This window comes from Coffea eugenioides, chromosome 2 (assembly GCF_003713205.1).
Source record: "Coffea eugenioides isolate CCC68of chromosome 2, Ceug_1.0, whole genome shotgun sequence".
Lineage (NCBI taxonomy): Eukaryota > Viridiplantae > Streptophyta > Magnoliopsida > Gentianales > Rubiaceae > Coffea > Coffea eugenioides.
In genome coordinates, this window is record NC_040036.1 from 59,703,579 (window position 1) to 59,772,066 (window position 68,488).

General features: G+C 35.3%; 2 protein-coding genes across 8 annotated transcripts; one reads left to right on the forward strand and one right to left on the reverse strand.

Annotated features, from left to right (window-relative positions):
• Positions 1-39,157: 39,157 nt before the first annotated feature.
• LOC113759981 (protein FAR1-RELATED SEQUENCE 5-like) lies at positions 39,158-40,596 on the reverse strand. The gene is made up of 2 exons (XM_027302560.1): positions 40,170-40,596; positions 39,158-39,969 (listed from the first exon to the last, which is right to left on the reverse strand). Exons 1-2 carry the CDS (start codon positions 40,594-40,596, stop codon positions 39,158-39,160), a joined length of 1,239 nt encoding a protein of 412 aa, XP_027158361.1.
• A 3,844-nt stretch (positions 40,597-44,440) lies between these two features.
• On the forward strand, positions 44,441-53,857 carry LOC113754743 (transcription termination factor MTERF2, chloroplastic). 7 transcript variants are annotated; one of them, XM_027299020.1, is made up of 13 exons: positions 44,441-44,613; positions 44,735-44,786; positions 44,918-44,956; positions 46,244-46,280; positions 47,449-47,508; positions 47,597-47,662; positions 49,322-50,081; positions 50,557-50,694; positions 50,833-51,078; positions 52,262-52,375; positions 52,573-52,755; positions 52,852-53,069; positions 53,156-53,857. In XM_027299020.1, the coding sequence occupies exons 7-13, from the start codon at positions 49,482-49,484 to the stop codon at positions 53,484-53,486; spliced, it is 1,830 nt and encodes a 609-aa protein (XP_027154821.1). In that variant the 5' UTR covers positions 44,441-44,613; positions 44,735-44,786; positions 44,918-44,956; positions 46,244-46,280; positions 47,449-47,508; positions 47,597-47,662; positions 49,322-49,481; the 3' UTR covers positions 53,487-53,857. The 7 variants fall into 7 exon arrangements, with proteins under 7 accessions (XP_027154821.1, XP_027154846.1, XP_027154822.1 ...); XM_027299045.1 differs by having other exon boundaries at positions 47,597-47,636; XM_027299021.1 differs by having other exon boundaries at positions 46,247-46,280.
• The last annotated feature ends 14,631 nt before the right edge of the window (positions 53,858-68,488 follow it).

Sequence of the window (68,488 nt, forward strand, 5' to 3'; positions counted from 1 at the left end):
TCATGCGTCGATCAAAATAATCAATTCATTCGGACTTTGTCCTTATTTTTAGGACGAATGTTTCTTCTCACTCCAAATTGGCCAAATTTTTTTCAAATTATTTCTCACTCAATCAATTGATCGGATTCATCAGGTATGGTACAGTGCCTACCCTAGAGGATTGCATTTTCATGCTAGGCCAACCCTTGGCATAAAAGGGTTCCCCCATAGGACATGCATACCGATTTTATATTCTTGATTACTAACTCAGGGTATTTTCTCTTTGTTTTTTCCCCTTCCCCCTGCATTCATAAAAATATTTCAATAAGGCCATACAATGTGAATTCGAAAATTCATTTGAAAGCGCTCGTGCAAAACATCTAAGGGATTTCATTGCTCAAAGGAAAATGGGATATTAAGAGAGAAAATGTGTATACATGTGCAAAGGAATTTTGCAGAATTGCTTTTAAAATTTTCAAACATTGGCAATAATGAAGCTTTTGTTCAGACAATTATTTGTTTTGTATAATACTCATGTACATTTCATTCTTTATTGAGCTCATTAAGAGATTTTATGACGAATTTTAAGAAATAAGACCAAATTGAGAGTTTTTTCAACCTCCAGTCTGAAAATTCGCAAGTGTATGCTTTCTAAAATCCTTGTGTACACTAGATTGGTGATCCGAGCTACACAATAAAATTAAAAGAGGTCACTCAGAAGGCCCATGAGATACCTTTCTCCTTCACTTAACCCCAAAATAAAATCAGTCACATTGATTGATAAATTGCAAATTGGGGCAACTTTTGCTTGAAAATGTTCAAGGTGTCTAATCTGGTTCAATCACATCTAAGTGAAAGCAAAAATGTGCATTATCCTTGTTTGTTTTGAAATTTTGGAATGACACTTCGAGCATTCGTTTCACTACCTATACAGATTTTATCATTTGCTCTCCCATTCGAGCCTTTGAAAGAATAGTTTCGTTTCAAATAAGAGCCCTAATGATCACTACCCTATATTGGAAAATTTTCAAATATCAAAAAGGGGAATGGATTTTCAATAACCATTTCGTTACTTTGGTTGTCATGAGGTGTAAGAATGATGCTTTGGCCGTCGTTTCTACAACCTAAACACTGATCATCCCTTGCATCCTCATTTGAGCTAAAATTGGTGGTTCTTTTCAAAGCACTTACGATCGTACCCCGCATTGGGGAAGGAGATTGGAGAGTTTTCAAAAAATGAAGAAAAAACAAAAATGCTAAAACTAAAAAGGGAGAGAACCGCAATTTAGGAAAATTTGAATCTATCTAGGCTTCAATTTTGGAAGAAGAAAAGGAAGAGATTTGTCCGCACGGACCGCCTATGTTTCATAGATATGGATGAGCAAGGGTCTTCCTCAGTCAGTTAATTCAGATACATGTAAGAAATTTCGCATTAACGAAAGTTTCCTCTCAGAGTTATTGTAAGGAACGGAATAAAAGTCAGGCCCTCTTCTTTTCCAATCAAACATTTTATCCCTAGTTATCCCTTTTGAGCCTTCAGAATAAAACACTTCATTTGGCAACCCCTGAGAATTGCAAACCCCACACTGGGTCAAGTTTGAGTTGAAAAGGGAAAAGTCTCAAGAAGCGAAAAGTGATAATGCAACAAAATCAAAAGCAAAAGAAGAAAAGAGAACCTCAGTTCAAAAATAAACTGGGGCAAATTTTGTGAAAGTTTCAAAGAATGGCAAAAGGCCGAAAAATCAAAAAAAAGAAAGAAAATGAAAGAGAAAAGCCTCAATTGAGCATAAGCTAGGGCAAATTCTGATTTAACCCTAAAATAGGGTTGGCGCAACAATGCGATCTCAGATTCTTTAAACCACTTTTGAAATCTGCTTTCAAGCCTTAACTTTTCTAAGCACCCCACCTGACCCCATTACAAAAGCCAAAAGTCCTGACTTCTGTTCTTTGCAATGGCCCTGTCAAGAAAATTTCTGATGCCGAAAAATTTTAGCTGTATTTCTGAATTGCTTGAGTATGGGGTTGACGCTACTCACCATGAGAAAACCCACCAGGTCGAGGAAAAGAAAAGGAAAGCGAAAAAACAAAGCAAGAAAAGAAAAAGAAAAAAAAAATCGACTCTGAAACCCCTGGTGAATGATGAGAAAAATGCAAACAAAGTCTGAGATCTTTGAGTTCAAAATAGGGGCAGTTTTGGAAAAATACGATCTTTGGTGCAATGTCCTTGAAAATTATTTCTTTAACTATCGTCTTCAAGCCACATTACAAGCCCATAAAAGTCCATCGTTGACTTATTCCTTCATGACAACCCAAAGTGAGGATTATGCTCATAAGAAATCCATCAATCGCCCATGATCATAAGGGTATAACCAGTTTTTACATGTTTAGCTATCGTTTCTACCCATTTGTTGCAAGCTTAAAGCTTATATGTTGACTAAATTTTCTTAAGAAATAGGGGTGACATACTATTTGCTTTCACTAAGATGTGATGTTGAATAGATTACATACCAGTGGGCACAAGAATCAGACAGATCCTAACCTCCCATTTTTTAGTCACCTCAAAATTAGAAACAAAATCACTTGATTGGTCTTGAAGATGAGCCAACTGGAAGTGGTGACCCATTACCCAAAACACAGATGCTAAAGGTGAGGAAGAAATCTTCTGTAATTTGGCATTATTTTGAGAAATTCATCATGAAATTTCCTGTATGAGTTAAGCAAGACGTTCAATTTTCTTCACATTATATAGGAAACACAGTTTCTTACTTTGTTCAAATAAATGGAAAGGCATCCAAATCAATTTTTGCAATCAAATGGGCCCACACTGGGGCAAAATTTTTATTTGCAAGATTTCGCAAAATAAGCCCACACTGGGGCAAATTTTTTATAATCCACTTGAGGATTTCGTCAAAGAGTCAAGCAAGACTTTCAAAATCAATCACACTGCTTTTTCCATGGGTAGCAGTTGCAATATTTTAAAATAAAGTGCATGTTGTACTTTGGCAAGCCCCCTGTGCAGGTATCCATGGCTGAAATCGACGAAGGAGCGTAAGTTAGAATCTTACGAATCAAGGACTCAAGGAGGAGCAACCATGCCATAATGCAAATCAATTGATCAGTTGCGCAATAATCGGTGGAAACCGGGGCAAATTATTCTCGAAAAATTCTCAAAAATCAAACTTGAAATTAATTTCTTGTTCCTTGACAAATTTCAATTTCTTGTTGATGAAATTTCAGCGCTCGCCGCGCACCCTTCCATTTCCCTTTCTTGACAATCACATTTAATTCACTGACATCCTACCACCGTTAGCATCGAGTCTATCTCATTAACGCGTGCGTTTCATTCAACCACCGTTAGCATCGAGTCTATCTCACTAACGCGTGCGTTTTTCCACCACCGTTAGCATCGAGTCTATCTCACTAACGCGTGTGTTTCATTCAACCACCGTTAGCATCGAGTCTATCTCACTAACGTGTGCGTTTCGTTCCACCACCGTTAGCATCGAGTCTATCTCACTAACGTGTGTGTTTCTTTTCTTCACCACCGTTAGCATCGAGTTTATCTCACTAACGTGTGTGTTTCATTTACACGCGTTAGCATCGAGTCTATCTCACTAATGTGTGCATTTTTATTCCACCACCGTTAGCATCGAGTCTATCTCACTAACGTGTGCGTTTCATTCCACCACCGTTAGCATCGAGTTTATCTCACTAACGTGTGTGTTTTATTCTATCTCCGGCAGGCTCGGGTGCTATCCCGCTGACCGACCAATTTAGATGGCAGGACTGGGTCTTTTCCTGCTGACCATCACAAAGTTCACGTTGGGCTTAGATTTTGTACCACCAACTAAGGCAGGCTCGGGTTTAATCCCACTGACCAATTCATCACACTGGGGCAAATTTTCGGATAATTTTTCGAACAAGTCTTACACAGTCTCTTCATACATACCAGCATTTCTTTTACACTGCCACTAGCCGTGGGTCAGTCCCACTAGTGTGTATCATGATTTTAAGATTGTTCGGGTCAGTCCCATGATTTTAAGTTTTATTCGGGTCAGTCCTATGATTTTAATTTTATCGGTCAGTCCATGATTTAATTTTGTTCGGGTAGTCCCATGATTTTATTTATTCGGGTCAGTTCCATGATGTTTTTATTCGGGTCATCCCATGATTTTAATTTTGTTCGGGTCAGTCGTTTTATTCGGGGGCATCAGATTTTTAATTTTGTCGGGTCAGTGATTTTAAAAGTTTTTGGTCAGTCTGATTTTAAGTTTGTTCGGGTCAGTCCCATGATTTAAGTTTTATCCGGGTCCAGTCATTGATTTTAAATTTTATTCGGGTCAGTCCCATGATTTTAATTTTATTCGGGCCAGTCCCATGATTTAAACTTATTCGGGTCAGTCCCATGATTTTAAATAGTCCCATGATTTTAAGGTTCAGGTCAGTCCTATGTCGGGTCACATGATTTTAAGTTTTATTTCGGGTCAGTCCCATGATTTAAGTTAATTCGGTCAGTCCCATGATTTTATTTTATTCGGCTCCCAGTTTTAAAATTCTATCCGGCCAGTTCCCATGATTTTAATTTTGTTCGGGTCAGTCCCACGATTTTAATTTTATTCGGGCCAGTCCCATGATTTTAAATTTTATTCGGGTCAGTCCCATGATTTTAAATTTTATTCGGGTCAGTCCCATGATTTTAGATTTTATTCGGGCCAGTCCCATATTTAAAATTCCTTGTTTAGGTCAGTCCTCCGAGTAGTGGCAACCGAATGACACAGGTAAGCATTTGGTGTCTACTTCTTTGTCTCAAGTTTTTCCAAAACTCAGACAAAGAGGGGCAAACTGTAGACACCAAATTTTTAATGTATTTTTATTTGCTATTATTTTTTTTTATTTTTTATGTTAGTTTTTATTTACTTTTAGTCTTTTATTTTTTTTAAGTCATTTTGCATAGAATTTTTCGGGAAAAAAGAAAGAAAAGAAGAAAAATTATTAGCATTTTGTTTTTATCTTTTATCCATAGTTTTGTTCATTTTATCTGAATTTATTTTAAATTGTTATTTTTCTTTATTTATTTAGTTCATTGATATCAAAAAAAAAAGGAGGAAACCCGATAGCGGGTTTTGGGCAGTTTAAGAGGTTCTGAAAAAAAAAAAGAAAAAAAAAAACCATGCAATGCAGTGAATATATGAAAGATAGCAATTTCCACGGTTTCTGAGCTTTCCAAACATTCGGAACCTTCCGGACACAATAGCCATCGGATGACCAGGAGAGAGGCGTCAAGCTGGGGTGGTTTAGAAACCATTGGATGGTAGGTTTAGGAATCTGGGGGTGCCTTTAAAAGGAAAACAGCCGCAAGGGAGCAAAAGAGGGGTTCGGTGACGGCGAAAAAGAAAAACAAGAGGGAGACCGAAAGGAAAAATGGCAAAAAAAAAAAGCTACGGAGAGGTTTGAGAGAGCTTTTTGGTGACAGCTGGGGGAGGTTGAGGGAATAGAGAAAACAGCGGCCGAGAGAGAGTGTGAGATAAAGAAGAAAAGGGGCGGCAAAACAGAAAGAAAAGACTAGGTCTTTGGGGGATTGAAAAACAGAAACCAGATAGAGGTTGGATGACGGCTAGGTTGAGCAAGGGGAAAAGAGAGCTGGGGGGAGAGCTTCCGAAAAGAGGGTGAGTGAGAGAGCCGAGGGGAAAAACCAAGAGATTATGGGGAGAGCTTGAGGGATTTTGGTCCAAGCCAAACCAAAGTAAAGAACCACCAAGAATCGAAGGTCTCGGCGATGGGTTGCTGATGCTGCTGCTACCATCAGAATCCACCACCACCACCTGCAAACCCTCACCGCAAAAGGCTTGAAAGAAAGCATTGTGAGCTACCCTTTCCCTTTAAATTCAAGTTTCCTTTTAAAAGTTCAGATTTTTGAAGTTTTCTAAGCGTGGATTCCCTGAATCTTTTTCAGATGTCTGTTTTCGTTACTTAGCATCTCGTCTCTTCTGTTTTATGTTCATGGGAAATCTATTGTCTTGGAATCTGTATGGCCGAAAACTTGTGAACCAAAAGTTGTTAACTTTTGTGTGGTTTTTCCTGTCGTGAATTGAATATGTATGATTCGTATGCGGTGAGTTGTGTTCTGAATAGCTTAGCAGTCCCATAGTTTGAATTTAGTTGCATCTTCCATTAAATGGTAGCGTTCATGGCTGTCTTCCTGCACATATGGAAGCTGAAATTGTACAGAAAGGAACCCATGAGTGAGTCCAAGTTGCTAGTTTCATAGCTTTCTTTCGTTTGCATGTTTGAAGCATCAGAGGCTGGGGTAGGTTGCATGAGATATTTTGGTTGTCAAAGTTTCTGATTTGCATCCTTGAAGATCTTGTTGCTTGGGTTAAGATTGTGTTGGGTTGAGATAATGTGCATAAAAATCTGTTACAATAATTTCGAAACTCTCGGTTTGTTGCAGCTATGTTATTAAATTGATTTCCGGGTAGCTGGGGTTCTGGTTTGGCTTGATTATGCTTTTGGGTCTGTTTGTTGTTGGATGGTGATGCCCTTGTGCGCGTTTGCTGCAATTTATTGTAGCAAAGTGTGGTATCACAGCAGGCCATAACACTGCCATTGTTTTGCAAGCTTGAAGTTTTAGTTACTTCAGCTCCGTGTTGTTTGAGCCGCAAGGTTGCAGCAGGAAAGTTGCAGAAATTTCCATATTTCGCATGTTTTTTCCTTCCATGACATTTTCAGTTTTTGGGGTCACAAAGTGGTGAGCATGCTTGGTGAATTTGTTATTTTGTCCCAAGCTGTTGATTGGTTGAGTCGTTAGTAGCGTTTAGATGGAAATGATTGCTTTCAAACCCAGAAGTTGCAGCTCAAGAAACCAGCGAAAGAAAAGGAAGTTCCTGTTGAGAAGATGCATGAACTCACGAACCTTTTCGCCGCTGGTTTGCTGAGCTTGTTCCACAGTTTGATCATGTTTTGTTCGCCTTTGTCTTTCTCAAAGCAGCCCGCAATGCTGAGCTTTTGCTTGTATGTTTAGGTGCTAAGCTCTAGTAGGCTTTTTGTTTAGATCAAAGTTTTGATGTTCGGTTGAATTTGTTTCTGTTCTAAGTTGTGTTTTGAGGCTAAGATCCTTGCTTGAAAAATGAAAGCTGCTAGCTAGTTTGGCTGCAGAGTTTTCTTAGTAGCTGTCGAGAGTTTTTGCAGAAACAAAGAAAGCTTGGTTCGGTGGTTTGAAGCATTTGCATGTTCTTGCATGAAAATCTTTCGATAATTGCACTTTGACCCTTTAGTTTCTAACTAATGATGCTATGACCCAATCGATTGAATAATTTCCTCAATTTGGTCCTTGGTAGTTTTGATTTTACAACTTCATTGCTTGTTTGTTTCAATTAATTACTATGCTTTGTTTCAATTGCACTTAAGTCATGACTTTAGGGGCTTTATGACCAAGTGAGCTTGTGTTTGCCTATTTTCTTTAATTTTCCCAAATAAATTGGTACCTTGACCATTTCTTTTATTTTGGAGGATAAATAAGTGATTTCACTCCATTTAAGGCATCAACTCAAGGGAGGTATAACTTCTTTTATCTTTTTTGTCTCTCTCCCTATGTGATCCAACGTGCTAAGTGAGAATTGCATGTCTACTTTGCTTTCCTTGTTTTTTCCTTAATTCCTTTCATTCATTTCATTTACTTTTGCTTTTATTAAGTTATTCTTTTATGGGGTATGTGTACACCTCTTGGCTTGTAATAGATAGGGCTTGGAGAGCATTTTTATTCACTTTTCCCCTTCCCCATTTGTTTTAGTTAGCCAATGTAATAGGTTCATTAGCTTGATTGCTTGCTTTTGTTGCTACGTGTTAATTTGCTTTATTAGGCTCTTGCATTTAGTCGAGCATGCTAAGTGTTATGTGCTACGTGTTTATAGGTGATTGGCATGTCTACTTGCTTTCTATAGTCATAGATGAATGTGATGGATGAATGCGTCACCGTGGCTAGTCCAACGCTGGCCATGGTCTTTTCCCTCGAGCTCTCGCAAGTCCAATGCTTGTGAGAGAATTTTAGAAAAGGGCTAGTCCAATGCTAGACCCCAATAGGCCGTCCCCTCTCGTTAGTACATACTTGCATGTTTCACTACATTTCATACATTTTTCTTAGTTTTCTAGCATTTGGCATGCTCCTCCAATCCTTTCCCCTTCATTTTAGGTTTTTGCATCCTCATGCTAGTTATAGGGTACATTTGCTTGAGAGTCACCTTTTGGTAAGAGAAACGAGCGAGTGTGGCTACAAAATAGCCTTAGCACGCTAGTTCTTCCTTCTAATCAAAGGAAAAATTAAAATCATGAAGTTAGAAGTCATTCCCGTACCCGACTTGATGCATTCCTCTAGGTTCATACACTCTCATTTTTATCATATCACTTCCTCACTTTCTTTATCCACATTTTCTCACTACTTATATTTTTCTCACTCCACATGCCATGTCTACATTTCTCTTCTTTCCCTATCACTCATTTATTTTCTACCTCACAAATTGCACCCAATTGCACTTATATGCATTTACTACTATTTATACCATATTTTCATCCACTTGCACACAAACACCCTCATTTTCTCAATTGGCACACATGCACTTTTCTTACATTTGCACATATTGCATTTTTCTTACATTTGCACACATTGCATTTTTCTTACATTTGCACACATTGCACTTTTCTTACATTTGCACACTTGCACTTACATTTGTATTTCTATCTTATTTTGCATTCCTCTTACATTTTTCACACTTGCGCTCATATTTGGGTCTTCATTTGCATTACCCGTGACCTCTATGAGGACCTTCCTTATTGGCCACCACAACTCATGTGGTTGGGACCAAAAAGCTTCATAAGAGACATTTTAGATTTAGGATTGCATTTTTTTTAGCATCCATTAGTCATGTCCAACATGCAACACATACTTTGGGTAGAAAAATTGGGAAAATAAGGGCTAAGTCACGCAACTAGCTTTGGCTAGGGTAAGGGAGTGCCTTAGGCTTTGCCTTTGCCTTCTCCCTTATCAAACGTGATCCCCAATCCCTTTCTTTGGTTACGTAGACCTAAAAGTTCTTTTAAAAGGGTTTTACTTTCCAAAAATCACTTTTTGGGTAACTTGGTACACCCTAACTCTATACCAAGTGGCGACTCCATTTTCCATTCAAAAACCCTTTTTGAACTTTGTTTGGCCAAATCGTCGCATTTTCAAGTCCCACGGCCTTTTATCTTCATTCTCACACACGCTCACATACATATCTCACACACTACTTTCACACCACATCAAAAAGTGGGGCGCGACAGTTGGCGACTCCACTGGGGATTTCCTAAGAGGGTCCAAGCATTTGATTTAGCTATTCTTTTCCTTTTTTCTATCCTTTTTATGCATAGCATTTGGATATTAGGGTTGCATTTTCCATTTTTAGGACTTTTTGCCTCGCACGCGTATCAAGCTATTCCCTCACTCACGTATGTATGATTGGTTGTTTGGATGTATGTTGTACTTGTTTTATCTCGCGCTTTGCATTGCATTTGGGTGGGGGGACATTACCCTAGAGCCTCGCGTTGGTTCTCGATCCCTCCCCTCCAAACGAGCACTAGCATACGTGCATACGCTTTAATTATTTATCTCTCCTTTATTTTTCTTTTAGTGGCTTGTCACGCCACTCCACCCTATTAGGATTTTAGGCGACTCACTTGGACGTGTGAGCGCGACACGATGTGTGCGTAGCATGATCCGAGGGGTCACTCAATCTTCCATTCTAAGCTTTGGGTTCATAGCCTTTAGCTTTTAGTCGAAGGTTGAGGATTTTTGATAGATTCACTCATGACATGTAGCCGTGACACGATGTGTGCGTAGCAATGTCTGGGGAATCGCTCGAACCGACGAAGAACCTTGGGATTGATGACCCTTGGTTTCCAAGTCTGAAGGCTCGGGGACCTAAAACCTATCGAATCTAGATGCATTAGTGAGCCCCAGCCTCATGCATCCATGATAGTTTACCTAGGGTAGAGTCTGTCTTACCCTATTAGGGATACTATTCACGAGGGGAGGGATCCAATCCCTTTAGGCTTTGCCTTTGCCTTCTCCCTTATCAAACGTGATCCCCGATCCCTTTCTTTGGTTACGTAGACCTAAAAGTTCTTTTAAAAGGGTTTTACTTTCCAAAAATCACTTTTTGGGTGACTTGGTACACCCTAACACTATACCAAGTGGCGACTCCATTTTCCTTTCAAAAACCCTTTTTGAACTTTGTTTGGCCAAATCGTCGCATTTTCAAGTCCCACGGCCTTTTATCTTCATTCTCACACACGCTCACATACATATCTCACACACTACTTTCACACCACATCAAAAAGTGGGGCGCGACACATGGTCTAAAAGAGGAGAATGCAACATAACGGATATGAGAGACTAAAATCCGTGACATAATTTTCTTTTTTATAGAGGGGTAATAGCATATTAAGGTTAAAAAGTCATACTCGCCCATTTTCCATGTTCGAAAGGTGACTCTTCTAACCTAATCAAGCAAATAAACTAACTTACTTCTAATTTCTTAAAATGAGATGCAATTCTAAATGATATGATCCAAACATATAGAGGGTAAGGAAATAATAGTAGGAAAAATATCACGTAAATGAAAAAAACCTAAAAATAGAAAAAAAATGCATGAGATGCAATAAATGTCACACCAAAGCATGAATCTAGCATATCGATGGCCTAAAGGGTCTAGCACTAAACTAACCCATTTCTATAAGTTCTCACTAACGTTGGACTAGTGAAAAATCGGGGAGAAAAGCCACAACTAGTGTTAGACTAGCGTTGTGACGTCATGCACTCATTATAAATAAATAAAAGGGCAAAAAACCTCAGCGGTTATTAAACTATTGGCGGGATCATGTTTTGGCCATCGAACTATTTTTTGTCAATAATTGGCCACTAAACAATTTAATCCGTAAACCCGTGACCATTTCGTCGTTAATTGCTCTTAAGTTCTGAAATTAGCATTATACGTGACAATGCCCGAGGGCAATTTTGTCCAGCAACTATGCGACCTTCTTCTCCCCTGAATTTCTTTCCTCAAACAATCACCGAATGGAACATTATGTGGAGGAAAAAATATGGACTCAATTGGGAGCCCCAAATCTTCAACCACAAATCAAAGATATTAGGAAGGCCGTATTTTTCCACATGGATCTGAGCACTATTTTTCCATTTCCAAAAGTAATGTTCCGCTAATAACAGTATGCATATTAAGAAGAGCCGTACCAGTCCAAGATTATCAGTTAATGCATCCAGCACTTGCTTAGCTCCGTCACATCCGGCTGCTATGTGCAGAGGAGTCAAGCCCCCAGGGCCTTTGACATCGGTCTAAATACATAACAGATTGGACTTACCTAGGGCAGGGACAAGGCTATAAGCGGGACTGTGACCCGATGTGAGAGGCAGAAAGAGTAGCCCCTCATTCAGGTGATCCGGCCACGCGACAGTCCGGCCACGCGAAAAGCATCCAAAACAATTCTCCAGTCTGGGAACTGGGCAGAAGAAAGAATATCAGCCTTCCCCGACCTATGAGCATGGCCACTCATTTCTTGTGGGTAAGCTTAGCGCGCATCCCGATCCGGGCTGACTCTCTCCTTCTAGTTCCTCTCCCGCATTCTGATATCTTTGGAGTACTTCAACCATGGACCTACAATTTCATCGAACAGTTCTATGGAGCAACCCATTTTCCAGCAGTGCATCTTCAATTGAAGAGCGCTTTTTGTGGCGACCCCACTTCTCCCTAAGGCGAACCAGAGGGTTGGCGGGCCGTCTGCCTAGCTCTCGCCAGGACTCACGCAAGCAATCTAGCCCAAATCCTTCCGAAGAATAACCTAAGCTATTACAACACCGTTTCCTTCCAAATAGACTGATAACTAAATCCTCATTAACTTCAAAGATAACAGCATTTTTAAGATAGCCAATCGTCGACTCTTAAATACCTCACGCGTTACAAACTAGGCAACAAAAACATACAATCCAAATACATTAGTACAAGCCAAATAACAATTCCAGGGTTTACACTTTTCCAGCTTCAAGTGGTAACCCAAGACAAAAGTACATTGTTTTATTCGAATTACATTATGAACTGCAAACCAAAGTCACAAGGTTCAAATACATTCATAAGCAAATATAAGTAGGCTCAGATTTCTCAAACGTCAAGACCTGTCAAGGAAAACAAATGAACGTGGGGTGAGCTAAAGCTCAGTGGTGCCCCAAAACATGCAATTAAATAAAACAACTAACACGTATTGATTTCAACTGAAGTAAACAACTAGGAAAGCGCATAACAGTACAAAGTAGGATACGAGGGCTCTCAGGAGCCATTTTTCCGCGCTTGATCAAAATTTACCGTAGTTGACCCTCCGTCAACTCTCACTACTTACGGTCCATGTAGAACTCCTTATTTTACTTAACTCCGGCCACTGATCATACCCCAGCTCCGAGCCCGTACGACAAGATAGATGAGAGCGGTAGTACTCGAGTATACCTTAGACTGGTCGAGGGAATCACCCAACGACTTTACGTCCAACACTTCATTTTTATAGACTGGTCGAGAAATTCATCCAGCGACGTTATGTCCAACACGTGATTACCAGGTCAGGATAAGAGGCCCTCTCACCCTTAAGGTGTGGTACATTCCCCTGCCTGGTGATTTAGTACTTGAGATAGGATAAGAGGCCCTCCCACCCTCAGGTGTGGTACATTCCCCTACTCAGTACTTAGCAAGTATTCCAAGGTTTTAGCACTTGAGATAGGATAAGAGGCCCTCCCACCCTCAGGTGTGGTACATTCCCCTACTCAATGCTTAGCAAGTGCAAGCAAGATATTTCACGAAAAGATTTCAAGCAAGTCACCACTCGAAAGAACTAATGCGATAAAGTACACACTGCCCACTTCGATGGATCAGAAAAACCATTTTCCGATTATCACATATCAAGTCAAGAAAGCACTTTAATCAAGTAGGCGTAGAACAAGCAGGGACACTCACCAAGAGTGAAGTCACAAGTCAAGCTGGGAATCAAACTCCGCGTCCTCGCTCAATCCTAGAAAACCAAGTTTTATGAACTATAAGTTTTCTATTCAAGTTCTAGGTTTATAAATATAAAAGATTCTCTAGTATATAAATAGTTTATTTTCTCGAAATAATTCGACAATCCACTTAAGATTAAAATTAGTAAAAGTAGAAAAATGTTTCATATGGCTTTCTTCAAAATACTTTTCTTTCTAAAGGTGCAACTAGAGCTACTTTACTGGAATACGTTATCTTGCCGAGCAAGTTTTCCTCTAGAACAACTAGCCTGGGACAAATTTTAAGGAAAGAAAAGGAAGTAAAACAAGACTTAGGGTCTTAGAAACTAGTGAAATCATTTTCTAAAAATAATAAGGCTAGTTTAAGCTAAAGGATGAAATATCGAGTCGGCAAAGTTTAGAAAATCCCTACACAAGAATTACTAATGTTAACGTACAATACCAAGTTTTATCGTTCGATACTAGGCGAAGATATATTTAAATACCTTGCTTAAAACTTTCTCAAGTTCACAGGACCAAAACAGATTTCTTACGATTCCGATTCACAAGCACGTAATATTTCAAATTTGTCAATATAGCAAACTCACATTTCAAACAGTAATATCACTAGGGCTTCGTCAATCATTAGCCCTGGGTTTCAACAGGTTCATTTCTGATAAAAAATAAATCAAATGACCAAGGTTTCGTCAATCATTAGCTCTTGGTTTTGGCAAGCTCATATCACATCTCAACTTAATCAAAATAAACATAAGGCCTCCAAGCAATTCCAGCAGTTTAATTTCATCAAACTTTAACACTTATATAAAATCATTCAAATGGCCAAGGGTTACATCAATGAACATAAGATATTTTACAGCTCGAAACAGCATTTTTAGAACTAAAATTCGCCAAAAGAAGACTGGAAAATTCCTTTACTACCTCTATCAACTCGCTTGAAAATTTTCCAGGTCTACACTTCAACATTTTTTATTAAATCCTCCAAAATATCAAATGTTTTGTAGCTAAACAACTTACACAGCTTAAAATACACATTTTTCATGCATTTCAAAACCATTATACTCCAAGGAAAAATTCCAGAACCCAATTAAAATTTCCAGCTCACCCTTCTCGGATTTCACAACATTTTCCAGCACCTCATTAATCTTAGATCAAAATTTTCATCGACTAAATCAATGTTTTAAGTACTCAAATTTGTCATGCAAAAACTTATCTAGCTAATTAACATTTCCAATTAAAAATTAACTTTAAACCACAGCTGCAAACCCCAAAATCCAGCAATTCTGTGCAGCTAGTTTCGGATGAACATGCATGTAACAGATTTCCTTTTATTTTTTTATTTTCTGTTTTAAACCAACCAATCAACTGCATGCAGAGTTTAGTTATCTTATTAATAACTAGCTAATCACAGTTATAAGCTTAGAACATCCAGATTAAACCAAGTACAGCTGCATTATTCCTAATTAGTTCTCGGCAAAATCAGAAAATTTTCCAGCATTTGCTCAATCACAATTTAAATTTTCCCTTCGGATAAAACCTTGTATTTTGCACTCAACTCTCACATGCACAGCTACTGAACTAATTAGCTATCATTTCCAGTCCAAAAATCAGTTCGGCAACAACAATATTCATCCATAATTCCAGAAATTGGTCCAGCTAGCCTCGGATGAGGTTGCATGCATCGGATTTCTGTTTCATTATCCCTTTTCTTGCTTAACCGAGCCATTGAGCTGCATGCAAGGCTTAAACACTTAGTTTTTAGTTGGTTAATCACAATTACAAGCTCAGATCATCACAATAAAGCAAATTAGAAGTTGCGTTTCCTAATCAAGCTCTCGGCCGAGCCATGTCTTCCAAATCAGATTTTCTCATGATTCAGTTTCATCATCCAACCGCACTGCTCAACATGCATGTCCATATATGGCTCAATCTATTACTAATCAACTTATTCTAGCTCAGGAATTACCTCACAGTAAAGCTTACCCACGCGACAGAGCTGAACTTTTCTCCCTCTCTCGGTTCTCACGCGACTGGAGGTGGTGTTCCTGGTTGCAGTGGTTGCGGCTGTGATGGTGTTGAGGCTGGAGCTGATGAACTGGTTTTCAGTTGGTGGAGGTCGAAGAAACAGATGGAGTTCACGCACGGCTTTCCCTTTCTTCCCTCACTTGCGGCCGAAACAGAAACGAAAAGCTCGCGAGTTTCTTTTCTTTCCTCTCAGATGCAAGGTGCGGCTCCCTCACTCTCTCTCTCGTCGATGATCACGAGGTGGGGGTTCTTGTGGTTGAGACGAGATGAAACAGAGGGAATGGTGCGTGGTTGGGAGGAGTTTGAGTGCTTGAGAGGTTGTGTGTTGAAATGGAGAAGGTTTTTCATTCGGCCGAGGGTGATGAAGTTATAAGGATTGTCCGAAATTGGGTTTTGTGGTTGGAGGAGGAAGAAAGCTTCACACTCTGTTTCTCTCTTTTGCTCCTCACGGTTTCTGCTATCAAATGAAACAGCCGACTCCTATTTGTTTCCTCTCTTGGTTTTGCTCTCGGTTGAAGTCCAAAATGGCAGAACATTTCCTTCCTCTCGGTTGTTGCAGCCTAAGAAAAAAAAATGCAGAGTTCTCTCTCTCACTCTTTCTCACGGCTTTGGGTATGAAGATGGAGTGAAACTTTGCTCTCTGTTTTCTTTCTTTTATTTCCCCTCAGCCGTTAATATCAAGGTAGGAACACAAGGCTTCTTCAGTTAGTGGTTTGATGATTCCTAAGCTTTCCACTCAATCCATAGTCCACTGGTCGCATGGTGAATTTGCTAGGGTGAAAGGTTAGTTTAGTCCTTTAACATTATATCATTTATTTTACCAAACTGAAATTTTTCCTTAACTCACTTGTTAACTCCTAATCTTATTTCTATCTCCTTAATCTCATAAATTCTCTCACATTTAATTTTTAGGAAATCAATAAAACAAGTAGCTTAGCACTAAAATATATTTAATTCATACCAGTTACGGTATACCCCATGTTTTTATTTGGTTCGTACAGTTTGTTTTATACGTTTTAAGTTTAAACGTTTAATTAATCTATGAATTAGTATTTAATAATTCTAACGGCGAAAATGAAAATAATACATGCCTGGTTAATTCGAGATGGAAGAAGGCTAATTAAATCTTTTCACATCTTGTCCGAATTTTCACTTAAGTCCTCATTCGTAATCTAATTCCGAAAATTTACCCCAAATGAAATTTGACTACTTACTAGTATACTAATCTCGCAAAAATTTAATTATCGAGATTTTAACGTCCTAAGTGTAATTATAAAGGGTTTTGACCTAGAATCGATTCCATCTTAATTCTAAGGTTTCCGATGGCACTTAACATTATTAATACTTAAAATTAGCTGTCGACATTCAAGGAAATTAATATTAAGGTAATAAATAATCTACATCAAGAAATATTAATTTATCTTGACAAAACCAAGTACTTTAATATTTTGGCACAATTATATTATTTATCACATAAAAATTGTTTTTACGCACTTATTTAAAGACAAGTAGAAATAATGCTAGAATTTATTAAAGAGTCAAAGTGCAAGTGAAATATGCATGAATATATGTATATATATATATATATTTTTTTTTTTTCGGGGTTCTCACACTTTTCTTCACCCATGAGTTTGTTGACCAGAACATTCAAAAGCATCTTGACCACTGCACACCAGTCATGTTCGACTGAGAACTCTATAAGCCATCTGAAACGCTGGAAAGGAAATGTATCCAAGTTGGGATCTTGAAGACCCAATCTAAACTTCAACTTACTTCTACGGAGGAGCCAACCAATTTCATGTATGAAGTCCAGAGCTTGTTTGAGGAAAGAAATTCAGGGGAGAAGAAGGTCGCATAGTTGTTGGACAAAATTGTCCTTCCATTTTGCCACGTGTATAGCTAATTTCATAGATTAAAAGCAATTATCGATCAAATGGTGACGAATTTATTGATTAAGTTGTTTAGTAGCCAATTATTGACAAAAAATAGTTCGATGGTCAAAACATGATCCCGCCAATAGTTTAATGGCCGCTGAGGTTTTTTGCCCTAAATAAAACATATAAAACATAATTAAAACAGATAAACACAGAGAGTACATAGATCACATAGTACATAGACATGATATTTAAATGCAAAACCTGAAAAAAAAAAAAAAAAGCAAGTAGACATGCAAGCAAATAAACTCACAAACATGCAAACAAATAAAATCTGACTATTACATTAGAAGCCCTAACTACAATCTAAAAGGGGAATTTTAAAAATAATAAACCTATCTATTATATTTATTTAACTAATTACATTTTTGATAAAATATAAAATCTATCTATTATATCACCTATCTAAATATATTTCTTGGGAAACACAAGGGAAACACAAGGGGTAGACAAAATCAGGCTCACGGTTAACATCTTATGGCAACTTTGGAAAGCTAGAAACAAAATGACATTCCAGACTGAGAATGTGGATGCAAAGATGATAGTAGACAAAGCTCAACAGGAATGGATCGAGTATGATGCAGCGAATGAGTCAGACACACGAGCAAATGCACCCCTGGAAATGGAAGGACGGATTCAGCAAAGGTGGGAGCCACCTAAGGAAGGAATAATGAGGATCAATACGGATGCAGCAATTTCAGCTCAAATGGTCAGAACAGGATTGGGGATTATCACGAGGAACTGGCTTGGGGAGATAGTGAAAGCTAAGGGAATCACTGAGAGGAGGAGAGGGGAAGCAGCCACTGAGGAAACACTAGCAATCAGAGGTGCGCTGGAAATGGCTCAAGGTGCAGGATGGACAAACATAGAAGTCCAATCTGACTGCAAAAATGTTGTGAGCCTTATCAATACGGACAATGTTCAGGATTGCACACTACAAACAATCCTGGAAGACATTGATATCCTGAAGAAGAGCTTTGACAGTTGCAATTTCTCTTTTGTACCCAGAACTGCTAATGGTTGCAGCCATGCAATGGCTCAATTTGCAATCAAGTCAATTAGAAATATTGAGTGGGAAGGTTCATTCCCAACATGGCTATCTGGTTTAGCTAGAAAAGATATGGGGGTAGTTGCCCCTTTTTGCAATTAGCTCTTGTACTATCAAGTGTTAATATTTATAAAATGTTATCGTTTGTTAAAAAAAAATAAATATATTTCTTGGGCAAAAGGATACAACCTACTTATTACAATTTGACATTTAAAAGTTTTCAAACAAACATCCAAATTAAATAAAATAAATAAAGGTTTAAAATGAATAAAATGAGTAAATAAAAGAAAAAACACATACAAACATGCAATCACACATGAAAAAATATAGGAGCACATAAAAGAGTTTAAAGAATAATAGAGGGTACCTCCCTTGAAATAATGGCTAAGTGGGAAGGATAGAAATTGTCACTTTTTCAAAAATTAACAAACAGGTCAATGCACCAATTTAATTGACAATTTTCAAAAAAAAATTTAAACGTATACTATATTCCCCTTTTATTGTGAAAAAATGTAAAAAAACATAAAAAAAAACCAAAAATTATAAATTAAATGTATTTTAATGAAACACAATTAACAATTAAAGAAAAAAAGCAATTGTAATTGAGAAATCAAGAACGAATAGGGACTAAATTGCAAAAATTAAAAAGTTTTGAGGTTAAATTACAATTCTCAAACATTAGGGGTCAAAATTAAATAAAAATAAAGTTTAGAGATCAAAATGCAATTAAATTAAGGACCTAGTAAAAGAAATCTAAAATTTTAGAGTCACAATGAAATTACTCGAAAGATAAAGGGTCAAATTACAAAATTCATTTCTAATTACATACAAAACCATTTTGGGCCATTTTAAAGCAGTTGGGCCGCACCACTCTAGTCTAAACGAAAAACGCAAGCTAATCCACAAAAAACAAACAATCCCAAAGAAAATTTAGACAAATTAAATAAGAATGGAAACTTTGGATTTAACTCTAAAACCCAGCCACAAGCCCAACGATAAATAAACACAAGCCCACCAGAAATAATGAAACCAACACAATGTTTTTCTTTCTTTCCCTCTTTTTCTTCTTATTCTTCCCTCTCCTTCTTCTTCCTCTCCGGTGTATTGAAGTTTCAGTAGCCGACGGCAGCGGCGGCGAACCACCGGCGGCCGGCCTCTCCGATCGAAAAATTTCACGAAAATACAACCCCCCACTCGATTTTTCGCGTAGAATCCATTTCTAACCTTAGTTTTTACAAAATATGAACAAAAAGTGCTCAAAAGAGCAATTTACAGCAGGGTTTTATTTTTTAAAAATCCCTCAAATCTTCACTAAAGCTCATGCAAAATATAGCAAAACAACCCTTACAAAATCTACAACGCTACTGCATGTTCAATTTAACAACAAACAGTAAGGAAAATGATGAATGAAAGCAAAGCAGTCTCAACTTTAAAAAAAAAAAAAACTTGTTTCTTGCTTTCTAGGCTAAAAACTCAAAAATTTAGAAGAACAAAATATTTTTCAGGCCTTATTCTAGCTATAACCAACTATTTTAGCAAAATATGTACATTGAATTTACTCATTTAGACATTTTTTCAAACACTTAACATGCATACACAAAACCCATTTTTCTTTTCTTAATCTTGTTCTATGATTTGCCCGATGTCCAGACAGCACAACAACAACCAAAACCTGCAAGAGCAAGAGAAAAATAAGCAACAAAACATACACTTAATGTGCTTTAAAAAGTTAGAAAATACCTCAATGAAAATTGTAGTTCCTTGGTTAAAATTTTGGAGAAATCCTTAAGTTTCAACCATTTATTCGCTTGCTGTCTTTACTTCCTTCTTTCACCTTTCTTTGCTCCGAAGATGGGTGTGCGTGAGAGCCAGGAGAGAAAAAGAATTGAGTGATGCGTGTGTTTGTGTTGGTGTGTTGTGTTGTGTGAGTGTGAATAAAGGGAGAGCCGAGAGAGTTTTTCTTTTCTCTTAGTGAGTTGTCTGCAGTCTTGAAAAAATTCCCAGAAGTCGAGAGAGGTTTCAGGGGTTAAGAATTTATGGGACAAAAAATTCTAAAATTTAGAATTGATTGTTAGGATAAATTAGGATTATATGTCTCATTTCCCTCCCTTTGATCCATTTTTGGCAGGTGTTAAAGGATAAAATTTGGATGATGAGTTGTCCTTGTACCAACCAAACCTTGGGTAGAAAGAAAGAATGAAAAAAATCTAGTTACGGTTTTTGGTTGGGTTTTGTTTGAATTTTGTGTAGATTTTTTGGTAGGCTTTGTGGTTAGGTTTGGATTTTCTTCTATTGGGTTTGAAACACAAAACAAAAAAAAAATTTGTACAATAAATTTTCAATTTTGAGCATCCATTTTTCTTTTGATTTTCTTTTTTTTTTTTTTGCAGAAACCTATAAAATAAAAATTAAAATAATTATTCAAACAATTTAAGTGAAAAATGGTACACTTGAAATTAAGAAAAATTTGGTGTCTACAACTTACCACTCTTTGTCTAAGTTTCGAAAAAAATCAGGACAAAGACATAGACACCAAATTACTTGCCTGTCTCCTTCGACTATAACTGTATCAAAACAAACAAAAGTAAATATTTTAAACAAGATTAAAATATGCATGGATTTATTTACGGCTCCTGTCGCATCAGACGTAGTCTAAATACGAGGTTGAACGAAGTTCGTGCTGGAAACAAAATAAAATCAAAAAAATCAAAAAGAAAATAAGTAGAATAAATAATAAGAGAATACATGTATTAAATTGCGAGTTGATATCCATTGATGGGATTAAACTCAGACCCAAACAACTAATAAGAAGACTGAAATATGTTTTCAAATGCCAATCGTCGGTGGGATTAAATCAAAACGCAAACAACTAGCGGAAAAGTGAAAAGTCATCTTAAAAGCTAAATTGATTGGTGGAATCCAACCCATATCCAAACAATTAGCGAAATTTTGAAAAATCATTTTAAAACTAGATTGATTGATGGGATCTAACCCAAACCCAAACAACTAGTGAAAATCTGAAAAATTATTTTAAAACTAGATTGATCGGTGGGATCCAATTCAAACCCAAACAACTAGTGGAAAAGTACTGAAAATGTACCTCAGGCCTAGATAGTTGGTGGGATTAGATCCAAACCCAGACAACTAGAGAAATAATTTGAAAATGTACGTCAGGTCTAAATAACTGGTGGAATGAAACCCAAACCCAGACAACTAACGGAATAAATGAAAATACACCTCAAATCTAGATGGCTAGTGGGATTAGACCCAAATTCAAATAACTAGTGAGATAAATGAAAATGCACTTCAGGTCTAGATAGTTAGTGGGATTAAACCCAAACCTAGACAACTAATAGATTGGTAGGATAAAATTCGAATCCAATTAAATAACAGATAAGTGGGATAAAAATCAAACTCAATTAAATAACAGATTGGTGGGATAAAATTTAAATCCAATTAAATAATAGATTGGTGGGATAAAATCCGAATTCAATTAAATAACAGATTGGTGGAATAAAATCTGAATCCAAATAAATAACATATTGATGGGATAAAATCCGAAAACAATTAAATAAGAGATTGGTGAGATAAAATTCGATCCCAATTAAATAACATATTGATAGGATAAAACTCGAGTCCAATTAAATAACAGATGGGTGGAATAAATTCGAACCAAAATAAATAACAGATTGGTGGGATAAAATTCGAATCTAATAAAATAATAGATTGGTAGGATAAAATTCGAATCTAATTAAATGACAGATTGATGGAATAAAATTCGATCCCAAATAAATAATAGATTAGTGAAATAAAATTTGAACCCAATTAAATATCAGATTGGTGGGATAAAATTCAATCCCAACTAAATAACATATTAGTGGGATAAAACTCGAACCTAAATAAATAACGATAAAAATGAAAATGCGTCCCAAATCTATATTGCTAGTGGGATCAGATCCAAACCCAAATGACTAGTGGGGGAAATAAAAATGTAAATTACTAATCTTGAGAAAATAAAATTGTAACATCCATGCCACTGAATTAGAAGGAACAAACAAGAACTAGAAATATTTTAAAAAATGCTGGAATAAAATGCAAAACCTAGATTGCTATAAGAAAATGAAATGCACGGCCCAGAATGTTGTTTACAAAATATTCTCTTCTCTTTTTTTTGTTTATTTTTTTAAAAAGGCGTCTTTTCGGGTTTTCACCTAATGAACAATCTTAATGACAGCATCTATCAATTCAGAAATTTATTTCAAGATTGATAGTATTAGTAAGACAATCCTTGCTTTGCAAAATTGGTAAAGGTGTGTTTACATTATTTGTCATTTGATTAATAAAATTTTCCTCAAAATATTGCAAAAGATGAAGGTCATAATAAGAAAGGTTATTGCTGGAAAGCAGATCATATAACAGGTTTGAAATAATTTTGAAAATGCATTTTTCAAAATTTGCCCTAGTGTAGGGCTGATAAAAACTAAAAAATTGCTCCAATTTAATTCTAACTGGATTTCTCTTTTCCCCCCCCTTTTTTTTGACGTATGTACTCATTCTAAATGGATAAGTCAATCCTCCACTTTGCGATGTAGTATTATTGCCCCTTTTTATTTGTGATTGACCTTAAAATTTGCAAGATTTTGACCTCTATTTCTTTCTTGATTTCAACCATAAACACCTGCACAGATGGAATTTACCAAAACATGACATGCACTTGAATTTTCACAGAAAATTTCTTACTTTATTTCGAAAAATAATGCAATTACTACTCATGAAAGGAGCGGTCTTATTGAAGTCAAATTTTGAACAATAGATTCTAAGGTATACTTGACTCTTGGGCGAAATCCCACAAATGTATTACAAAAATTTGCCCTAATTTGGGTCTTTTAATTGCAAAAATTTTTATTTGGATGACCTTCTATTTATTTGACAAAAACAAGAAAACAATACTTCCTAAAATTTAGAAAATAATCACATGTTAACATGCAATGTGCATTGGTGTAAAATAGAAATTATATTCTTCAAATGAAAAAGAAACTAAGTTAAGAAAAATGTCATGCCTAAACTCATATAGAAGACTCTATGATGAACCTCTTAGAACAGGACCAAATTGCAATAGATTCCTTTCTCACTTAGGATCAACGTTTAGGGAAAAAGATCACCCTTTCTCGTTAGCTCATCTTTCAGGACCAATCAAGTGGGTATTATTCCTAATTTTCGGGTAGCTAAAAGAAATGATATTTAAAGATAGTATGTCAAGATCTGTCTTACTTTTGTACCTAGATTGCATCTAATCCATCCAATATCACATTGTGGTGAAAGCAAATAGTTTTTCACCCTTATTTCTTATAAAAACTCAGTCAACATATAAACTCTCTAACCTTGTAATATATGGGTAGAAGAGAAAACTAAATATATGGAAACCGGTTATGACCTTATGATCATGAGTGATTGGTAGATCTTTTAGAGACGTGATCCTTATTTCAAATTGTCATGAAAGATAAGTTAGCAATGGACTTTATGAACTTGTAATGTGGTTTGAAAACTATAGTTAAAAGAAATAAAATTTTCAATGATGCTGCACTTAAGATCGCATTCCTTCCAAAATTGCCCCAGTTTTGGGTTCAAAGATCTTGTACTCCATTTCGACTTTTATCATCAATCATTGGAGGGATTTTGATATTTTCTCTTTTTTTTTTCTTTTCTTTTTCCCAACACTTTCTTTTTTATCTTTTCTTCTTTTTTTTTTTTGCTTTTTGCTTTTTGCTTTTTCTTTGTTTTTTTCTTTGTTTTTTTCTTTGTTTTTTTCTTTTTGCCAATGCTAAAGGTTAGATATTAATGATAGAATAAAAAGCCCCCTAACTTTTAGGAGATAGATGCGCTTTTCTCTGTTTCTTTCTTTTTAATACTTCATGTCTCTTCCAAAAAAATTTAGCATCTTTGTTATTATTGAAAATTCTCAAATCTCCTTTCCCTATGTGGGGTGAGATCATAAGTACTTTTAAAATGAACTACCAATTTAAGTTTAAATGAGGATGCAAAGGATAAACAGTGTTTAGATAATAGAAAAGATGGCCAAAATATCATTCTCACATTACATGACAACCAAAGTAAAGTATAACTCATTAGGAGAATCTATTCCTTTTGGACATTTGAAAATTTTTCCAATTATAGGGTTGTGATCATTAAAGCTCTTATTTAAAACGAAATTGTAATTTTGATATGGGTAAATAAATGATAAAATCTGTATAGATAGATAAACAAACGCATAAAGTATCATTCCAAATTCTCAAAACAAATAAGAGTAATGACCATTTTTACTTTCAACTAGATGTAGATTGAATCTGGTTAGACACATTGCGTCTTTCCAAAATAAAAATTGCCTCACTTTAAAGTGTATCAATCAAGGTGACTGATTCTGAAGGCTTGATAGAATTAGACAACATATGAATAGCAAAAATAAAAGAAACAAAGTATTGTGGTTGGTCTTTTAAGACAAACTAACAAGTTTGAGCGATCTCTTTTGATTTTGAGCGCTCTCATTGAATAGTCTGGACCACAAATTTAGTGCATGCAAAGATTTTAGAAAGTTAAACAAATACTTATAAATTTCATGCAAGAGATTGGGAATCTCAACTTAGTCTTATTTCTTAAAATCCATCACGAAATCTCCCAATGAGCAAATAAAGAATGAAATGTACATGAATATATACAAAACAATAATTATTTAAATGAAAAACTTTATTATTACAAATGTTTGAAACAAAATTTTTACTCAACTATAATACAAATGAGAAACGAAAAATCTCTAAAGAACACACTTTCACATATACACACACTTTCTTTCTCCTTTCTTTTAAGATAAAATGTGTTAGAAACAACAAATCAAAATTTTTTTTTACGAACAACTATATCATAAAATCTCTTAGATGCTTTAAACAAGCACTTCCAGATGGATTTTTCATATTTTTATATCGTAGGATTTGCTCAAAAATCAAATAATACTTCTAGTTTTTTTTAAAACCTTTATTAGACCAACATTGTTGTCAAATATGAGAAAATCATTTTTACTTTACTAAAATATCTTTTATGAATGTAGAGGAGGGGGAGAAAGGAAAAAGAAAAATACCTAGAGTTAATAAATAAAACTTTAAACTCAATATGCATGTCCTATGGGAAAACTCTTTTATGCCAATGATTGGTCTAGTATGAAAATGCGATTCTCTAACGTAGGCACCATACAATATCTGATGGATCCGATCATTTTACTAACATTTGATTGAAAAGTAATTTGAAAATTTGACTAATTGGAATGGCATGAGACATCTGATCTAATAAAGTGAGGCCAAAGTGCGTATGGATTGATTACTTTGATTGACATATAAAGATATGTCAAAAGATAATTTAGTATGAAAAAGTCTACTCTTGAAAGGATTGCGATGTCTCAACTAGTTTGTTCAATGAAACATGGATTGCCCGCCCATTTGTAGTTTCAAATTTCACAATATTTATTGTAATGCATTAAGTTATGAGCCTTCTAAAATCAAGATTTGGTTTCAATATATTTATTATCTCAACAATGAGGAATCATTTGTAAATTTCTTTAACTTAGTGTCCTTTACGCAATGGATTTACCAATTTTGACAAAATGGCCAAAAAGTGAATATTAGAGACTTATATTCTAATGTGTAAAATCTGCTCTATAATTTTTAATACCATTATCATGGAAAGGATCGAATTCTACCTTATCTTGTGCACTACTCCTTTGGATTGTATAAAAAATATAAACGTGTAAGTCTTACTGGATTATATCCAAAACGAAAGGATAGTTTATTCCTAGCATGGGATCCCCTATGTGGCATTTTCTCTATGGTTGATGCATGATACCAATTTATTAAAATGACTAAATATGCAATAACAGAAATTAAACATGACCTAAAGGAACCTCTTTGATATGCCGGGGTCGGACTAAAAATGATGTGCAATTATTAGAACACGAATGCAGTAAACTATAATTTAGGCATGTAATAACCTATCTAATAAGATAGGCACTTAAAAGAGTACCATGTCAGGACTTTTATTTCTAAAGTTTGTGAATGCAAGAAAAAAGAAGAGAAAGAAAGGTTAATTCAGTTGATAAATAGCATATAACACATTGGAACAATAAAATGATATAGAAATATAAGGTAGAGAAAAGAAAGAGGGATAGAATCCTACCTCTCGTGTCTAGTGTTTCCAATGGGATAAACTTGACTCTATCTTTGGCGATTTCTAATATGGATGGATGAGATTAGACTCACTAATGTATTTAGACTTAATAAGGTTTTAGACTCCTAAACCTTCAGACAAAAGGGCAAAAGGTCATCAATCCAAGGCCTTTAGTCAGCGGTTCGAGTAATCCCCCAGACATTGCTACGTGCACGTTGTTCCACGATCACATGTCTAATTGGATCGATTCTAATCCTAATAGGGAGGAGTGGTGTGATAACCACTAAAAGAAAATAAAATGAAGAATCATAAAGAAAAACGTATGCACGTATAAAGTGATCATTTGAGGGGAGGGATTAATATTATCAAACACGCATGAAGATTCTAGGGTGACATTCTCCCACCCTAAATGCAAAAATGTGATAATATAAATAAAAATAAACAAATCATTTATTACATACACGGAGAGCGAGAGGCGATTATGCGTGTGAAATGCAAAAAATTCTAAAAGGAAAAGAAAAAGAAAAAGAAAAATGCAACCTAAAATATCCCAATGGAATATGTAAAAAGGTTAGAAAAGAAAAAAAAATCAACTAAACCAAGTGCTTGAACTCACTAGAAATTTCCAATAAAGTCGCCAAAGTTGTCGTACCTCATTTTTGAAAAAAAAAAAAGAGAAAAGGTTAAAAAATGAGTATTTCATTTTCAGAAAATAAAGAAAAATGGTCTAAAATGGAACTTAGAATATGTGACAGTTTGGACCAAAATAATAGCCTAAAAAAGAATTTTTTTTTTTAAAAAAAAGAGTTGACACTTGGTATTGAATTTAGGTGTACCAAATCACCCAAAATATACTTTTAATGAAAACAAATAAAACCCTTTTTAGACGACTCCAGATATTTGAAAACAAGAAAAAAGAGTTCAAAAATTACGGTTGAAGAATGGAAAGGCAAAGATTTGATTTAAGGCACTCTTTCGATCTAACCAAGGTTAGTTGCAAGATTTAGTCAAAAATTTTCTTAATCTGATCTATAAAGCTTATCACATTTGGATGCTTATATATGGATGCAAACCTAAACCTAAGAAGTATCGAGAGGGATGGAATATTTCTTCGAAATTTAATTGGTGCATACCACATTAATTGTGAAACCCAAAAATGATCCCTTAAAAAGGTCACGAATATACAAAAAATGAGATTAAAAAAATGAAAATTATAATATAAATAAAGTATTCATGACCTAGAAGAGGAGAATGCAACATAACGGGTATAGAAAACTAAGATTTATGACATAATTTTCTTTCTTATAGAGGGGTAATAGCGTGTTAAAACTAAAAAGTCATACTCGTCCACTTTTCATATTCTAAGGGTAACTCTTCTAACCTAATCAAGCAAATGAACTATCTTATTTTTAATTTTCTAAAATGAGATACAATTCTAAATGATATGATCCAAACATATAGAGGGTAAGGAAATCCTTATACTATATAAGAATGAGTTTGGGTCAAAGAATGGATTTGAATTTCAACCGCAAGAGTAGGGGTATTTTGGGATTGTGAGGTTGTTTTGAGTGTAGTTATAGTATTGGGTACTACTTTAGATAGCATGTGTATTATTTTGTTTACTGAAATGCCCTTGTATTCTAAAAGATGCAATGATGACTTGTTCAAAGGTTTGGGTAGTTTGGGAATGTGAGATTATTTGGTCATCTTTTCTACAATGGGTACAACCCATAAAAGCTTCTTTATTGGTGTAATTACTTAAATGTCCTTGCAGAGACATTCATTTTGGTTTGTATCAATTATTACTGTTACTTTGTTATTATAATTTAAAGAACTTCAAACGTCATTTTCATCTCAATTAAAGCAAGGACAATGTGGTTTATTAAGGAATTTATGATTGAGCATTAGTTTCAACTTCAATTCTTCAAATGTCTGCCCCTTCACATTCTTCCGTTATGTTCCTTTCGTCTTCCGATAAATACTTATTTGTATTGCCATTGTACTCTGGATTTCAAAATGGTTCTCTGGTGAAGTTATTCTTGGTAGTTCAACTTGAGGTGAGGTTTCATTCTTTTTTTTAATGGTATAATTTGCTTTGTAAAATCGTAATTTCTATTGCTAGCTAAATGCTTTCATTCCAAAATTGGATACTCTGTTAGCGCAATTTAATGTTGATATTATTGTTCCCCCACAAAGTTGGTTGTTCTATACAATTAAAATGATGTGGTTTTGTTGAAATAGATTTGGAGATACAAAACTTCCTTTTTTGGTCTACTTACATGGTGGAGGCTTTTTGATCAAATCTGCCTTCTCTCCTACATATCACGTGCACCTTAATGTAGTAGTTGCAGAAGTTGGTGTTGTAGCAGTTTCAATTAACCATCGACTCGCCCCTGAGCATCCTTTGCCTATTGCTTATGAAGATTCTTAGATTGCAGTCAAATGGGTTGCCCCTCATTCAAATGGCGAGGGACTGAGGTATGGCTTAGGGATTATGCTAGCTTTGATAGGGTGTTTTTTGGTGGGGATAGTGCTGGTGGCAATTTAGCACATAACATGGCATCAAGGGTTTGGCTGGAGATACTAGACGACTTCGATCTTGATGTGATTTTTCTCAATTGTCCTTATTTTTTGGGGAAAGATCTAATTAGTATCGAGTTAATGAAATTACAGGTAAAGGCCTATGTTAAGGGCATTTGGCATTATGTTCACCCAAAATCTACGGGGGTTGATGATCCATTGCTGAATCCTCGGATGGAAGCAAACCTTTTGAGGCTAAGCTTTGTCGTTGCTAAAAAAGTTGGCTACTTTCATCAACAAGAATGTTGTGTAGATGCATCTTTAAGTGGATAATCACTTTGTTTATTGCCATTAATCATTTGGGTATCTGTTTAAAGTTCATTTATTCTTGTTAATGAAAAACTCATATACAAGTGTTTGTTTCAAAATATATGAACTGAGCAAGATAGCATGCATAATTTCCTTCTCCATCTTCCAGTATACATTAGATATTTTGTTACTTCATATTGTTATTCAATGTGCGTGAGTTTTTTTATATTCGTTTGAACTACCGTAAAATCTTCTTTAACCACAAGCACCAAACACCCGCGCGATGCGCGGACATTCCACTCCTAGCTATACTATATAAGAATGAGTTTAGAGCTTGAATTTCAACCGCAAGGATGGGACATTTTTGGAAATGTGAGAGTGTTTGAAGTGCAATTAGAGTATTGAATATGAGTCATTATAACTAATTTAGTTTTGTTGTAATTACTTGGATGTCCTTTTAAACATTTAAAGCTGGGGTAAGTTTGATATGTGACAGTGTTTGATATCCGATTAAACATTGGGTACAACTGAATTCAGCTTGTGTTTTAGTGAAATTACATAAAAGCCCTTCTAATCATTTAATTGTATTAATATCTAAGTCTTTTAATTTCTTAAAGCCTTTCTCATCAGTTATTTGCAAAGTTATGATATATAGATGTTAAGACACAATTAATGTCAATTAGTAGAGAAGTCTGGTTTCTCAGCCGTTACCATAGTAACCCCCATCTATTCAAATTCATTTCATTTACTTATAAGTTTTGTTCCACCATAATCATGCAGCATATTGAATTCGGATGTTGCTATACTAGCTACTCATCTTCCCCATTTTACAACACCTTTTTCAATAGGTATGTTTTCTTTAACCAATCTACTTTTTTATTGTAAAAAATCTGTAATATTGCAAGTTGTATGTGCAATAATTTTTTAGTATTTTAATTCAATTGTCCATGTTAGACAAGCTTGATAAGGAAAAGACCACATTTGTTAATTGTTATTTATGGTTTAAAATAAGTTTATCATCATAAATTTTCCCATTAATAGATTGCATTTACTTCTTTTGTTGTTTTAACTATTAGTTAGGGTAATTTTCAAATCGTTTGCTACTTTATTGACTATTTCATTTAGACAATTTTTCACTTCATCTGATTTGCCAATATGTTTAACTATCTACTTAAAACTATTTGGCTACAAATTTAAAGTATGTACATCATTACTTTTAATTTTTTTCTTGGATTGAGTGGATTAAGATGCTTTAGTACTTTTTTGAGGTAATTATTCCTCTAAATTAGCATGTTAGTTGTTAGATGCATGCTTTAGTACTTTCGTGATTGTAATCTCTATCGAGAAGGAGATGCTTTGCTATATGTTCTAAATCATACAATAAATTATAATTAATTGCTTGCTCAATGTGAAGGTCTAGTGATGATATTTGTCATTGGAATCAAATATAAATTCAAGAATTTGACTTGCAAGAACCAAAATTCCACTAGCAATGATTTCTTCAAGTATGCTAATTGTTCAAATCTCACTTATATGACAAGATAATGTGGTGGATTGCCCTCGTATTAAGATCAAATTCAAACTAAATAACAAATTTTAATATCCCTAAAATGCATGAGCAAATATAAATAGGTCTTTTATTATACTAGGTTAGATGCAAAGTAGTTGATCGTATCTTATAATTATGTTTTATTGCATATTATATTTTTTAACTCAATATGTATCTTATGATTTTTTATTTAATATCACATAATAAAATTGTCATACTTCAATCCTTATACTAGAAAATGTCAAATAATAATTATTAACCGTCTTTAATTATAGGCACTAAAGTCCCCCGCGTTGCGCGAGTTTTTCCCCCTAGTAATAGTATGAAAAATATCATGTAAATGAAAATAACCTAAAAATAGGAAAAAATATATGAGATGTAATAAATGTCACACCAAAGCATGAATTTAGCATATCGATGGCCTAAAGGGTCTAACATTGGACTAACCCATTTCTATAAATCCCCACTAGCGTTGAACTGGTAAAAAATCAGAGATAAAAATCACAACTAGTGTTGGACTAGCATGGTTACGTCATGCACTCATTATAAATAAATAAAACATATAAAGCATAATTAAAACAGATAAACACAGGCACATGGATGACATAGCACATAGACATGATATCTAATGTAAAATCTTTTAAAAAAAAAAAAGCAACTAGACATGTAAGCACATAGACGCATAAACATGCAAGCAAATAAGACTTAACTATTACATTGGAAATCCTAATTACAATCTAAGAGGGAAATTTTGAAAACAATAAACCTATCTATTATATTTATCTGACTAATTACATTTTTGGTCAAAAATAAAATCTATCTATTACATCACCTATCTAAATATATTTCTTGGGCAAGAGAATACAACCTATTTATTACAATTTGGTATTTAAATGCCTTCCAAACAAACATCTAAATTAAATAAAATAAATAAAATGAGTAAATAAAAGAAAAAATAAAAACATGCAATCACATATGAAAACACAGAGGAGCACATAAAAGTGTTTAAGGAATAATAGATGATACCTCTTTTGAAATAGTGGCTAAGTAGGAAGGATAGAAAGTTGTCACTTTTCCCCAAAATTAACAGACGGGTCAATATACCAATTTAATTGACAATTTTCAAAAGGAATATAAACATACACTAAATTCCCCTTTTATTGTGAAAAATTGTAAATAAACATAAAACAACCAAAACTTATAAATTAAATGCATTTGAATGAAACATAATTAACAATTAAAGAAAAGAAACAATTGTAATTAAGAAATCAAGAACGAATAGGGACTCAATTGCAAAAATTAGAAAGTTTTTGAGGTCAAATTATAATTCTCAAAAAATTAGTCAAAATTGAATAAAAATAAAGTTTAGGGACCAAAATGCAATTAAATTAAGGATCTAAGTGAAAGAAATCTAAAATTTTAGAGCCACAATGAAATTACTCAAAAAATTATGTGTCAAATTGCAAAATTCATTTCTAATTACATACAAAACCATGCTGGGCCATTTTAAAACAGTTGGGTCGCACCACTCTAGCCCAAAAGAAAAACACAAGCTAATTCATAAAAAACAATCAAGCCAAAAGAAAATTTAGACAAACTAAATTAGAATGGAAACTTTAGGTTTAACTCTAAAAGTCCAACCACAAGTCCAATGAAAAATAGACACAAGCCTACCAGAAATAATGAAACCAACCTAATTTTTTTTGTCTTTCTTTTCTTGCTTTCCCTCTTTTCCTTCTTCTTCTTCCTTCTCCTTCTTTTTCTTCTCCGGTGGATTGAAGCTTCAGCAGCCGGCAACCAGCCTCTCCGGTTGAAAATTTTCACGAAAATACACCCCCATTCGATTTTTTGCGTAGAATCCGTTTTTGACCTTAGTTTTTACAAAAAACGAACAAAAAGTGCTCAAAAGAGCAATTTATAGCTGGATTTTATTTTTTAAAAATCCCTCAAATCTTCACTAAAACTCTTGAAAAATATAGCAAACGAAATCTGCAATGCTACTGCATGTTCAATTTAACAACAAACAGTAAGGAAAATGATGAATCAAAGCAAAACAATCCTAACTTTAAAAAAACTTGTTTCTTGCTTTCTAGGCTAAAAACTCAAAAATTTTGAAGAACAAAATATTTTCCAGGCCTTATTCTAGCTATAACCAACTATTTTAGCAAAATATGTACATCGAATTTACTCTTTTAATTCGGTTCTTCATTTAGACATTTTTTTCAAACACTTTACATGCATACACAAAACCCATTTTTCTTTCCTTAATCTTGTTCTATGATTTGCTCAATGTCCCAACAGCACAACAACAACAAAAACCAGCAAGAGCAAGAGTAAAATAAGCAACAAAACATGCACTTAATGTGATTTAAAAAGCTGGAAAATACCTCAATGAAAGTTGTAGTTCCTTGGTTAAAATTTAGGAGAAATCCTTAAGCTTCAACCGTCTATTTGCTTGCTATCTTTACTTCCTTCTGAGAGATAGAAAGAATTGAGTGATGTGTGTGTTTGTGTTGTGTGAGTGAGAATAGAGGGAGAGTCGAGAGACTTTTTCTTTTCTCTTGGTGAGTTGTTTGTAGTCTTGAAAAAATTCCCAGAAGTCAAGAGAGGTTTCAGGGGTTCAGAGTTTATGGGACAAAAAATTCTAAAACCTAGAATTAATGGTTAGGATAAAATAGGATTATGTGTCCCATTCTCTTCTGTAAGGCCCAAATACAATCTAAGAGAAGGGTGAATTAGGTTGATTAAAAATACTTTATTGAGTTGATGCACTTTTTCTTTAATAAAAATTTACCTTCTTTTCTAGTAGTGATCAGCCAAGTAAATTTAAAGAAGAGAGCAATGTTGATCAGAAATAAGAGTGTATATAAGCAATGAGAATTTTATAAAACAAAAGGAATAAGATAGAGTATCAAACCGATTGTCTACCAAGCTTTCCTCAAACTTGAAAACCAATCACAAAGATGAGCACCTTCTCTTTGATGAAAAATAATCAACTCAATGTACAATGGAGGGATCACTTCCTCCTTGCCCCAAGCCTCACTTAGTCAAGCTACGAAGTTTTACTATCACACAGATAACCCTCAACAAAGCTATACTATTGAAAATTTCAAACACAAGAGAAGTGCTTACAAGAACTTCACACTACTTGGAGAACAAATCTTGCTTAGGAGACTATTTTCTAGCTAAAATATCTCTTGAGATCTTGTAAACTAAGTGTGCTAAAGTCACTCCCTGGTTCAGAATCGTTTGTATTTAAAATGGACCAAAAATGGGCTTCATTAATGCTTCCAACGGATAGAAGGCAGATGAAGAGTCAGCTAGCCGTTGGGGCTGTCGGACGTCCGACAGATTAATCATCGTCCGATCCCATCGTCCGAAAATCAGCCAAGTTGTAGTTCGGAGATCCGATGGGATTTTATCGTCCGACAGCTTCTGCGTCCGAACGTCGTCAGAGAGTCATCAAAACTTTGCGAAATTTTTCGGACGTCCAACGCGATCGATGTGCGTCCGATCCTCCCGGACGTCCGATGCTTCCTCACGAGCGTCCGACAGAGTTTCCTTCTTGATGTTCTTCATCCTTTCGGACGTCCAACAGTTTCCTTTCGGACGTCCGACATGAGTGCCCTGTTTTTGCTTCTTCTTTTGGTTGATTTTCTTTCCTTGACACCTTTGTACCTGATTCTCTAAAAAGCAAAACACTTATATTTGAAGAGAATTAGATAAACATTTCAAAGTGCTTTGTGATCATCAAAATCAAGAATAACATTCTCCCCCTTTTTGATGATGACAAAACAATGGTTTGAAATGAAATTTGATGATTACAAATAGGCTCCCCCTTTCTCATTTGACAAAAGCTCTTCTCGAGAAACAAGTGGGCTATTTCTTTGCAAAATTATGCTCAATTTCATATGTGGCAATTCCGCCAAGATCTCTTCCTCAGTTGGGGGAAGGAATCAAAATACTTAATAGCATGGCGATATATTTATACAAAACTTCTACCCCGAACACACGCAATGGAAACGGGTGATATTTTAGTAGGTAAATTAACGCATCAGATGGTGAAAGAATCTTCCTATATCTCAGAAGATAGATTGTTATGAGTCATACTTGGCATTCAAGTATCTACCTCAAAAGAAACTTGTCTAAAACTACCTATAGGCGGTAGGGGTCGGGTTATTTGGCATTTCCCATTTTTTTAGGAACTTCTGTACTAGAAACCATGGTATCTCCAATTAGAGCCCCTCTGGGATATAAAATGTATCTCTTGTCACCATCCCCATAATGGTTAAAGCGCCCAACTCATAATTGGTGAATTCATAGGTTTAATTCCTATTGGATGCATGCCAATGGGACCCTCCAATAAGTCTATTGGAATTGGCTCTGTATCAATCGAATCTCATCATCCATACATAACGAATTGGTAGGGTAAATGAATATATTTTCCAAAAATATTTTGACTTATTAACATGGAACCTCTTATTACTTGTGCAAAAGGAATGGTATCCCAGGCTTCTACTATCTCTATTCGCGCTTGTTCCTTTCTTTTCATTTTGATAATAAAAAGTTTGACTTGTTTTACTGAGAAGGTCTACAGTTCAAGTCCGTATAGCCCTATAACCAATCTTGGGGTAAACAGTCTCTACTTCTTTAGTTTACTTCGCTCTTGTACATAGGAAATGAGATTCAATTTTATTTACTACAAAATTTTAAGCTATTTTCTTTCATCCATTTAACTATCTGCTTTATGTCATCAACCCGAATGATGAATAAAAAATGAAAACTAAAATGTATATTTGACCCATTTTAGCTGGTTTGGTTCTTTTGATTCTTGCTCAAGTTGAATGATGAAAAATTATCATGTTCGGTTCCTTCGGGGGATGGATCCATAAAAATTCACCTATCCCAATAACAAAAAAGCCTAACTTGAATGATCCTATATTAAGAGCTAAATTGGCAAGGATAATATTAATCAGTCTATTTCAAATCATAAATCGCACCAGCAACCATTACTAAGAGAAATCTCGCTATATATGTATTTAATCATTCGAACGTTAAATTTCTTTGATTAGTTTTATTTTAATAATTTATTAATAATAAAAAAAGAAAGAGGTATATTTTGTACTCTGGTTTACTTGTAAATTTTACTGGGTGCGCCTTATATACCGTTTTTGGGCAACCTTCTCAACAACTGAGAGATTTGTTTAAGGAACATGGGGACTAGTTGAAGTAATGAACCTCCCAATATTAGGAGGCTCATTACTTCAATTTCAATTGAGATAATGAAAAATCATTTTTTTTAGTTGGAACTTTAGGAGGTTCTCGAAAAAAAATACCGTCATCATTCGTCGGAATCGAAATATCTGCTAAATTGAGGTTGCAATTTGTATCAATTAAACAAATTGTTGGAATTCCCAAAGTAATACTATAAAACCCACGGTTTTGGCTCAATTTTTATTGTTGCCCAATTAACTAAATGGTAATTTACCATGAGTAAAAGTAAAAATAATTGTAGGACATGTTAAAGGGTTAATTGGGGGATAGTAATGAGATAAGATAGGATTAAAGTACATAACAGTTAAAACTCTTATCTAAACCACATACTAGTGGGTGGTTATTAGGGTTTAGCACACTTATCAAAACAACAAAAAAATAATTATAACATCATTCATCCCTTTCATTGTCTGCCTCCCTTTAGAGCAAGAGTCGTCAGAGAGTAGAGAAGGAGAAGAAGACAGCACTGTCAGTCAAGCGGGCAATTAGGCACCTGGACCTGTAAGTCCCGAACTCGCATTAAGACTTTTCTTTTAAATCTTATTAGTTTCATGAATTATTTCAAAGATTTTACGAATATGCATATTACGTTGCATATATATATATATATATATGTATATATGCTTGTATGAGAGATTTAGGAGGATTAGTAGGAATAGGGTATTAGATTTTAATTTTGGCATGAATAGGGTTACACAAATCGTTGAAAAAAAAAGAAAAAAAAGAGGAGTGGGTGAGCAGCGGTTGTTGTACGCCGTTCTTGAAGCCAAGCTTCAGCAATGCAAGAAAAAAAAAAGAGAGATAGGCAAAGGTCGCCTTGCGGGCAACCTTGGTCCAGAAGAAAGGTTCGCCAAAAGGCCAACCAATTAAAAAAAAAAAAAAAAGAGAGAGAGATTGCTGGCGACAGTAGGTAAAGGGAAGGTTGGCCTTTTCGGCCAACCAATGAAAAAAAAAATTTACAAAATTTGGAAATATATATATATATATAGTATAGGTTTAATGATTGCCCAATAGTTGAATTTTAAATAAAACTAGCCCACATCTTATGGACTAACATAGGAACTAATTTTCAAGATCCAATCTAAAATAAGTGTATAATTTAAAAGATTTAGTCAGTTAGGTTTATTTAATTAGACCTAAGATATTTAAATAGAAATATGAGACATTTTAATCTATCGTTATTAGATTAAGCATACAATATAAGATAGGTATTAGATTTTTTTAAATGCTTAAAATAATAACAATATAAATATAAATGAAACAATTAAAGAGAAATATAAATAATAAAAAAATATAAATATAAGTGGAATAAACTAAGATAATAATTATAATAATAAATCGATATATATATATACATAATTAACAATAGCACCTACACGTGCACAAAATAGAGATAAAGCAAAAGATAATAGTAACTAATTAACAAATATATATAAATGGTAATAGTTCTGTGATGTGAGAAATAGATATTTGCAAAGAAAAAAAAAAGAAAAAAATATAAATGGTAATAAATTAGAATAGTGATGACAAGGAGACGTCAACAGTTGGGCGCAAGCCCTGGGTGTTATTTCTTTCCTGAAATACGTAACGATGGTAAATCAACCAATATAGTTAATGGAACATATGGTTAAATGATATACGATACCTAAATACCCAATTAACAATACTACATAAACATGTACTGTAATGATAAAAGTTTGTCATCTGGAGCGATGGTGGAAATACATGACTTGTATCAATATCACAGTATGTTGAAATTGCCACATGCTCCTGTTTCATTATGCAATACAACTATTCAATTGTCAACAAATTATTAGCAGTGCCTATATTGCTCAGTTACAAATCTAAACTGGACTAGACAATATAACAGAAACGATATATCAGACTGTTACGATATCTCCGAGGGAGTTATGTTTGGAAAAAACAGAAAATTTGGGGTGCATCCATTCGGTAGGGACAGTAGCAGGTGGCCCTTGATTAGCCAAACGGTGGACCTTCGGATAATATAAAACAATATGTTATTAAAGTGAGCATCCGTTAACTACATAATATGTATGCTTTGGGAGCGTTGGGGTCACCACCATTACAATAAATAGAAAAGTAGTTGCATGATACGAACAACAAAGTCTTTACTTTCTGTACTAAGTGTATGCATATCATTTCATTTTGTTCGATATCGGGAGAAACAGCGTTTGCAGGGCCATTCACTGACTAGTTCATTGAATGCATTTACGAGTTTCGGAGGGCCAAACAATAGTATAAGTTAGACAAAATTCGTATATCAGGAGGGATGACAGGTGTAACAGAACTATCACATAATGTAACATCAATGTAACTAATTATGCTATTAGAAACATCCAAATAAGAACTAAAACCATGATCATTTTATACTAACCGAAACTGAATCAGTAGATGAACGGCATCCCATAAATGTGTGTCGATCAAATGAAATCGATGTCGGCTTCGATTCTGAGACTTGTATTATTGACACGACAATAATATTATTTCATAATGAATGATACCTACACTTTAGTTAACATACTCACGATAATATTGTTTTAGCAAATATGTTTATCATCAATAAAATTGGATCCATACTATAGTCTGTATAGTTCTTGACAATCTAGATTTTCTTTTTAATTTGTCAAATTTATCGACCAAACTTCGCATCAATTTGCTTCTCTTCCCACCGACACGCTTTTTAATACCTCTTGCGATTACCGCCTCTCCCATTTCATTTACAAATTGAATTTGATCACGTTCCTCCACATTCATATTTTTGGAATTTTGTAAAGTTTGCTCTTCGTTTTCTGAGAGGAGGAGCTCAACTCTTTTTACCAAATCTGATATAACGGTAATTACTAGTTTAGTGGTCTTCTCCGACATTGCTGCCTGAGTAGCAACCTTAATCATGGCTGGAACATGCTCTTGATAACAAGTTAAAATGATTATTTTTGAATCAGCCACAATTTCTCGTTCTCGCCGGTCAAAACAGTCCCAGCCTAAGCTCTTTTTGTCTATCGCTTTTTAACGTATTCAGGAGGAATTGTCTTTATGCCTACGGTATCAAATACCTTCAACGTATGTCCACACAAAATCTCTTCATTCTCATATTGTTTTGCAACTATAGCGTACATTTAGATCATTCCGATTGAATATCACTGTTCTTTCAGGTCCTCTATCATACCTCATGTCCGCAAATTCCAGAAACATTCTTGCATCCTGTTGCCCTAAATAACCATAGCTGTTGACTCACAATATTCATTCTGGAATGTAACAAATATGGTAGGTGAATACGTCTCTGATGCATGCATAAGCATAGGTGTTTGCCTCAACCGTATCATGGGGAGTTTTTGCCTCATTTCATATTCTGCGGTGAGTTCATTATTTCTCTTTTCATCAACCACGCGATTGAAATGTCTAAAGAACTGGACAAGGTCGTGGTCCAGTTTTAAATAATTTTTAATTGCTGCATTTAGGCTTTCGCTAAGTTGGGTGCTTCGCATTCCCGTGGTCAAATTTTCTTTCATCATGCATCTTGTCCATTTATCACAAATTCGATACAGCCCAGAAAGCCATTCATTATCTTCAAGATTGTGTTTCTTCATCATTGCCTCCCACACCCTGTTGAATTGTTTCACTTCTTCGATCTCATACATGCAGGCACCAAATATATATGGAACATCACTATTTTCCTTGTAGTGATTACCGAGATGTTTCATAAAATTACGCTTTATATGAAACGTATATAGACCGTGAAATGTTTGGGGCATCACAAGTAAATGAGTGGTTGCCATGGCGTGATCTTGGTCGGTTAGTATGGTATTTGGATGCTTTCCGCACATTACTTCTAGAAATGTACCAAACACCCATTTGAAAGAATCTATCGTCTCATCATACATAAGGGCAGCACTAAATATCACAATTTGCCTATGCTGGTTAAAACCCACAAATACTCCAAGTGGCCGGTATTCTTTATTTGTTTTGTAAGTTGTGTCAAATGTGACTACGTCTCCAAAAAAGTTGTAGTCAATTAACATTCCTGCATCAGTCCAGAAGATATTCATTATCTGCTCTTCACAGTTGAGCTGCACGGCATGAAAAAGGATGGATTCTCGAGTGTTTGCTTTTGAAAATAATTCAGCATACTACCCGCTTCTCCATATTTCAAGCTCCTTTCCCGTCTCATACGAAGATATCATTTAAGGCCATCTTGAGTATATCTCATATTACTCATCCCACCTGCCTCCTTTCCTATAAGCTCATGGCTCTGTTTCAGTAAAAGTCTGGCATCCTCGCTTATTTCAGTTTGGAATCCTTGAACCTCACTCACTTTTCTTTGTGATGGCATCATGTGCGAATATTGAACAATTTGCAATTTATGGTTATAATTTAAGACAAAGTCATGCACACGGTACTTCATTGTCTCTCCATGCAACACGATAATCATTTTAGCTCCACACCCTATTTTTGTCAGCGCCCGTATCTTTTTTGGCATCACATCACCTTCATAATTGAGTTTCACACATTTCTTGCAGCAACTATATCTCCTAGACGTGGTTACAGTTTCTTTGTCTTTATTTAAATAGTCTTTGCGTATGCTAAAATCCATTTTAAAGACATATTTGTTGTAAAATTTATACGCATCCTTTTCACTATTGAACTCCATTCCTAATTCAGAGGTCTTATCTTCTACAATTTGCTGCTATCCATTATTTCAGCTCCTACCAATTATGCATCAAACACCCTAATTTGCAACAGTTCATGAATAGTATATACATAAGCGACAACATAAATGTATATTACCATTCATAATATGTGTTATGTTATAGACATTACTCATATACCAAGCCCTATTATTACGCCTATCAATATGATTAATGATTCACATCACTTTACTTTTCCTCTACGACAACGGCATTATCTATGTACAAATACAACTCCATGTACACTAATTTATACGGACTGTAATGTGTTGGTCACATGGTATAAGTATATTTTAACGGTATGTACATCCACTCTGGTGATTATATTTAGATTCTAGGTGCTTTGTTTCACTGGATCTTATGTTATTCGTTAGTGTCTACCTCCTGAGCCAACTCCCCATTTTCTATTATTTCTGCATTTTGAGAGCCAAACCAGCATTTTTTACTCATTATAATATATTTTTTATATCATGTAATTTACTGCCAACACCAGGTATACCCATTTATTATTCACATACATGCCTTTTCTTCTATTTCACCTTATTTAACTCTATACCTCCATTTTATACATACTGCATGGCCAGGAGAGGGGCAAACTAAGATTGCGTAATGAACATGAAACAACTACTGGATGCACAATGATTCATATCAATTGTAATACGGTGGATATAACCTGTAACTTATTTACAACAAGATGTACATTCATTCACTTGTTAAATGTGACTTTGTTTCTCTTCTTTTTCTCTTATTCCACTCAACGCTTTACTTGAATACATACCCCTAGATCTTTGGATACTACTATCCCATTATAATCCATCACTGAAAAGCTGAACGCTTACACACACACACGGTAGAACTTCACTATTCTTTTATCATCTTCATATTATGTCTTTACTGACTCTAATTTCATCTTTCATTTGACAAATGTGTATTGGGTGACAAATGATTGGCCACAGTTGCTAACATGGTTCAGTCACGTTACCTTGGTCCGCTGAGCGCTTTATGTTTCACTGAACTTGGAGAGCCCGATTGCTTCTGCTATTAAGTTGCATGATAAATCTGGCAACGTGAGATGATGAATTTCCTCTATTCGCTTCTACCTTGCCGCCTGCCTTGCACGCATCGTTCGTGAATTTTCCTGCCAACTTTCACCTTCTCTTACTGTTTTACCTCCCAAAGCTACATACAGAATCAAACTAATCCTTCGATCTTCATTCAAAATGCTCCACAACACTCTAACTGCACTGTTTGCCTTCTTCCTTCTTCACGCAAAACCATACCCCAACTATCTCCACCTAGTTTCGTGTCAATTGCTACATTGACATACCAAACCCACTTTCTTCCCTTGGTTTTGTTTTGTGCAGCTAATTCAAATTTTTAACTTGATTTTCAAAATTTCAATTCTTCCGTTTTCTCTAAATGGATCCCGTTAGGGCTAAACTTTTTCTTTTGTGGAATGGCGACGTTTTTTGCCCATCAACAGAAGTAGTTGACATGGATCATTTCTCACCTCACGTCCAATCTTGTGAGGAGACTGCTTGGGAATGGTCTATCTGATGATCGTTCCCGCCCTTAATCCCTTCGTTATGGGTCCGTTACTGTCAGCACTTCTTCTATTTTTTTTACCTCCTCACTAATTCAAACGTTGTTGTTTTGGTTCCTACTGAATGTATGGCCACGTGGCCCTTCCTTGTCCGCTCCTTTGTGCTTGTGAGAGAACCTCACAACTAAAATGGATTGATGAGGACTTCCTGAGCTATGACTTTGAGTTCAACATTTAGTTGACTTGCTAAATTTGTTAAGAGAATTGTCTTCACTTTGCTTGGAATATGTTTCTGTTGTTGTATGTGTAGGTTATTAGTTAAGATATGGAGATTAAAGGACCTCATTTAAAAAATCTAACACTTCTTTAGGCTTTGTTGTTCTAGGCCCAATCAGATATCATTATATTTGCTGCTATTTGATTGTGTGGTCTGAGTTCAAATTAAGTAAATTATTTGAGAGGATGCTTAAATGTTTGGCTTGTTTTGGTTAGCAATGAGTCAAAACCCGAAGAGTGAAAGAACTCTTACCGTTTCCCTTGTATTATCATGATAGAAGTGCCATGCACCCCTAGAATCAAGATCGGAGTTATTTCTATGTTTGTCTTACGTGGATCTGCAGTGATTATTTATTCTTCATTTTTGGCTACATATAATTGTAGAAATTGTGTACCCTTTACATTTTAAATAAGAGGTTTTGTTTGTAAATATAGTGAACAATTTTTGTTTCAATGCATCATATTGTGTATATTGGATCTATTGAAGAGTTGTACTCTTAATGACACTGAATTGCATTTTTCACTCACCTTTTTAATTCAATAATTCTTTTTACTAATTATATGCCTCCTAATTGTATGACCCCGAATAATTCAACATTTATCATCACAACAATTTGTAAGTTAGATCGGCAGGATTGGACAATTTGCATGCTTTCACCGTGCGATGCATGGTGTTCCCCGCATAGTAGTATATAGTAAAGCCACTGAGGGTTGCTCAAGGATGGTTGCCTTCTCACCTGCTCGGCATGTGATTTTTTGGGATAATTCCAGAAATTTCCACTAAAGTTTGTGATAATATCACTTAGCACTCCTAAATTTTGAAAAAAATCACTTGCTTTTCTTATTTTTAACTTTTTGTAACATTGTCAACTCATTTCAAAATATATTATTAAAAAATTCTTTTGTGAATAGAGAATATATTTTTATTTCAATATTGCTCTTTTCTTGTTAACCAATTTATTTGCATAACAAATCTAGTTAATTCCTTAACTTTTAAAAACTTGGTGGATATGATTTTTTAATTAGGAATTACAAGGTATTAATAAGGTTGAAAGTTCTATTAATAATTTTTGTATCATTAGTCTAAGCAAAAAAATATAATAAAATTTTGAAATTCTAAATAATTTAGAAAACTCATTAAAGTTACTCGAGAATTCTATAATGAAGAGGTAACACTTTGTACCTTGAAACCACCTCAAATAAATTTCTAAATATATGGTTCAAAATTTTATTTTTTTTCAAGTTTTCAAGACATTGATTTGGACAAAAATTAGAAATTAAAAAAAAATTGTATGCAATTCACAAATTCTTAAATTCATCCACCACACTTTCGAATTAAGACAATCTTTTTCGGTCTTTGAAAAAAGGTCAAATGAGTTTGTAAATATAAACATTGTGATGTCTTTTTTTTTTTTGAAGCCAACAATCTAGACAACAATTTTAGAAAATTTTAAAAATTCTAAAAATTTGAAAAACTCCTCAAATTGACCAAAAAAACTTTACAATAAGGGAATAATCTTTTTGGATTTCAAAACACTTTGTTTAAACAAAATTTTTTGTATGTTAATATATCACTGTTATATTAATTCCATCAATATTATACATTTGCACAGTTGTTTTTATTTTCAATCTTCTACTATATGCTTTCAATATTGAAAAAAAAAGTAGGATAACAAAGGGTTCATTTTAAATGAAAATATCTTCACTATTCAAAAATAAGTTTTTAAATAGTATATTTTAAGTTTTTATATAATATATTTTGAAATGGGTTGACAATGTTATAAAAAGTTAAAAATAGGGTAGGCAAGTGATATTTTATAAAGTTAAGGTGTGCTAAGTGAAACTGTTGAAAACTAGAAGGTAGGTTTCTGAATTTTTTTTGGGGCAAGCAGCAGCAATTGCCACTCTGTATTGCTGCCATCCTCCGGATAAAAAGGCTCTATTCAGCAGCCGCAGGGGTCTTTCTCCCCTCAATTTGTGGCTTTTGTTTGTACGGGAAAGAGATTACAGTCTAATTATCCAGATTATACTTTCTTGTGACAAGTTGGTGAAGGGATTTGGTGGACGATGGGCTCAAGACAGAAAGGGTTGATATATTCTTTCTTGGTTTTCTTCCCTTCTTCATCTCCCTCTTCCTTCGCTCCTCCCTCGAGTAATCATGGTTAATAATTCCTCGTTCCTAAGTACTAGAAAACTATTTCTTCTATGCTTCTTTTTCTTTTCCCCTCTCTTTTAACGATTTAGCTGACCTTTTTCAGTATTTTTTTTCGTTTGTTTTTTAGGTGGAAGAAGATGATGAAGATTGAAGAGGAAGTGATTATGATTTTAATGGAGGTTTCGACATTATTTTACCCACCAGCTGATTATTTTTTAGTCAGTTTTTTAATTTTATTTTACAATTTCCTTATTTTTCTTTTTCCTTATTTTTTTGGTCTTCTAAAACTGGCTTCTTGTTTTAATGGCAGCTATGTGATAGAAGAAGAATGAACAGCAACTAATGGCAGGTTTTTCTTTGTGATCATTTCTTTTTTTTTCTTCCATGCAAATGTTTGTTGAACTCTAGTATAAAAGGCATTCCTTATGGTTTTCTGGGTTTTTAACATGTAGAGAAATAAAGCATTTTTCATGTTTGTTCGTGTAATCTCTGTTTCCTAGCTCTCAAAGGTTTCTTTCTTTTGTCTCTTTTATCTTGGGCTTGAATTTTTTTTTCTTGAACATCTGGTCAAGTGGAAAAAATAGAACAAGGTTTTTTCTTTCTTTTTTTTTAGTATGTGTGTCTGTGTGGTTAAAAAGTAAATAATTATATTGAGCAAGATATGAAAGAATTGTAAATTGTTAGATTGGTTGATGCCAAATCTGACGAATGGGGAGAGGTGTTGCTGGAGTTATCCCATGTCAGTGTTCCTGCAAAAAATTGTCCGAAAGACCTCAGAGAAAAACTCTCCCCTCTCCTTTCTATTCAAAAAAACGTTATTTCCCTCTCTGCTGGTGGGTAAAATACTGGGAGTTGGAAAACCAGTGGTCCCCCATCAAATTTCTGTATCTGCAATAGAGGGGTTGGGCTCAATGCTGAGAAGACTAATCAATTCCGATCAAAAATTTTCCATAGCTTAATTCCCTCCTACTCGAAGCTTGTATGTCAACAAAACCCAATCTGTTCTTATCTTTCTTTCTTTCTATCTGAAAACTGCTGGCTTCTCCATTCTTGTTCTACGTGTACTTTTTTCTCTTGGTTAAATTTTCTTTTATTCTCTAATAAGTTCCAAATGTTTGCTATAGGTTGAGAGATAGAAATTTGATGCCAAGTATGAATGATTGGAAATTCTTTGCTCTGTGTCAAATGTTTGTTCTATGTAAGCACTTTTAGGTCTCTGTTTTTGTTTTTTGTTTTTTGTTTTTTTTTCGTATCAGAAGTCAACTGTAATTTTCTACTCCAAGAAATGGAGTATGGAAAGAAAGTTTTGCCTCTTATTGAAGTATTCCCTAAAATTCCAATGTAGTCATGATTAAGAGATTGTCACGTCTTTTTAAGCAGCTCCATTCAGTTATCATCCTTGATGTCCAATATTCTATGCTTTCACCCTTTTGCATTGGAACTTATGATTATTTCCTTAGATGCAATCGTTTAACTTCTTTTTTTCATGTTCTTGGAAAGTTTCATTTTCCAGTTGATATTGCCAGCAACTCTTTAAATGTAAGAAATTCAGAGTGAAAGGCTGTATATTGACTGTTTCTGTTAGATTGTTTTTGTTAGTTGGTAACGACTTTTGTCATTTTTTGTCTTTTTGCAGCAGTTATTACACTTCTTGGACAACATTTTATAGCCAAGTGAGTGAAATTCCATGGGGTCTCTTTTTTTGTTTCCTGGGTTTGGATCAATAATGTTTGATTAAGGCCTGGAATGTCACATTTGCTTTGCTAAGAATGCTATCCACATAATTTTTTCAACGTTTGGCTTAAAAACTCAACTGTTAATAGTTGAAGTAGTTAAATTTCAAACCATGTGAGGTGTGTGAAGTATGCCTCAATTAACAATGATTAACAAACTAATGTGGGTTGTGAAAATCAGGGAATAGTGAACTTCATGAATCTGCTTTGAAGCTTGGTGTTCTTGGTAGTGTTGAGATTAGGAAAACTTTATGACCACCCACATTGGACCAATTTTGGGATTTTTGATAAAAGAAAAAATTGGAGAGTAACTTGTAGAAACTTCTTTATCATTTGCCTTGCCTATATATGTTCATTTTTGTGTTCCATTTCTGGGAGTTTTCAATAGTCACATATTCTGTGGGAATAGAATAGATATCAAAGTTTGATTAAACAAGTAGTTGCAAAAAACAATAATCCATGTAATTCTTGTGAATATTGAATAGGAGCAACCCTGAAACAAAATTTTAAGTCCAATTTTTAAGATGAATATATTTGATTGACTTTCACTTCTCACTTGCTTATTATTTGCTTTCCTGTTGTTTCTCTCTTTGTCAATGCCTATTGTTTGACTGGCTTTTCCCAAGACCTCTCTATTTCCTTTTTGTCTTATAAAAAAATATCGCCTGACCTCCATTCGTTCCATGGATTCCCTCCATTTTTCTCTCTAAAAAAGAAAATTCTCACTTTCTTCTTCTTCCTTTTTTTCCCCATATTTGAAGACTACCCAGATAAACAACACTCAAGATCCACCTTTTATTTGCTCTGTTTTTTTTTCCTTTTTATTTTTTTAATCCTGATATAGGAGAAGCTTGAAGATCTGGTCAACCTTTTCTGCTCCACTGCTCGCATTTGGTTTTTCTTTTTCCTTTTCCGATCTCCATCTGTTCCTGATAAAAATATGATTTTTCCTCTCTATCTATCCAGAAAAAACCTGTTTTATCTCTTTTTTTTCTTTTTTGGAACATAGTTACCTTGGAGATTTCTCTTATCTAATTTATTTTCTCTCCATTGATCTCGCCGTTTAGACTGATGTCTTTGTATCTAATCAATTTCATGTTTGTTATAGGGTGCAAATTTAAGGTTTGCATTTTGTATCTGGTATCGCAATCTCTAAAGAACCCGCCAGGTCAGAAATCTCACATGATGTTTATTTTCTCATGGTTTTTTTGACTATGCTTATTTTGTTCTTATGGATTTTTGTGTTACTATCTCAGGTAAAGAAAGACAAGGGAGGTCACTGAAGGAGGAATTACAGTTAGTTTCTTTCCCTTTATTTTGGGGTATGTGATAATATGGTTTTGTTTCTCATTTCTTCCTTCAATATATGTGAAAAATCCTTCTTGTTATCTGAGTATTTTGGTGTGGTGAAACTTTGTGAACATCTGGATTGATCTCATTCCATTGAACCAGAAAATGTGTTTGGGTGTTCATCCTTGTTCTCCAATTCAATGCTCATACACACAAATTCCGCAGCCTTTAGCTCCTATTATATGTAATTTCTGCTTTTAACCTTTTCTTTGCATTTAGTTCTGTGAATACCGTATTTTCTTCTGGTTTTTGTGGTGACTATTTTAATTTTTTGTCATGTTAGGATTTGTTTACAAGGGTGATGTTTGTTTACCTGACAGTGGGAATTTAGGAAAAAATAAATAAATTTTCTGCTCTTGCATTAAAATACACAATCATCATCTATGATGTCATTCTTTTTAATCTTGTCCTAAAAATACATACTTATTTTAATGCATTTGTTGGGGTTTGAGGCCAAATCTTCTCTTTGGGCTATGGCAGTCCTTGGAAGGTGAGACTTCCGTTGGTTGTTGTTTGGTTGTAAGACAAGGCAGATCATATTTGTGCTTAATACAGTGGTGTCTTCTTGATTTTGTGTATTACTGGGTATGATGTATTTTGATGGTATCTTGACAATGAATGCTCAAATTTCTCAGCTCTTGTTCAATTGTTGCTTGAGCCTACTCTTTTGTTCCCATCATGAGTCAGAAGTTTCAAAATTTCTTAAATCATCAATTTTCTTTGCTCTTGTTCCTGTCTCTGCCTTCTTTGATTTCCAAAGAAATTGAAGTTATTTCATCTTTTGGCGACTTTAGTTTGAAGTTTTAATTATAGTTTTGAATAAGTTTCTGCTAATTGTGGGAAAAAGAGATTAAAGTGGGAAAATTTGTTGGATTGGTTGGTGGATGAACACTTTGGCAATAAATGCCACTCTGAAAGGTGTATACCTACCATAAACTTTTTATTTAGAAGAAAAGTATCCCTTATACCTTCTCCTTCTTGTTTAACCAATATAGGTGGAGAATGTTAATCACCTCTTAGAAGTTTTCCGAATGCCATAAGCCTTTGGCTCTAAGTAAATGTAGGGAGATAAGTATGGATCATCACTTAAGCTGTGAGGAATGAATGGAAATAGCCTGCCTTGCAAAAAACTGCTTCCCATTTTTATTAAATTCTTTGGGGTACTGTGATTTCTTTCAGTTGCTGCTCCTTATGGAATCATCAAATAAATCTATGTATTTAGGTTGTCAAACCTGAACCCTCTCCTCTTTCAACTACCTCTGTTTAATCCTTTCTTGGACCTAAGCAGACCATACCTAAGGAAAAATCTGAAGCTATGACTAAGTAGACTCCTCCTAAGGATGGCTTTTGGAAACTTATTAATGGCGGGACTTCAAAATCAATCCTGGAGCTGCTGGAGCTGGAGCGGTTACAAGGAATTGGGATGGGCTTTGGACCGCAGGACCAGTAAAAGACTAGGAATAGCTTCCAACCTCCTGGCTGAACTTCTGGGATGAGAGAAGGATTGAGGATAGCTATAGAACACAACTGCTGCAAACTGGAAACGAAGTTGATGCTATTAATGTTATTAAGCTTTTAAACCAAGCTGGTACTTCCACTTACCAATATGCTATGATTATATCTGATTGCAGGTACCCCTCCTATTGTTGCAGCAAGTCTTGATCAAGCATATATCCCGTAAAGCAAATCTCTAGGCAGACCAATTATTGCTGAGATATAAGCGGGCAAGCAGCTAGTAATTTCTTGCAGCTGTAATTTACAATTGAATTACTGAGGAAGGGAAAGGAAGGGATGTCATCGAAATTTCTTGCCATCCCTGTCCCTAGAAATGTTTCCTTTGCAATCTCTGACCTGAATCATCACCATCATCATCGTCATCGTCATGCTTCTAGTATCTTCCTCCTACCAGCCATTTTCTTTAATTCCAAAAAATGGTCTCCAGCTTGTACCTCTCCTTTGATTTTACCAATTCCAAGGAAGATAGCCCTTCATCCCCTGCCCTCGCTGCCGCCATCATCGTCGTCTTCTTTCTTCTGTAATGAGGAGGAGGAAGAAGAGACAGCAAGAGAGGCCGTGCGGCAGTATCTTGAGCAAGAAGTCGGTGTTTCAAAGGATGAATCTCTTCGAATCTCTTCCAGCTCTCCCAAGTACATTGCCATGTTGATTCACAGTGTTCAAGACCTCGACCAATTGTCCTCCTCCTCTGGTGAACTAGCATTTTGGTCCTCTGGTGCCCCTCTATCCTTTATGGACAAGATTTACCAAATGGCCAAAAGAAAAGGCGATAAGGGTATGCTCCCCTACTTGGAGAGCATTGGACTTACTCTCTCTTCTGCTTCCCACTTAGCTCGATATCTCTCCTCCCGTACACTTCCTACCCTAATTCATCAGGTATGAGATAACTAACCAGAACAATTAAAAAGAAAAAAAGAAAAGAAAAACCCCTCCTTCGGCTCCACTGGTTGAGACGATTATTCAATAGCTCCTGACCTTAACTGTAACACTAATTTTATGGTATGAAGAAACTGCCTAACGGAGAGAAATGATGGAGCAACCTGCTATATGTAATTGTGTATCACAGGCATCATCTAAGTGTTACAATATCTAGACAACCTGTTATAGCACACTGATTGGGACATGGTTGTTATCTGATTATTCTTTCAAGATTGAAGTGTTTTTAACCTGCTAATTTCCACTAGTAGCATGTTCTCTACCAATTACCACTTAAAACTCTTCTCTTATGGAAAGTGTTATTCTGAACCAAGGAAAGCTGACCTTTGGATTAGGGGCATATTTCTTTCTTCTTCCTTAGCTTTCTCTTCCAACTTTCAGCTACAAGGCTGCTTATTTTTTTGTTTGCCTTTAGGTTAAGTATGTGAAGGAAATCTTCTTTTCTGACAGTGATGATCAAGGGCTTATTGGGAAGTATGCCCGCACCATGATGATGAACCTATCGATTTCTGTAGATGAGGATGTGCAGCAAACTCTGTCTTTTTTCGAGAAGGTTTGTATGCTTTTCCAACAGAATTTTAGTTTTCTATAGCTAACCTCTTCCATTTCCATGTATAACTGTCTGGAATTCATTAGGATTTCACTGATCATAGTTATTTAGGAACATTAACCTTATACTCTGTATTGGTAGATTCAAGCACGGCGTGGAGGTCTGAATTTGTTGGGTTCCTGGGATGCGTCGTTCCCACAGCTTATTGAATCATTTCCTGGCCTTCTGCAGCTACCTATAGAATCCCATGTGAAGTTAATGGTGGAATTCCTTCACCATATTGGTGTTCCTGAGGGTTGCTTGGGAAAATTATTTCTGTTGTTTCCACCCCTAATATTCTATGACATTGAGAAGGAAGTTAAACCAAGACTGCTGGCCCTACGAAAGGTACACATTTCTCTGATGATACTAATCTATCTTCTCAATCGTGTGGGTGGAGCAAAAATTGCATTCCATATGTGTTTATGTTATTGCGGGTTGGTTTCTCTGTAATAAGTTAAGAAGGCTTTGTTTGTATACATGTGCAATATTTTCTAGGAGGAGGAGTATAATTTTTTTCTTGTAATCTCAAATTTCCTGGTCTTGTTGCTGTAATCAATTTAAATGACTAGATAATCACATGATGATGCTTTCCACAAAAATTATTTATTTACAATTCATGTAAATGTTCTTCAACATCTAAAACCAAAAGGAGAATGAAAAAGAATAAGATCAAAAGGATCACCATATTTTCATTTGACAATGCCAACCCAAGTCAGGAGTGTCATGCATATAAGTTGGGTTCTTAAAGCTTGTTCATGTCCTGTATTTAAAAGCCAGGATACAAAGCTTTGTATACTGAATGACAAATAGGCATCGGAGACTTTTGGCAACTGAAGTTGCAGTATCATACAACTAATGTAATTGGAGTGACAATCAATGGCCCTTTTATCCACCATAACTTATATAAATTTGTCTTGTGGCACTATCTCTTGTTGTTTTAAGTCTTCAGTTAAGGTTGAGTTATCAGTTACTTGCTGAGAGAATGTTCAGATGACAGTTCAGTATTGGGATTTGTTATATATGCATTTTTGAGTCTATGCAATTTTGTGTCCTCTAATCCATAGTGGCATGCCGTCTTGTTTTTTTGGCCCCATTAAGTAGGATTGTTTTTGGCTACTTTCAGTCTTCAATCTAGATAATTTCCTGGGGTATCTTTGGTTGGTGGACAATAAGGAGGCAATGCTATGTTAAATCACAAGTTCTTTTGCTAATTTCTGTTCTTTTTTCCTAAATAAGTAACATGTGAGCCACAGAACAATACCGCTAAAAATTTTTAAACACTGGTTATTGGGATGCTTGATTGTATAGCTCTATCCAGTTAGGCTGGTTCCTTTTTGCAAACATAATGGGGTATATTAGCTGGCTTTCTGCAAGTTGCACTGTTGGGGAACTAAGTAGCTTTTTCATTCTGGTGTGATATGCAGCCCAATGTCTCAACTCCAGTGCTTATATTTTTCTTTTGCTGTTTCATGTTATGCAGTTGAAAGCATACAGACTTACATGTTACCACTTTTCTGCTGTTGTCTAGGTTGGTGCAGAAGATACTGATTTTGGCATGCTATTGCTCAAGTATCCATGGATTCTTTCCACAAGCATTCTTGAAAACTGTGAAAACGTGTTAGATTTCTTTGATAAGGAGAAGGTACCAGATCCTGGTTTCACTTTTCATATATTTGTTGATTTATCAACAACCTGAGAGTTAGTCTGTTCTGATATTATTTCTGAATTGGAGAGGGTACCCCATAATGTAATTCTTCCTTCTGGTTATTATTATGACAGGCACTTTTAATATTGTTATATGATACTCATTTTGCTTCAATATGGTTTCTTTTTAAACAGGTACCACAAGACAGTGTTACTAATGCAATAAAATTCTGGCCACTTCTATTGGGTTGCTCAATCAATAAGCTGAAGGTGATGGTGGAACATTTCAGTGAATTACACATTGCAAATAAAAAGTTGGGTCGAATAATTGCTAGGAGTCCTCGACTGCTGCTGCAGAAACCTGAGGAATTTCTTGAGGTTAGTGCAATAGTAATGTCCCACCAAATCTCAACCCTCTTTTTATGTCCTTCAATAGATTTGATGAAGTTTACTAAGTATGACCTGCATCTGTAGGTGGTATTGTTCTTTAAAGATCTGGGCCTTGACAAGGCAAGTGTTGGTAGGATACTTGCTCGCCGTCCTGAGATATTTGCTGGAAGCATTGAGGAAACTCTTAAGAGAAAGCTTGCTTTCATCTCCAGCATAGGAGTTTCTAGAAATCAGCTCCCACGAGTTATTAAAAAATATCCAGATTTTTTTGTCTGTGATGTTGATCGCGCTCTACGTCCTAGGTAATATTCTTTAGTTTGTCATCTTCAAAGAGTAGAATGCTTGTTGGGATTGTATTCTTACATAGCTTCACTGCTATGTTAAGCAGGATGATGTACTTGATGCAGATTGGTCTATCAAAGAAGGATGTGGGGTTTATGGTCCGTAGATTCTCTCCATTGCTTGGTTACAGCATTAAAAATGTTTTGAGGCCTAAGACACAGTTCCTTGTAGACGTTATGGAAAAGCCATTGAGTGACTTGGTTGACTATCCGAGGTACTTCAGTTACTCGTTGGAGAAGAAGATAAAACCGAGATTTTGGGTGCTGAAAGGCAGAAATTTGGAATGTAGCTTGAAAGACATGTTGAATAAAAATGATGAGGAGTTTGCAGCTGAGTTTATGGGTGTTGGAAGGAGGCTTGCCTCACCAATTGAATGATTATCGGGTGGTTGCTTGTGGCATTGCTGCAGATTTGTAGCTCTTTTTGTTTAGAGGTAAATACCCGCTTCTTTTACACAAGTAGGCATCATGTATTCTATTCGAATGAATAAAAAAACTTGTTCTGGCACAAGGCATCATATACTTGTTCGAAGAAGGCCTATTTTTTTCACGTTTTGATGTTCGAAGAAGGCCTATTTTTTTCACTGTTTGTAAAACGTCATCCCTCCTCTCCACCTCCAAAAGAGGGAAAAAGTGAAAAGCAAAATGAGAAAAAAGAAAAGGAGACAGGACAGGTTCTTTAGTACCTGTAACCTCTCATATATGCATCCTCAGAAATAATAAATCCTTTTACCACCTGTTTGGTAATACTCCGGAATGATAATGGCAATGGATATCAAAAGGTCCTCAATGGTAATGGGTTTTGGCTATTTCTTTTCACTTGTTTGGCAGTTGTATTGCAATGGGAATCTATTAAGTATTCTTTAATTTTTTTTAAGGCCAAAATTAATTTCTTTTTTTTTTCCTTCAAAATTTTCCTTGCTTCCAGATGGGGATCCTGCAACATCACCTCCAATGTCCCCCTATCTGTAAAAATCACATACCCAAGATCACATACCCACACTTCCCAAACTTCAACGATTTCTCTCAAACTGTTCAAATCATCTTCATCAAGTTTGATAAAAGCAAACTTTCAATTGAAATTGGTCAAAGTTATGTAAATATGAAAACCAGCACCATCAACACCAACTGCAACTCAAGATATCAAGTCACAATGGATATGCAACATCCCAACTACACCTTTTCCAAATTTAATCCAATTTTATAAAATCCCTTAGGGAATCCCCTCAACAATCACCCAAACTAAAAAAAATATAAAAATAAATATAATCTCTCGAGCTCCCGTTGCTTGATCCACTTTGGTGGGAGAGTGAGTAAGACGAGTGCAAGCTAGTGGGTAAACCAAGGAGGAGAGTTGGTTGATGGAGATGGAGTCTGAGTAGAAGAGAGAGAGCGACGGAGACAAATCTTCATCATGTTTTGTGCTAAGACTAGTTCGGCCTCTAACAAGGTGAAATAGAACCGGGCAGAAGCAGGGCAGGTTATCATCCAAGATGAAATTCATGTATTCAAGTGCTAATCCTCCACAAAACAACATCTAAAACAACTAAAAACCACTAATAAGCAATGAATTGAAGTAAAGAGGATGTTCTTGGCAAAATACCTTAAAACCACAAGAAAGGTAGGAGTTTAATCTTTCCTCCTCCAAAACAACTCCACCAACACCTTTAACTTCCCTAATGATCACTTGTATGGTGTAGTTTGTGATTTGGTTGGTTGAAACTCAAGATTTGGACAAGAATTGAAGTAACAAGATGAAGGTTTTTCCTCTCTTTTCTCTCTACATGTCTCAGCCAAGAGGGGTAAAGAAATGAGAAAATGTTGGTCAAAATTGGAGTTTAGGAAAATTAAATAAAAGTTAGGCAAGTCAACTTCCAATCGGATCGCGACACTTGACCCTTCTTAAGTCTATTTTTATCCCTTTGTCTCTCCAAGATTAACCATCTAAGTAACCTCTAATTATCTCTTAGCACCTTGTAAAGTAATATCACTTAATACGAAACTCCAACAAGTTGTCAAAAATATATCGCATTTACCGTACTAGCGGGTCCCACGTCCATAATACACTTCAAACTTAACGTGGACTAACTTGTATCAAGAAAATGATTTGAAAACTATATTTCCTTATAAAAATGTATAGGAAATTAATATATTGAAGAAAGGTACAAAATTATAAACAAGGAAACAAAATAATGTCTAGAAAATATATAAAAATTTTCGGATTCTCACACTCATTCTTTCGGGGCGTCACAATGGTGATTGAAGAATGTCGTGTCTTTCATTACTATAGATTCATTGCCACAGTAGAGTACCAAACATTATTAATCACTCTTATTAAAGGTTATATCCATTGATTACTCTCAAAAACCCCCGACGAAGTGGGTGGTTATTTTGTTGTGATTTGCTTTTTCTCGTCAGCTAAAACTCCTTTCTTCTTGATTCTCACTCGGGCATCTAGGGGTGGCCACAACCGGAACCTAAGTACAAGATTGATCCGATCTAATTAATAATGAGGCATTCATTCATAAAATTTGTATCATTTTTTCTTTTTCCCTACATATGATAATATAATAAAACTAGTAATATGCGTGGGTGAAATTATTACTAGTTTAATTTTTGGGATGAAGGAATAAAATTTGAATTAGTTATTCTTGAAATATGTGTATTATAATGATATTTTGAATTAGTTATTTTTAAAATATATATCTATACTGAAAGGACAGATTATACCATGAAATGTATTTAATTTATACCAATCAATATAATAAATTAAAATCAGTTCTAAGAAATGGAACTTTGGCTTCAACCTTTGATCTTCCTTTAGGTTTTTGGCTTTTTCTAGAGACCACTAATCTTCTCATCCAGATTTCTTTTAAATTATAGTGTATTACCTTAGTCACTTTAGAGTACATTATGTAAAATTACTTTCTAATGTATAAGCCTTCATTAAATAACTTTTGAAGTGAAGTATGATTTATGTGATATACTTTTTTGATGAATTTGTGTGAGCACTTAGAATAGAAGCAGAGTTTAAAAATAACGCATAATGAAAGAAAATTAAATAACTAACATGACATGTAGAGATGTGGATTTCTTCCTTTTATTTTATTGTTAGAAAATGCTTATTTGTGTTAAAATGAAAAACATATATTTTAAAAACTAATTTGTGTTATCTTTTAGGTAATTCACTTTTTTATTCATGATCAACTTTATGTATGGGAATGCACTGCTAGAGATTAAGAAGGCTTAAGTACTTAGTAATCAACGTGAAAGAACTTATGCAATTAGAAATTTAAGCTGTCACACCTCTTCGTAAACCTTTTTTCTCCCTCTGTACTACATTTGACTTTAGTTATAATTTGGTAATTTTTGATGGCAATTTAGTCTTTGATTCCATATTTTAAGAAGGTGTACATGTCTCTTGTCTTTGTTATTACTTTAGAATTTTTGATATATGATATATTTCATATTCTCATTAATCTTTAATGAATTATAGTATATGGGTAGTTCTTATCCAAAATAAACTTACCAAATAATAATGTGTACTATCTAATTTAGATCCTGTTTGATAACCTAATTCAGCACTTAAATTTAATAGAATCAGATTTTAACATATTCAGACCATTTGATAACAAAAAATTGACATATGAATTAATTAAGTGGCACTGAATTTTCTAGACAAAACTTGTTTCCAAAATTAAGTGATAAGTGAATGTTTCCAAAATTAAGTGATAAGCTATTCACTTATCACTGAATGTGATATGCACTCAAATGTATTGGATTTAATATTTAATAATTCAATAATTAAACGATTCAGACTTCGGATTTCAGATTTCAGACTTTAGATTTCAGATTTTAGTTTTATCAAACACACCCTTAATATGTAAATTGAGATAGGAAACTTAAAAGGAAAATTGAGAAAGGAAAAAAAACATTATGACTAAATTGGAAATGTTGATTTTGAACTTCAAACTCCAAATGAACATATCATGCTACAAACTTTCAAATTTTCAATAGCTTGTTACTTTTTTTTGTTTTTTTGTTTTTTTCATAAAATTATCGTTTTATTTATTCCAAGATCAAGAGATACATTAGGTGGCGACTACCGCCTAACCGGGTACTAATCTAAGGGACGGGAATTCCCTAGCGTGCATGACCAGGCACCCGCGAACCTCCCTCGGCAGCTGCTGAACAGACTCAAAAACCATATTCGGATATCCTTGCAGAGCCGCTAACCTGTCTGCCACCATGTTTGCTTCTCTGAAAATGTGCCCAAATGACTCAGCCACCTGCCGCAGTAGACGGCGAATCCGTCGCAGCAGATTGCAATGCGCCCACCCTCCCAAAGCCGACGAGTTAACAAGAGATACAAGAACTGCCGAGTCCACCTCCACCAACACCGCCTGAACCCCCCTTGCCACACACTCCCGCAACCCCTCCTGTACTGCCATTGCCTCGGCCTCCAGGACCCCCTTCTCCCCAAACTCCTTGTAGAACGCGACGATAAGCCTACCATCTGAGTCTCGCAATACTCCTCCTCCATTCGCCCTGCCATTGACCACACAGGCATCTGTGTTCAATTTGTACTGATAAGCTGGGGGTTTGGTCCATGCAACCACTATCGCCCGCCGTTGACGGGTGGCCGAACGAGCCAAACGTGCCCAATCGTCCTCCATGTCACCATAGAACTGCGCCTTCATCAGCTTCCCCGCCCTTCCCAAATCCTGTATGAAGTTGACCACCTCCCACCTAACCCTCTCCGCTGAGAATGCCTGTCCTTCGAATCTCGCCTTGTTTCGCCCCTTCCAGATGAACCACCATATCAGTATCGGGAGGATACATCTGATATGATGTACCGGCAGGCGTGGGAGTGACGCAGCCCACTTCTTCCACAGAATCTCCAGCCCCTCAATTGGCTGGCGACCGACTCCAAACCTGTTCCCAAAGTAACCCCAAACCTCCCTTGCCACAGGGCCATTGACAAAGAGGTGGAGTACCGATTCCGCTTCTTCGAGACAACAGGAGCATCTGGACACCAAAGGCACCCCTCTCCGACGGAGCACCGAGTCCACTGGTACGTAGTTCCTTAACAGACGCCATGCGAACATAGACATCTTCAGCAGGACGGCTCTATTCCAAACCATCCCTTGCAACGAGGATCCACCTCGGCGCTTCCGACATCGCTCCCAAGCCGAACTTAGCAAGAACCCTGCCGATGATGATGATGACCACATGATTTGATCTTGTCCCTCCAGGTCAAACGGGACGTCTACTAACGTTTCCACGAGGTGCTCCGGTATCCACTGCAGGAGGCGATCCATGTTCCACCCCTCCCGCTCCAAAAACTCTGCCACCAAGAAATGAGGGCGGGCACTATCTGCCGCCACCAATGAATGAAGAGGTCCCAGCTCGCACCAAGTGTCCAGCCAAAAGTCAACCATACCCGGACCTAAGCTCCACGAAATATTAGCCTCGGCCAACTCCCGTATACCGATTAGGCGCTTCCATGTCCCTGTTGGTCTGGCTACTACTGCCTGCAGTGGATGCTGCTCCCCTATATACTTAGAAAACATATAATCCGCCCAGATAGATCTTCTCTGCCTCAGTCTCCACCACAACTTACAAGAAAAGGCCTTGACCATGTCCTCCAATGGCCTCACTCCCACTCCACCCTCCTCCGTTGGAAAACACAGTATCTCCCAGGACGTCCAATGTATCCTTTTAGCATCCTGTGATTTGTCCCAAAGGAAAGCGTTGAATATCTTTCCCAGCGCCGCTAAGACTGCCTTGGGAGGTTTCAGCACTTGTAGCAAGTACAACGGCATCGAATTCAACACATGCTTAATTAGAATTAATTTCCCCCCTGTGGACAGCAATCTTGTGCTCCAGTGAGATACACGCGCCCGCACCTTTGCGACAATCCCATCGAAGGCTATTGACGCGCTCCTACCTCGAGAGATGGGGACCCCAAGATAAATCAGCGGAAAGGATTGGCGGTGAAAACGCAGAGTGTTAGACACAAGCTGTACCTGCCCCTCAGGTGTCCCTGACGGACAGACAAAGCAACTTTTGGCAACATTAATCTTCTGCCCTGAGTACTGCTGGTATAGCTTGAAGAAATCCGCCACTGCCTCTAAAGCGTCCCTTGACAATCTTGTGAACACAATGACATCATCCGCGAAGGCCAAATACGGAACTTTCATGCCTCCAGTGCGAAAAAACCTATGGCGACCCTGCTGGAACAAGGCATCCAATCCCCTCCCGAAAAATTCAGCAACTAGTAGGAATAGAGTCGGAGGAATAGCTTGTTACTTTGAAAGTTTGTAGTTTAAAAAGAATTTGTACGGAATGATTCATATTTTAATTTTGGGTAAAATCTAGAAAACCCCCATGATATTGTTGAAATTCAGGAAACCTCCCTATCATTCAAAAATACTCATAAATCCTCAATGCGGTTCAAACTGATCTAAAAATTAACGTATCATCGGCCAGATTACTTGCAAGTGATTTGCACGCAAATAAAAAACGCACTTTAATCCATATTATATGTTTTTTTATCCCTTCATATTTTTTTCTCTTTTTTGTTTCACATCTTTTTTTTTTTAATTCATTCTTATGATTGTTCTTCCCGTTTTTCAACAGTAATGTTTCCTAAACACAAAGCCACCATCTCCGCCACCCTTGACTTTCATCTCCGCCACCATCTTCATCACTAGTCAGCAACTCCATTTACTTTCTCTTAGCCACTAATCAGTAATCACCACTACTAACACTACCATCTCCACTACTAATTAGTACCACTAACACCACATACAAACATGATTTCAAAATTAAAATTTCTCAAATAGCATAAAGAACCCCAATTGCATAAAAGTCTCCGCCACCCTTGACTTTCATCTCCGCCACCATCTTCATCACTAGTCAGCAACTCCATTTACTTTCTCTTAGCCACTAATCAGTAATCACCACTACTAACACTACCATCTCCACTACTAATTAGTACCACTAACACCACATACAAACACGATTTCAAAATTAAAATTTCTCAAATAGCATAAAGAACCCCAATTGCATAAAAGTCTATAGTGCCTTCGTTATTACGAAGTTCAAGGCCTGATTCGAGTAAAAATTTGATAGGAAAATAAAATCCAGACCCATGAATTTTGCTTGCTCCACCATCACTTCTACCACTCCGCCAAACTTTTTCTTTTTTTGAATTTTACCCTATAACTTTTTTACAGTTGCCTGGTATAATTCGATTATTTTGCAGTATGTTAGACCTTTAAATCATATTTAAAAGGATGCTTCATGCTTTCATATGCAAGGATATATGTTTGTCTACTATGATAGCTGAAAACTTGTGGACATGAAAGGTTATTCTAAAATATAACACAGATAGCTAGCAACATTAATGCAGACAAAAATCTAGAATAAAAAGATTATAAAACCTACTAAACTTTTAGTACGTAATGGTTAAAGTTAAGACTTACTTTGTGTTCTGGTTAAAATTTAGACTTATTTTTGTTCTTTTCTATTCTTTTTTATTTTAGGATTTAATATATATCCTCTTAATTTGTGAGATTCTAGTTTGTACCTCGATATTGATTGATATATTTCAAAACTAAGCACTAATATTTAGTATCCTTTTTAAATTTTCCACACTTTAAGAATTAGTGGTATTTAATAATTTTTTTTCAAATAGTTATAAAGTACAAAAATTAACAATTAGTCAAAAATCCATTAGGAATATCATGACAAAGGCCCATGCTAAAATGGAGAAACAAATATATTGAAAAATATATTTTAATAAACATTACGCTTGATTACATGTATAAACATGACACTCGATTACATGTTTAAAAAAATATATATTGAAAATAGGACATTTAATTATTCATACTTATCGACCTGTGGAATTCATGGACCGTATTCTCGTTGAGGTGAAAGCTCCAAAAATGTAGATAATAAAGAGTTATTGACTCCAAAAATTCCCTCAACAGTCACTGTAATGAAGTTGAGCAAATAGATTAATAAGAATTTATAGATCTTTTGAAATAAAATTTTGCCTGCTAAAATAAATGGATCATTTTTGTGCAAAACTCTAAAACCGAGGGAGAAAGCCTAAGTGATTTATCACATAGCTGATGAAAGGACCAACAGCAATAATCTAATTGAAAAATCCTTCAATATGTTGTGCTTCTACAAATGTTCCAAAAAAATGCCTATAAAAAATAAACCTTTAGTCATCATTTTAAAATTGTATTTGAATTTGAGCTGTTTATAGTTTAATACTATAATTTGGCATGGGCATTACAAATAGTTTAATACAACAATTTGTCTCCCTAGATTTAGAAGTTGGTTATAACAACTTGACAGGAAAGAAATTATTTTTAATTTTTTTAATAGTGCAAGGACAAAGCTTTAATCACCGGCAAATTGGATTCCATTTAGGTCATCAGTGACTTTCAATGAGCAAAATAACTCTAGCATTCTACACTACAATTTATAAATCACACAATTTGCTAACAGTGGTCCAATGTACTTTTTAAAATTTTTTCCACGGGTCTAATCCTAAAGAGATTGACAACTTTTAAAGAATTGCTAGAGTTATTTAACGTGTAATAAAATAGACTAAGGGGTTCCATAATTGGGAAATTCTTTAACATCTCAGCACTAAAATATCTATACCTTTCGTTCAACCACCTCTCAAGAATTCTTCCTTCAGCTATGAGTTACAAGCTAAGCGATCTTGAGACTCTCTAATTGGAACAAAATTCCCTAACCGCGGATTGTACCAAATTCCATGTCAAATGTATCAACGTCATTGATTGTGCCTATCCTTTATCATAGGAGGTTCTCAAGTTCAATTCTAGAGTCTCTAGGAAATGAGTTTCATCACTTCCTCGTAGATTCTTAAAATATTTATTAGTGATTGGTAATCCTCTAAATCGTCTTCTTTCTACCAATTTTTAACCTGAAAACTTACTCCAGAGTTTTTAAGTGCTAGAAGTTGCAGACCAAAGGTAACATTCCAAACCAAGTAAAATGGGCAATTTGTATAGTTCTAACCTTAGATTTATCAACAATGAAGTGGTTCCTTCAAACAGCAAGAAATCACTTCTATTCCTTTCTCCTAGAACCAATTCATCACCTGAAATAGGGATTAAAAAAATGTGCTTGCTTATCTTTTACACAGTATATATATTTTTAAGAAAAGATAATTGCCAGAAAGTAGGCAATTTGAACACTTACAACCTTCGACCTATTGCACAATGTGCAGATCCCTTAAAACAGCAAAGAAATTCCCTCTATTATTTTCTTTTATATCATTTTCCTCTACCTAAAAAGGGAAAGAAAACCACAGAATCACCTCTGTTCCTCCTTTTACCAATTCTACTCCTTTGGTGTGTCAATTTTCTCAATTAGATATTCATGTTTGCATGAGTTCTAGTTATGCAACAATTCATGAGTTCTAGTTAGATATTCATGTATGCATGAGTTCTAGTTATGCACAATTCAACTTCAAATTTTTAAAACAAGGTAAATAACCATTATGCAATCATTAATTAAGCTCAAATACTCATAATATCCAGTAAAAGAGAGTCAATTATGCCATAATTTCGCGATTGCCTCTTGCCGGCATCTTGAGCTATCATTTTGCTTTGTTTCTATGTTCTTTTAGCTTTTCTTTTCTTTTCTTATGTAGGGTGACATTAACGTTTTCTTTTGACTTTGATTTTTAGGCAGTTTTAGTCATTGTTTAAGTGTTTTGTGAAGGTTCGTGCGTCATGGTTGATCTAGATTTCATCCATTGTATTGGGGAGTACTTCTTTCTATCTTTTGTTATTTTTCTTTCTCTACACATTGAGAACAATGTGTATTTCAAGTGTGGGGGAGGAAATGTATAGTACTTGTGCTTTTATTGCTTGGACTTTACGTTGGAGATATGTTGGAGATGAAATGCAATTAAGTATAAAAGAAAAGGAGTTTGACAGTTTTGACATCTTTTGATATTTTGGCTATATCTTGAGTTACAGGCATGGGATTGAGGTTATTGTTGAGCCATTTGAAGTTAACACATAACTCTACATTTCATATGAGGACATGAAAATCTAGTTTATGAGTATTGCTAATCAAAAAGTCAAAATATAGTCGGTCATTTCTGTTGTCAAAAGCTGAAATAGGGGATTGACCAGTTAAGGGTATTTTGGTCATTTCATAGTTTACATAACTCCAGATTGTATGATTCTTGAAGTATTGGAAACCTAACGCAAAGGGCTACAACTTTCATGTTTTCTACAAGAGGTAGTTCAATCTCCATCATCGAGAAAATACTAGTTGAAGTTGGTGCAAAAATAGAGCAAAGTTGAAGGTGGACCAGAATTGAGAAAACCTGCAAAAGAGGAAATTGTGGGGGTGAATACGCGACCTCAGCCAGCATTTTCGGAGGTCGTGTATTCTTCAATTGCGGCTGCAACTTACTCTACAACTTGTTCTCTGTTCGCACAAGCTTTTTGACCAATTTTTCTACAAGAAAGCTAGATATGAGCCAGCGAGGAAACTTGTAGAAACAACTTTTGGGAGTTTCAAGAGCCAATTTTGCCAACAAGAAACAACTCACTTGTGGCTTGAATCTCTCTATAAATAGAGGCCTTGGAGAATATTTTAATAACTTTGGAAGGCTAGAGAACTTCACAAAAATATAGTCTTCATTAGAATTTCCTTAGTTTAATAGTTATGATAGATTAGTATAGTTAATGTAGTTTATCCATCTTGTATTTGTAGTTAGATTTGGATGAAAATTTGAGAAGCAAAGATGGAGAGTTTGAAACTCATGTGACAAAGATGACTATTCTCTTATCACTTTCTCTTTTGTATTTGATTTTTTGTTTAGTTATAATACAAGTTTGGTATTTGTTTTCATGTTTTACTAAAAGTTTATGCCTAGAGTATGGATGAACTTTCTATATCTTGTTAATGATGTTTATTTGGTTATTTGATGATATTATTTTGATCAAGTTATTTAGCACTTTTGCTTTTTTAATCATGATGAACTGGCCATTAATTGTGATAATTTTAAGGTGTTAAGTTTGCAATGAGAATTGTTGACACTAGTTCAAGGAATTGATACACTTAGGGAGTTCACTCACGAGAGTAGATGTGCACCTATGTGGCTTTAGTGACTTGTTTCATGTAATTTCATAGAAGAAATAAACTTGTTGTTAATTTCATAATCACGAGAGGAGGTATGGCTTAGTTACAAGTATAGTTGATTCACTACGAGAGTAGGTTTCACATACATTAAGAAATTACGCCATAACTAGCCAAGATTATAGCATTCACTTAACTGATAATTTTATTTGCAAGAGTAATGAGGAATTTCATACCTCTAGGAGATTTATATTGTTATTTTTATTACTTTTATCCCATGTTATTAGTGTAGATTCAATATCTAGCACTTGTGATAGTCTAAATAATAAAAGAGTTCGAAAACCATCAGTAATTGACAATCTTCCTTGTGGGTTCGGCTTTTAATACCCTATATTCAATCCCGACTCGTATACTTGCGAAAATCGTGAGTGGGGTATTTAGGATTTTATAAATGTAAAACTTGACTGTAGATTGAATTTAATTATTATATGCATGCCCCGTACTCGTCAAACTTTTAGTGTCGTTGCTAAGGAAGATTTTGTTCAATATCGGTGCTAAGAACAACTTTATTAATTTAGATATTTTTACTTGCTTTTCTTGTTTTTGTTGTGTCTAGTGTCTTATTTGTCATTTTTAGTGTCTTGTTGAGTCTTGATTTTGTGTTCGTGTTTCATTTTGTTTGTGTCTTTTAAAGCTATTCTTCTTGACCAATTTTTGCTTTTCAGTCTTTGAAGGCATTTTTATAATTTAAGAAGGACAGTAAAAAAGAAGGATCAAGACTTGAGAGAAGGAAGCTTGACAATGGACCTCGACTGCTTCCAATGCTTCTACAATAGAGGTGATCAAGAAAAATCTGCATGTCTGTATAAAAATGATGGTATTAGTGCATTAAATGCTCAAATTGACATGTTAACATCTATGCTTGAACAAAAAAGGAATGACAATGCTTTTAATTCTAATTATATGATTTGTGACTTGTGTGGAGATTATCATGCTACTCATACATGTAAGCAAGCATAAAATGTGGATTATTGTGATGAATTTGGACATTGTAATCCTTATTTTGATCAATATGATCCTAATTGGAGAAAGTTTTATGCTTATGGTTGGGATAATCAATGTAATTATAGTGATTCTCCATTTTTTATGATTGCCAAGCCGAATTTGTCCAATATGAATCTAAACCATCTTGGAAATTGGCAATAGAAAAGTTAGCTAATGCATCTTTACCTTGGAAAGTAGAAAGTGAAATATTAGCTAATGATTCTAAACCATCTTAGGAATTAGCCATAGAAAAATCTTCTAATCAATTTGATTTAACTATAGAAGAGCTAGCTAATGCAACCTCCGATTGTTTTGCTAGTGCTGAAGAAAGGTTAGATGAATTAGCTTCTTATTTTGGTTGAATACAAGATCAATTACATGTTTTCTGTGAAGTTATTTTTTTAATATACAAAATGCCCTAGCATGAATGGTGGGAATGTTATATGTGAAATGGATTGTATTTTGATGAAAATGATGCATCTAATGTGTGTTTTAATGAGGAATTATCCATTTCACAGGATAATGCCTTTGGAATGAAGTTTGAACCTCAAGAGGCAAGCATGAATGATGTACATATAGCCCCTCTTGAGGAGTGTGTTACAAATGGAGGTTCCAAGGTCATAATCACCCAAGAAGGTTATATGGACATTCTTTTGGTGAGTACTCATGTGACACACATTCAAGGTTGTGAGAACCCAAACCAACCCATATGAATAGATAAAGATATGTATTTTAGGTGTTACACCATTCGTTAAAACTATTTTTTTTTTCTTGATTAGCCTTACTTTGAAATTTAGTAGTCTATGGATGACTTTGCTTTCTTTGTTTTTGGAAATGAATGTGAGTTGCACTTGTATAACCAAGTTTATTTTGATAAGTTAGTGGGGTAAATTATAGAGATAAGGAAATTAAAGGGGCTAGGTATCAATAATTTCATAGTTGGGAGATTTTTTTTTATTAAGAAGTAATCCTAGCAAGACAAGTGTTGCACATCCCTTAAGTCTTGACCAAGACATTAGCTACTGTATATCTTATAACTTGGTTTCTTGAAGAGTTAAAGAGAAAGGGAGAGGGCCGTGGGTAAGGAGAGAAAAAAAAAGAGGGAAAGCTTCATTGTTTTCATCTTGAGTTGTAGCAAAGAACTTGGAGGAATCAAGAGGGGAAAGCCATAGCACTTCAATCTTTCACTAAAACTTGAACAAGGAAGTGGTTTGCTCCAAGAAGAACCAAGTTTTTCTTGCTTCTAAGTTCCACCTTTGGTCAAGAGGTAAAACTAGAAACTCAAGCTTTCTTTCATGAACTTGAAGGGCCTTTGATTATTGATGTGATTAGAAGACTAAAGACATGATTTTTATGAAGTTCTATGGACTTGAAGTTGGGTTACCTTGGCTGAAATTGAGGGTTTCATTTGTTCATGTAACTAGTTGTTTGATTCGTAAGTAATACTTGCTAATTGATGGACCTCTTGTACAAGGGGAGAAGTATGGTTAAATTTTAGATGATTCATGACTAATCTTTCTATTTTGGTTGATGATTGATTGCTGAAATTTAGGGCTTCATTGATACGAGTGATTGAATGGTTAGTTTGCAAGTTCGAACTAGAGCAGGTACCTTGGAACAGTTTCAGGAGAATAGTCATAACTTGGTGTAGGAAGGTTGGAATTGAGTTCAGTTTGTTGCGTTGGAAACTAGATTCATGGGGATAGAAACCGTGAAAATTTCAGATCTTAGTTCTATTTGTGTGAATTATGGTAAATTTTCAAATTTGCTGATTTTTGAGACTGTTCTACTTTAATTTTATAGCTGCTGGACTGTATAGCTAAAATTTGACTTGGTTGTGATCCGAAGCTCGTAAAGTGACCTTCTAAACATATGTAGATCTTTGAATTTAGTTTTTTTTGTCAAAATTTGGTGAAGTTTGGACCAATGTAACCCCTGTTTCAAATTTTGTCAAGAATGTTGCCGGTGTGAAGGGTCTGGGTAAGTTTCTTTAACAGTTTAATTCTGCCCTGTTTTGTGACTAAAACTGAGCTGCGAATTTCTCCATGTTTTAGATCGAAACAGCTTTTGTCCAAAACATAAAAGTGGTAGAAAATTGAGTTATCTTTCTACCTGAAAAATTTCAGATGAATCGGATCATTGTAGCCTGAGTTACGGCCAGAATCCTAGTGTCCGCGCAAAGCCTTATTTCTGGTCATGATTTTGCGGAAGCCTCTGACCATGACTGTTCGACCCTGAAAACGTGAGAACTGGGTGTTGATGTCTTCATAAGAAATGTAGGTCTATGTCTTAGCTTCGAAACGGCATAAAATTCGCCTGAATCCGAGATGCGTAGCCATAGTAGTGCTCATAACACCGTAGGGTGTCGAAACTGCCATGTTTTTACATCTTGATTACCTTTCTTTTACTCCCGTTTCCTTGGTCCGACTTTGCACGTACCTTATAAGTATCATAACCCTGGTTTCTTATGACCTAACTAAGTGTTCAAAACATGATTACTGTCGCAACCTATGGACTTTCAAATAGTGACAAAAAAAAAACAAAAGCTAGAAAACTAGTTACGCTAGAGCCACAGTAGTGCTCATAACACCGTAGGGTGTCGAAACTGCCATGTTTTTACATCTTGATTACCTTTCTTTTACTCCCGTTTCCTTGGTCCGACTTTGCATGTACCTTATAAGTATCATAACTGTGACGCCCCCACTTCTCCCAAGGGCGAACCCAAGGGTATCCGCGGAACGCCTGCCTAGCTCTCGCCAGGACTCGAGACAAATCAATTCAAACTTAACAATATATAACAATTTATACCAGATCTAATAAGGAAAAATCGCTTCCATAAACGAATATCAAGTCTTTGTACCACGTGTTCAAATACATCCGTTATCCAATTCTTACATCAGGATCCAAAAGATACATCAATTCCCAATTATATACAATAGCCAAATTGTCTAGTCAATTACAATTGAAACCCTAATACAAAAGTACATCCAAAGGGTTCCAACGAGTTTCACTCCATCCATTCCTGTTAAGGAAAACAAATCTACGGGGTGAGCGAAACGCTCGTGAGGCCAAGAAAACACACATGCAAGCACGTTGTCCAAATAACAATCCCAATATTCAAGTAATTTACAATTCGAGCGAGAAAAAATAAACAGAAACAATTCAAGGATATAGGAACTCTCAGG

What these genes read in the sequence shown, in the direction of transcription:
- LOC113754743 (XM_027299020.1), top strand. Translation starts at nt 49,482, where the DNA reads ATGTCATCGAAATTTCTTGCCATCCCTGTCCCTAGAAATGTTTCCTTT. An exon ending in CTCTGTCTTTTTTCGAGAAG is followed by an intron (nt 50,695 to 50,832) that starts GTTTGTATGCTT and finishes CTGTATTGGTAG; the next exon opens with ATTCAAGCACGGCGTGGAGG. An exon ending in GATCGCGCTCTACGTCCTAG is followed by an intron (nt 53,070 to 53,155) that starts GTAATATTCTTT and finishes TATGTTAAGCAG; the next exon opens with GATGATGTACTTGATGCAGA.
- LOC113759981 (XM_027302560.1), bottom strand. Translation starts at nt 40,596, where the DNA reads ATGGAGTTCAATAGTGAAAAGGATGCGTATAAATTTTACAACAAATAT. An exon ending in GCTTATAGGAAAGGAGGCAG is followed by an intron (nt 39,970 to 40,169) that starts GTGGGATGAGTA and finishes GGACTGATGCAG; the next exon opens with GAATGTTAATTGACTACAAC.